This window comes from Hyla sarda, chromosome 1, assembly GCF_029499605.1.
Source record: "Hyla sarda isolate aHylSar1 chromosome 1, aHylSar1.hap1, whole genome shotgun sequence".
NCBI lineage: Eukaryota > Metazoa > Chordata > Amphibia > Anura > Hylidae > Hyla > Hyla sarda.
Window position 1 is genome coordinate 174,055,985 of NC_079189.1, and position 60,948 is coordinate 174,116,932.

General features: G+C 40.2%; 1 protein-coding gene across 1 annotated transcript; it reads left to right on the forward strand.

The window, feature by feature from the left end:
• Positions 1-23,509: 23,509 nt before the first annotated feature.
• On the forward strand, positions 23,510-59,719 carry LOC130354821 (TNFAIP3-interacting protein 3-like). Its single transcript, XM_056555170.1, has 6 exons — positions 23,510-23,579; positions 24,989-25,118; positions 30,742-30,816; positions 42,980-43,108; positions 57,375-57,494; positions 59,591-59,719. Exons 1-6 carry the CDS (start codon positions 23,572-23,574, stop codon positions 59,717-59,719), a joined length of 591 nt encoding a protein of 196 aa, XP_056411145.1. The 5' UTR covers positions 23,510-23,571.
• Positions 59,720-60,948: the final 1,229 nt, after the last annotated feature.

Genomic DNA, 60,948 nt, shown 5'->3' on the forward strand with positions numbered 1-60,948 from the left:
GTGTGCCTACAGCTGTTGCAAAACTAAAACTCTCAGCATGTACAGTCTGTCAGCGCATGCTGGGAGTTGTAGTTTTGCAACAGCTGGATGTCCCCCCCCCCCCCCCCCAATGTGAATGTACAGGGTACACTCACATGGGCGGAGGTTTACAGTAAGTATCCGGCTTCAAGTTTGAGCTGCAGCAAATTTTCTGCTGTAGCTCAAACTGCCAGCGAGAAACTACTGTGAACCCCCGCCCGTGCGACTGTACCCTAAAAACACTACACTACCACAAAATAAAATGAAAAGTAAAAAACACTACATATACACATACCCCTTCACAGCCCCCCTCCCCTCCCCAATAAAAATGAAAAATGCCTGGTACGCCACTGTTACCAAAACGGAGCCTCCAGCTGTTGCAAAACAACTACTCCCAGTATTGCCGGACAGCCGTTGACTGTCCAAGCATGCTGGGAGTTTTACAGCAGCTGGAGGCCCCCTGTTTGGGAATCACTGGCGTAGAATACCCCTATGTCCACCCCTATGCAATCCCTAATTTAGGCCTTAAATGGCCATGGCGCTCTCACTTTGGAGCCCTGTCGTATTTCAAGGCAACAGTTTAGGGTCACATATGGGGTATCGCCGTACTCGTGAGAAATTGTGTTACAAATTTTGGGGGGTATTTTCTGCTTTTACCCTTTTTAAAAATGTAACATTTTTGGGAAAACAAGCATTTTAGGTAAAATTTATTTATTTTTTTACATATGCAAGAGTCGTGAAACACCTGTGGGGTATAAAGGTTCACTTAACCCCTTGTTACTTTCACCGAGGGGTCTAGTTTTCAAAATGGTATGCTATGTGTTGTTTTTTTTTTGCAGTCCTGGCACCATAGGGGCTTCCTAAATGCGACATGCCCCCCGAGCAAAATTTGGTCTCAAAAAGCCAAATATGACTCCTTCTCTTCTGAGCATTGTAGTTCGCCCGTAGTGCACTTCAGGCCAACTTATGGGGTACCTCCATACTCAGAAGAGATGGGGTTACAAATTTTGGTGGGTATTGTCTGCTATTAACCCTTGCAAAAATGTGAAATTTGGGGGGAAACACATTTTTGTGAAATCTTTTTATTTATTTTTTTACGTATGCAAAAGTTGTGAAACACCTGTGGGGTATTAAGGCTCACTTTATTCCTTGTTACATTCCTCAAGGGGTCTAGTTTCCAAAATGGTATGCCATGTGTTTTTTTTTTTTTCTGTTCTGGCACCATAGGGGCTTCCTAAATGCAACATGCCCCCCAAAAACCATTTCAGAAAAACGTACTCTCCAAAATCCCCTTGTCACTTCTGAGCCCTCTACTGCGCCCGCCGAACACTTTACATAGACATATGAGGTATGCCCTTACTCGAGAGAAATTGGGCTACAAATATAAGTATACATTTTCTCCTTTTACCCCTTGTAAAAATTCAAAAATTTGGTCTACAAGAACATGCAAGTGTAAAAAATGAAGATTGTGAATTTTCTCCTTCACTTTGCTGCAATTCCTGTGAAACACCTAAAGGGTTAAAACGCTGACTGAATGTAATTTTGAATACTTTGGGGGGTGTAGTTTTTATAATGGGGTAATTTGTGGGGTATTTCTAATATGAAGACCCTTCAAATCCACTTCAAATCTGAACTGGTCCCTGAAATGTGAATAAAAAAAAAAATATTTGGAATATCCATTTTCCTTAAAAGCAGAGAGCTTCAAAGTTAGAAAAAGGCAAAATTTTCCAATTTTTCATAATATTTTGGGATTTTTCACCAAGAAACGATGCAAGTTACCACAAAATTTTACCACTATGTTAAAGTAAAATATGTCACGAAAAAACATTCTCGGAATCAGAATGATAACTAAAAACATTCCAGAGTTATTAATGTTTAAAGTGACAGTGGTCAGAATTGCAAAAAACGTCCGAGTCCTTAAGGTGAAAAAGGTCTAAGTCCTTAAGGGGTTAAGGCACTACTCCCCATTTACAAACATTCCAGCCACCTTCATCACCGGGTACTGGTATTGCCACCCACCGCACCACTCTGTCGCCGGGTCACTTTCAGGACTTCCAATGCTGCTTCTGCAACCTCCAGGCTGTTACATTCAGCCACTATTTTGTCTCCTCATGCTTTCCCCACCTCCAGGCTGTGTCATTCAGCCAATATATTGTTTTCTTATTCTGCTGGGACTGTCTTGGATATGAGTTACAATTTTTTTCTGGTAGCACTAGCGAACATACATGATCAATAGAGATTTCAACATTGATCTTTTAATGTTAAGGATTGTGAAGCCCTCTTATGTATGCATCCTGCTGCCTGATCCAGGCTGTGTGTTTCAGGAACTACTTGGCTTACTGATGCTGCTGGGCCTGTGCCTAAATTATTTTGATGTTAGCACTAGCTAACATACTTTTTCTATACAGGCTTCAACATTAACATTTTAATGGTAGGGGTTGTGAAGCCCTCTTGTAAACTCATGCTGATGCCTGCTCCAGGCTGAGTGTTTCAGGAACTACTGTGCTCAGTGATGCTGCTGGGCTTGGGCCTTAAATTCTTTTATGATAGCACGAGGTAACATACCTCTTCAATAGAGATTTCAACATTGATCTTTCAATCTTAGGGGTTATTAAACACTCTTGTGTACTTCTGATGCCTGCTCCTGACTGTGTTTCAGGAACTACTTGGCTTACTGATGCTGCTGGGCTTGGGCTTTACATTTTTGGATGTTAGCACTAGCTTACATACATGCTTAATTGAGATTTCAACATTGTTCTTTCAATCTAAGGGGTTATGAAACCCTCTTGTGTACTGCTGATACCTGGTCCTGACTGTCTGTTTCAGGAACTACTCGGCTTACTGATGCTGCTGGGCTTGGGCCTAGGTACCATACATCTTCAACATCTTCAAATATAAAGTGGGGGGGGGGGGGGCTCAACGCAAATATAATAGTAAGAAAGCCTTAACCGAGGATACTGCGTTGCACCTACACTTGTGCCAAAAGGACAATTTAGTAAAACAGAAAATGATGCAGTCCCACTAGGTATAGGGGAAACAGGTAAAAATAGAAGGAATAAGAAGAAGTGTCTAAAACATAAATAAATAAATTGTATTTATTGAATAATAGTCTCAATGATGTTCTAAAGTCTGGGCAGGGCCCTTGCCACGGGCTGAACAAAATATATTAAAAGAATATTAAGTCATATATTGTACATAAAATATACATAAAATTTGCACTGTTGCGGGAAATAGATTGTTAAAAAGTCTTTAGAATAAAATATATTCGGGCTAGTGGGTTAACAAGGTCAAATAGCAGTTTTGGGAGCGCTGGAGGCTCCTAGGTAAATGCCCACTGTAACAGTTTGTGCGCGTATTAGCGCTGATGCAAGAAGAACAATAATCCTCTATCTACGACAGCACGGAGACCGGGTAAATGAGGAACAAAGTTAGAAGATCAGGCACTTAGTGCCTTTTACTGGCTCCTGGCGGAGGATGCTTGCCGGCATACGGCAGCGTTTGCAGATGTATTTGTGGTACGTCCCCTTTGACCCGACGGCACGGGAAGATATAAGAGAGACGCACAGAGTCCGGTGGTGGTGATGTCCTGGATGCCTCTCAGTCCCCGTAGCACGGGAGCAGATGAGAGAGGGATCTGGTGTTGAAGATGAGTTTAACAGCGTGTAGCAGCGCTGTGAAGTGCCTCTCTGCCCCGACTGCATGGGGCTCAGATGTAGAGGTGTCCCGATCAATGTAGAGGCTCAGATGTAGAGGTGACCCAATAGGTGTCCTGATCAAAGTGCAGATTATAGCAGTAGTTTTAGGGTAGTTTTTTTACAACATTATAATGGTAACATCATTCAGGTGAAGGTAAAACAACGTCATAATGAAACATCATTCAGGTGAAGGTAAAACAAGATCTGGATTATGTTAGGGCAAATAAGCCCCCAAAAAGTTTTTAGACACAGAAAGAGAGAAAAAAAGGGGGGAAAAAATGAGAAATAGGATAGTAATAAAGAGTTTGTTGAAATTGATATACGTAGGTGACAAAAAAGAGAGCATAGGTTAAATGAATAAATTACTTATGTAAAGTTTGTTGGAATAAAAGAAGGTGTAACTTACACTAGAAATATGGGTAAGTGCATTTGAAACTACTGACATGCATGAAAAAATGCATTGGGGTGCTGGGTCTTAGTGTTAGTACTATGATCAAAGACTAACCCTGGCCTGAAAATGTGTAATAGTGTTAGGGGTTTAAAAAAGCAAATAGAAATAAATTAGAGGGGGATAACATTCATATATATATATATATATATATATATATATATATATATATATATAGGAAAAATAAATAAAATGAATGAAATTGGAGACATATAGGGGGAGATTTATTAAAACCTATGCAAAGGAAAAGTTGCACAGTTGCCCATAGCAACCAATCAGATTGCTTCTGTCACTTTGCAGAGGCCTTGTTAAAAATGAAAGAAGTGATCTGATTGGTTGCTATGGGCAACTGGGCAACTTTTCCTCTAGACAGGTTTTGATAAATCTCCCCCATAGAGCCTAAAATATTAAAAAATTTAAAATTTTAAACATTGAAAAATAAAAAGATACATTTCTTGCTACTTATAAAAAGACGAACAATTCTAGCTCACCTGAAAAGGTGAGATCTGATGGATCCGGATTTTGTGGTACTTCTGAAGGTGGGCTGACACTTGTCACACAAATGTCCAAAGCAGAATCAGGAAAAGTCTATGAGTTCGGTAGTTTAGAACCCAGGGGCCTGAATGCTGAACTAGAATTGTTCGGCTTTTTATGAGTAGCAAGAAATTTATCTTTTAATCCTTTTATTTTTCAATGTTTAAAATTTTACATTTTTTAATATTTTAGGCTCTATATGTCTCCAGTTTCATTCATTTTATTTATTTTTCCTATATATATATGAATGTTATCCCCCTCTTATTTATTTCTATTTGCTTTTTTAAACCCCTAACACTATTATACATTTTCAGGCCACGGCTAGTCTTTGATCATAGTACTAGCACTAAGACCTAGCACCCCAATGCATTTTTTCATGCATGTCAGTAGTTTCACATCCACTTACCCATATTTCTAGTGTAAGTTACACCTTCTTTTATTCCAACAAATTATTATATTATATTCTCCACTCATTGCTATTTTTGCACATAAATGTAACTTTACATAAGTAATTTATTTAATTAACCTATGCTATGTTTTTTGTCACCTACATATATCAATTTCACCAACTCTTTATTACTATCCTATTTCTCTTTTTTTTTCATTTTTTTTCTCTCTTTCTGTGTCTAAAAACTTTATTGGGGCTTATTTGCCCTAACATAATCCAGGTCTTGTTTTACCTTCACCTGAATGATGTTACATTATGACGTTGTTTTACCTTCACCTGAATGATGTTACCATTATGATGTTGTAAAAAACTACCCTATATAAGGCTAAAACCTCCAATCTTATCCATTGTCTTTTGCATTGTTACCATTGAAAAAGGGGACCCAGCTCCCCGAAACTTCTCTGGTTTAGACTGCTATAATCTGCACTTTGATCGGGACACCTATTGGGCTATCCTCACCTCTACATCTGACCTCCGTGCTGTCGGGGCAGAGGAGCACTTCACAGTGCTGCCACACGCTGTTAAGCTCATCTTCAACACCGGACCCCTGCTCCCGTGCTACGGGGACTGAGAGGCATCTAGGACATCACCACCATCGGACTCCGTGCATCTCTCTTATATCTTCCCGTGCCGTCGGGTCAAAGGGAACGTACCACAAATACATCTGCAAACAATGCCGTATGCCGGCAATCATCCTCCGCCAGGAGCCGGTAGGAGGCACTAAGTGCCTGATCTTCTAACTTTGTTCCTCATTTACCCGGTCTCCGTGCTGTCGTAGATAGAGGATTATTGTTCTTCTTGCATCAGTGCTAATATGCGCACAAACTGTTACAGTGGGCATTTACTTAGGAGCCTCCAGCGCTCCCAAATCTGCTATTTGACCTTGTTAACCCACTAGCCCGAATATATTTTATTCTCAAGACTTTTTAACAATCTATTTCCCGCAACAGTGAAAATTTTATGTATATTTTATGTACAATATATGTCTTAATATTCTGTTAATATATTTTGTTCAGTCTGTGACAAGGGCCCTGCTCAGACTTTAGAACATCATTGAGACTATTATTCAATAAATGCAATTTATTTATTTATGTTTTAGACACTTCTTTTTATTCCTTCTATTTTTTCCTATTTCCCCTATACCTAGTAGGACTGCATCGTTTTCTGTTTTACCATACATCTTCAATTGAAATTTCAAAATTCATCTTTTATTATTAGAGATTGTGAGGCCGCTTGTCTCCTCATCTGCCGCCAACTCCAGGCTGTGCCATAAAGACGCTATATGGTTTCCTCATGCTTCAGCCACCTCCAGGCTGTGTAATTCAGCAACTATATGGTCTCCATATATTGACAGTATATTGTAGGAAACATGTGGCTATCCTTGAGTTACTCTCCCAGCATTATTGCCATGTTGATACCAGACGAGTAATAAAAGGAATGTTGCCAAGGACTAGAAGAAACAGGGAACGGTGGATACTGACCACCGGCTGTTGGAATTGACTGACTATTCCAAGTGGTAGTTTTACCATTTTGAAGTTCCTCAGTTCCAGCAGGCTTTAAGTTGTTCTTTCTTTGTAGTGGTTCTTTAGTTGCAGAATTAAGTTGTATCATGTTTTCCTGTTCCTCCGATGAGCTAATGTCACTGGACCACACAATACTCATATTGTCATCTAATGAAGGATCTATAATTTTATTATTTTAAATGTCAGGTGGTATTCTGATATTTTCTGATTATAAAGGAATTTTGTCATCTGGGACACAGGTAAAAATAAGTATTTTTAAGCGTACTGTAGCACATTTTTCTGCCCTCATTGATGCATAGCACAAACCTACATCTAAGTGGTGTACTATTTTGTACCTGTTAATCTGTCAAGTGTCTATTTACTGTGAAAGGACAGCCAATATTACATAGTATACACCTGCTGCTGTTTTAGACGAATACTGTTTTAAGCAAATTGAAGCATATTGTACTCCCCTCATATATGCAATAAGTATGTCAGGCTGAGTAGTGAAATTACAATTACAAAATCCATTATATCAATTTCAAAATCTTAAATTTAAATGTAAAAATCATATATTTCAATGGTCTCCTCATGCTGCTGCCAACTCCAGGCTTGACCATTCAGACACTATATGGTCTCCTCATGCTTCAGACAACTCCAGGCTGTGTCATTCAGCCAATTTATGGTTTACTGATGCTGCTGGGCCTGGGGATAAACATTTTTGTTATGGTAGCACTAGCTACTGAAAAACGTCATCATTTTTTTTCTAAGGGATTGTGAAGCCCTGCGGTCTCCTCATGCTTTAGCCAACTCGAGGCTGTGTTATTCAGGCAATATACAGTTGACTAATAATGCTGGGCCTGGGAATAACATTTTTAGTTATAGTAGCAATAACTACCCAAAATCTTCACTTTAAATTTCAAACTTCGTCATTTTTTCTTAGGGATTATGAAGCATTGGGGTCTCCTCATGCTTCAGCCAACTCCAGGCTGTGCCATTCAGACACTATATGGTCTCCTCCTACTGATGCCACCTCCAGGCTCTGTCATTGTGCTGCCATGTGACATGTGACTCATTGTTAGATTAGGTCATTTGTACCCATACCCCGGGGCACTAAAACTTGGGAGCTAAAAGTTCCATTTCAAAATCCTCAATTTCAAAATCTTAGATTTCTATTTAAAATTCTTAGATTTCAATGGTCTCCTCATGCTTCAGACAACTTCAGGCTTTGCGATTCAGGCAATATATGGTTTACTGATGCTGCTGGGACTGGGTCTGGGAATAAAATGTTTGTTATGGTAGCACTAGCTACCCAAAATCTTTGGTTTAAATTTCAGAATTCATCTTGTAATCTCAGGGATTGCGAAGGCCTAGTGTCTACTCATGCTGCTGCCAACTCCTGGCTGTGCCATTCAGACACTATATGATCTCCTCATGCTGCCAACACCTCCACGCTGTGTCATTCAGACACCATATGGTCTCCTCATGCTGCCGCCACCTCCACCCTGTGTCATTCAGCCACTATATGGTCTCCTCATGCTGCCGCCACCTCCATGCTGTGTCATTCAGCCACTTTATGGTCTCCTCATGCTTCAGCCTCATCCAAGCTGTTTCATTCAGCCACTATATGGTCTCCTCATGCTGCCAACACCTCCACGCTGTGTCATTCAGCCACTATGTGGTCTCCTCATGCTGCCAACACCTCCACGCTGTGTCATTCAGACACTATGTGGTCTCCTTATGCTGCCGCCACCTCCACGCTATGTCGTTCTGCCACTATATGGTCTCCTCATGCTGCCCGCCACCTCCACGTTGTGTCATTCAGCCACTATATGATCTCCTCATGCTTCAGCCTACACCTCCACGCTGTGTCATTCAGCCACTATATGGTCACCTCATGCTGCCCCCACCTCCACAATGTGTCATTTAGCCACTATATAGTCTCCTCATGCTGCAAACACCTCCACGCTGTGTCATTCAGCCACTATATGGTCTCCTTATGCATCAGCCTCAACCAAGCTGTGTCATCCAGCCACTATATGGTCTCCTCATGCTGCTGCCACCTCCTTGCTGTGTCATTCAGCCACTATATGGTCTCCTCATGCTGGCAACACCTCCACGCTGTTTCATTCAGCCACTAAATGGTCTCTTCATGCTTCCGCCACCTCCACGCCATGTCATTCAGCCACTATATGGTCTCCTCATGCTGCCAACACCTCCACGCTGTGTCATTAAGCCACTATATGGTCTCCTCAGGCTGTCAACACCTCCATGCTGTTTCATTCAGCCACTATATGGTCTCCTCATACTGATGCCACCTCCAGGCTCTGTCATTGTGCTGCTCTGTGGCAGTGATTCTAAAAACGATGTCGTTAATCTGCACGTTATTCTTAATAACAGTATTCTTTCACTACCCCAGCACACTCCATATGCGTGTTAGAACACAGCAAAGGGTTCTACACCCCTATTGAGGCTCTCTGTAGGCCAGAAATAGCTGTTTTTAATATAGATTTGCCGCGAATAAATTCGGATCGAAAAAATCTAATTGGCTGAATCAAATTTTTCAAAAGTTAGCTCATCTCTACTTTCTATCTTCTTTTTCCTTTTCTGAGCAAAATTCTTTTTCTGCCATTCATTTTCCAACAGCCGTAACTTTTTTATTTTTCGTCTGACGCCATTGAGTAAGGGCTTATTTTTTGCGCTATAGTAACATAGTAACATAGTTCATAAGGTTGAAAAAAGAGTCCTTCAAGTTCAACCTATAACCCTAATGAGTCCCTACTGAGTTGATCCAGAGGAAGGCAAAAAACCGTCATACTAGAGGTAAAAATTCCTTCCCGACAACAAATATGGCAGAATAAATCCCTGGATCAACGTTCTGTCCCTAAAAATCTAGTATCCATTACCAGCAATTTTATTTTTCTCCAAAAATGCATCCAGACCCCTTTTATACTCTTTTACAGAGTTCACCATGACCACCTCATCAGGCAGAGAATTCCACAGTCTCACTGCTCTTACAGTAAAGAACCCCCGTCTGTGCTGGTGTAGAAACCTTCTTTCCTCTAAACGTAGAGGATGCCCCCTTGTTATAGATACAGTCCTGGGGTATAAATAGATCATGGGAGAGAGATCTGTAAGGTCCCCTGATATATTTATACATAGTTATTAGGTCTCCCCTAAGCCTTCCTTTTTCTAAACTAAATAACCCTAATTCTGATAATCTTTCTTGGTACTGTAGTCCTCCCATTCCCCGTATTTCTCTGGTTGCCTGTCTTTGAACCCTCTCCAGCTTCACTATATCTTTCTTGTACACTGGTGCCCAGTACTGTACACAGTATTCCATGTGGGGTCTGACTAGTGATTTGTACAGCGGTAGAATTATTTCCTTGTTGTTGGCATCTATGCCCCTATTGATGCACCCCATGATTTTATGTGACTTGGCACCAGCTGCCTGACACTGGTCACTACAGCTAAATGTACTATTAACTAAGACTCCTAAATCCTTTTCTATGTCAGTCGTCCCAAGTGTTCTCCCATTTAATACATAATCCCAGCCCAGATTTTTCTTCCCCATGTGCATTACCTTACATTTATCAGTGTTGAACCTCATCAGCCCAAACCTCCAACCTATTCAGATCAATTTGTAACCGTGCACTGTCCTCTTTAGTGTTTACCACTTTACAGAGTTTAGTATCATATGCAAAGATTGCTACTTTACTATTCAACCCCTCTACAAGGTCATTAATAAAAATATTAAATAGAACAGGACCCAAGACTGACCCCTGTGGTACCCCACTAGTAACAGTCACCCAATCAGAATAAGTACCATTAATGACCACCCTCTGTTTCCTATCATTGAGCCAATTACTTACCCACTTGGACACATTCTCCCCTAGCCCCATCCTTCTCATTTTATGCACCAACCATTTATGAGGCACCGTATCAAATGCTTTGGAAAAATCCAGATATATGAAAGCCAGCGATTGCCCCAGGTCCAGTCTGGAGCTCACCTCCTCATAAAAGCTGATCAGGTTAGTTTGACAGGACCGATCCCTCATAAAGCCATGCTGATATGGGGTCATACATTTATTTTTATTAAGATACTCCAGAATTGTATCCATTAGAAAACCCTCAAACAATTTACATACAACGGAGGTTAAACTAACAGGTCTATAATTCCCACGGAAGACCTTTTGATCCCTTTTTAAATATTGGTACCACATTTGCCATGCACCAGTCCTGGGGAACAGTCCCTGTTACTATAGAGTCCCTGAATATTAAAAATAGGGGTCTGTCTATTACATTACTTAATTCCTTTAGATTACGGGGGTGAATGCCATCTGGGCCTGGTGATTTGTCTATTTTGATTTTTTGTAGGTGGCACTGTACTTCTTCCTGGGTTAGACAGGTGACCTGTACAGGGACATTTACCTTATCACACTGTATTTGACCTGGCATTTCATTTTCCTTGGTGAACACAGTGGAGAAGAATTTGTTTAATATATTTGCTTTTTCCTGATCCCCGTTTACAATTTCTTCCTCATCGTTTTTTAAAGGGCCTATACTTTCATTTTTGACCTTTTTGCTACTTTTATAGTTTAACAACATTTTGGGGTTAGTTTTACGCTCTTTGGCAATGAGTCTTTCTGTCTCTATTTTTGCAGTTTTTATCTGTTTTTTTTACATATTTTACCTTTTTCTCTATAGCTTTTTAATGCTTCTTCAATGCCGTCCTGTTTTAGTAGTTTATATGCTTTATTTTTGTCATTTATTGCCCCCTCAATGTTTTTATTCATCCATATTGGTTTTCTTTTATTTCTGACCGTTTTATTCCCTTAAGGTATATACATCTTACAGTGAGAATTTAAGATATTTTTAAAAGTCTCCCATTTAGTGTCAGTATTCTTGTTTTTGAGGACATTATCCCATTTTATATTGTTAAGGGCTTCTCTGAGTTTGATCAAACTTCGCCTTCCTAAAGTTCATTGTTTTTTTGGCCCCTCAAGAGATTCCCTTATTGAAGAACAAGTTATAATGTATTATATTATGATCACTATTTCCTAGGTATCCATCTACTTGCACATTAGCTACTCTGTCTGGTCTGTTGGTTAATATTAAGTCCAGTAGGGCGCCCCCTCTGGTCGGGCCCTGCACCATTTGGGAGAGATAATTGTAATTTGTCACAGGACTCAGTCTCCCAATTTATATCAGGATAGTTAAAGTCCCCCATTATTATCACCTCATTATGATTTGCTGCCTTGTTTATTTGCCTCAGTAATTGATCTTCTGCCTCTTCCATTATGTTTGGTGGCTTATAGCAAACCCCTATCAGGATTGTTTTATTTTTATCTCCATACATTTCTACCCATAATGACTCCACATTATCATTTCCCTCACATATATCCTCCCGTAGTGCGGCCTCCAGACTCGATTTCACATACAGACAAACTCCTCCCCCTTTGCGTTTTGTCCGATCCTTCCTGAATAGACTATAACCCTGTATGTTGACCGCCCAGTCACAGCTATCATTCAACCAAGTCTCTGTTATACCCACTATGTCATAATTTTCTTCAGACATCAACCACTTCAGTTTTTCAGTTTTATTGGTCAGACTTCTGGCATTAGTCATTATGCAATTCAATGGTGTATGTTTTTTCTTCCTATGAAGCCTATCCCTATTAACTATTCTAACCCCTCCCTCCGCTCCACCCCCAGGTACATTGATAAGTCCCCCCTCTCTATCTACACTATCTTCCCCCTCTATGTTTTAGGTTAACTCCCCCCCCCAGTCCCTAGTTTTAACACTCTGCCCATCTTCTCCCCAAGCACAGCTGCACCCTCCCCATTGAGGTGCAGCCCGTCCCTACGGTAGAGCTGGTAACCGACAGCGAAGTCAGCCCAGTTCTCCATGAACCCAAACCCCTCCTTCCTACACCAGCTTCTGAGTCATTTGTTTACCTCTCTAATCTCCCGCTGCCTCTCTGGTGTGGCTCGTGGTACAGGTAATATTTCAGAAAATATTACCTTGGAGATCCTTGCCTTAAGCTTGCAGCCTAAGTCCCTGAAATCATTTTTTAGCCCCTCCCAGCAACCTGTCAACCCGATCCGCGATGTGCCGAACTCGAGCGCCAGGAAGACAACACACTGTTCGGCGATCCCGGTATTTGTGACAGATCGCCCTGTCTGTCCCCCTAATAATAGAGTCCCCCACTACCAGTCCCTGTCTGGCCTGCCCTGCACTTCTCCTTCCCTCCTTACTGGACACCCCCCTGTGATAAACTTTACTTTTCATTGGTATCATTTTTGAGATATGTGCTACCTTTTGATCTTTTTTATTCCGCTATTTGTACCAAAATTGGCGAATTTGGCGCTTTTTTATTGTTTTTTTACGGCGTTCACTGTACAGGATAATTTACATTATAGTTTTACAGCACATGTCATTACGGACGTGGGAATATATGATTTGTGTTTTTTATCTTTTTGGGTGATAATACAGGGCTTTTATTGGGAAAGGGGCATTTTTTTTCTTTGCACTTCATATTTTTATTTAACTTTTTATTTTATTTTTTACACTTTTTACAGGTTATACTATGCTGAAATACATTCATACTGCAGCACAGTATGACCCAATAAGCCGCACACAGTACAGCCTGTGCGATCCAGCCTATGGCTGGATCACACAGGCTTCCATAGCAGGCATACAGAAGGCCATGATCTGACCTCCTGCGGCCATAGCAACCAACAGCAACCTGCGATCATATCGCGGCACCGCCGTTGGTGAACAGCCGGGTCCCGCCGCCGATCTCCGTCGAGTGCTGGGACGTATGCATTCGTCCTATAGCTGGAAGGGTTTAATTCCAATAAAGTCCAATACAATTTTTTTTACTGTGCACTGATTATTAGAAATTTTATTATACATTTATTCTTAGAGTTGATAACATTTTAGTAATACAAGGTGTGTTTTAATAATTTTGATCTGTTTTACAATTTATAGTTAATAAATCTTTTCGTGTTTTTTTTTTCTTTCTCTTATTAATATATTTTAACATTTCTAACTTTTTTTTATAATCCCAATGGGTGAATTTTAATTTTGATCTTTATTTTATTCCTTTATGAATGAATAGACTGCTTTACAATTGTGCTGATGGCAAAAAGGACAATTATGAACTTGTGTTAAATATGTGTTGTATAGCGTTCAGATGGTAGCTATCATCAAAACCCTTGTGAACTTCAAAGAGGTACTTATGTAGAAAAATAAATAATTCTGATTTGCAGCTGATCATAAATGGCAAAAAATTACCTCCAAAGCAGATGATCATACAAATTATCTGCATGTACAAATCTTTAACGTTTACATAAGTATTTGTTGAGCAATGCTCTAAAGCTCAACAGTCGAAAAATATTGATACGAGGCAACATATTGCATTTGTGTGCACATATGTACATTTTCATGAAGATCTTAACACAATTGAAGTGAAAGGATTTAGGATACAGATATATAGAGCATTTACAATTAGGAGACAGCCTGAAATACAGATTATCTGTAAATAGTGCAAAATGCAATTTTAGCTTACTATGGGGCGAAAGCTTTTTAGACAGTTTTTATAATAAATGGTAAATACTGATGTTTTTCAGAAAAGAGGGCAGATACTTAGTAGAAAGCGGTCTTCTCATAGTACCTGACAATAATTTTTCTGTACAGATGTTAAGACTGAGCCACAGAAATGATCTCCATATATTGTTCTAAGGAAGGCTAGTCTGGGTAAATGTAGCTATACTAAAAGGTTGAATTCTATCTGGATCTGGAAGTGTTGGTTACTATGAATTGGGTTAATGTACTAAAGAGGTAAAAGCAGTTTTTACAGTACTAAAAAAATAGATTTAACTTTTTAAGTTTAAGTTCTTGTTAATTCTAACCTAACAGACTATTAGAAGCTTCTTACATCCTGAAAATCTGATGAAGGGGGATCCTGAAAAGTGTTATTAGCAGGTGGATATGTTTTTAAATAAACTTTCAAAAAAAAAAAAATTAAGCGGAAATTTCTAAGCGGATTTACTAAGCGGATTTTCCGCTTCACAAATTCCGAAGTGTGAATTAGTGAACGGAAAACCATTCACTACACTAGACATTTTAGCAAGCGGAATTTCTGACGGAAATTTTACGACTGAATTTCTGTCGTAAATTCCGTAGTCTGAACCTAGCCTTACATATGAATTGTAAGTAAAACTGTATGCCACTTTTTATGTTTCAAAAGGCTTTTAGGATAAACGTTTGCCATCTAGACTTTACATATTCAAAATGCATGCTGCACATACAATATCTCAGGCATTACATTTGTTTATTTTGCATTCTCACCAGTTTAAACACATGGTTACAATTGAGCAATTTACAATTCACTTAGGATCAAACACTTTAAGTTGCCTTCAAAAGTTATTATTTCTTTCCCATTCATTTCCTTTAAAACATCCCCTGGTGTGAAACCAGGAAAAAAGTCCCATCAGGTGACAATAAATTAACCAAAATGGCACGGATCCAGGATCTAGTTGTTAATAGCAAGAGACTTTAAATGTGAAGGTTTTAAAGGAAAATGGGAATTAGAGCTTCTTAATACTTTTAGAATGCGAATGTAACAAAACGTAACTGTATAACATTGTATATAATTGATACTTCACACCTGATACGACCATGTGTTACTTCCTGTGTTGTTTTCATCCACATTTCTATTTGTTGTCTGACCAACATCCACATCTGTTCTGTTATGAAATGGAGGGACTTCCATATGATGACCGCACAGTGCACTTATAACCTATTGCTATACTCTTATTAATAGGGTGTTTTAGGAATACTAGCCATGTGTTGTGTCACCTGAGATGTTCATTTATGAAAACTTTTTTCTTCACCAAAACTCCGTCTCCTATCCTGTTCTTTCATGGAAATGAAGATTATAATCTCTACACCAGACTAGGGTTAGAATTCTGCATGCATCAGTCGGAGAATATGTACTTCAATCTGTTCTTAAATACCATAAAGGGTTTCCAGCCAATGCCACAATGATCTCAGTTGCTCCTATAAAGAGCTGAAACTGCTCCCAAATGATTTTTGGAAATATAAATAGCTGAAAAAGTAAAAACACATGTGAAGTGAATGAAGGAGATGACTGTGGCTTCTAAAGGAAGCAAAGTCTGGTAGAGGAAAATCAGCAGACAACTTGCTAATTATATTTATAAAAAGTAAACACACTTGTCAGAATTACATCTGAACAATGTTGAAATTCTTATGACATGCCACTGGAATATTATACTTAAATACTTGTTGTACTCATAGGCTTTTATATGATTAAACTGAATTAGCACAATGAATCATTACCTATAGGTTTACCTTCCTCAGATGCCTTCTCATATGTTTTCACAATTTCTAAGTGCAGTAATCTCCAAGTAGTCTAACAGAAACTGAATTTCTTATAATGATCTTCACCAATGACAGCTGTTACAGTGCCTGTAGGGGTTGTCACTCAGCTCTCTGCCGATCCTGAATGGTATAAAAATACAGAACAAACTACTGCAACCATGCTTCTGTCCTGTTGTTGAAGAGACTGTGTGAGAGAATCCAACAAGCTGTCTACCTGCCATGGTGGTTGGTATTAATCCAACCCCTGACCCTAGTATACAATAGAGTGCCTAATAAGAAATTTCTTAAGGACATGTTGCAGATCGGACTCAGATGTACATACCAGAACCTTTAGTTTCTCTATAGACAGGTAAAGATGCCTAGTGGTAGTATACTAACTATATAACAGTCTCGGACACAGTTTTTTAAATTCAGCAGTTCTTCTTCAAATGTTTCTTTGACATCAGGTAACAGGGATGGATCAAGGTGCTCCACATTCCAGAATTGCCTTTTAGAGATCCGGTCTCTCTATTGTATTGTCCTAGAAAAAGTGTCTCTATGATAAATGGCAGGTGGGTTTTAAAGTAAAGGACTGCTGGATGCACACTCCAGCCACTGGCAAGGCCCAACAGGTAATAGTTCACACAGTTTACAATCCACATTTTGCATCTATTCCATGAAGAGGAACTGCCATCATCCCATCTTTCACACAAGTAACAAGTCAGAGTGCTACCCTTCCAATATTGGTGCCTGTATCCACCAGTATTAGTAATATTTTCTTGAAGCTAAGAATCAGACTTCTCTTTCTCATAACTGACAATCATGCAGCCCACAGCAGGATAGTGATGTGTCCCAGTGTTTTTATTTTTTATTCCAGTTCTAAAAACCTGTTCTGAGGGGTGTTTCACCAGGTCCCGACATGTTTCATTGTGCTCTGTCTGGAGCCTTACATAGTTACATAATTCTCAAGGTTAAAAAAAGACCAGAGTCCATCAAGTTCAACCTATAGCCTTCAACCTATTTTATCCCTTCTGTGTTGATCCACAAGAAGGCAAAAAACCTTGAGGTCAATGCCAATCGCCCCATACCGAGGGAAATAATTAATCCCCGACTCCAAATATGGCATCAGAATAAATCCCTGGATCAACGTAAATCTAGTATCCATAACAACCATTACCACCTCCTCTGGCAGAGAGTTCCAAAGTCTCCTTGCTCTTACAGTAAAGAATAGTGTTGAGCGGCATAGGCCATATTCGAATTCGCAAATATTCGCGAATATATGGACGAATATTCGTCATATATTCGCGAATATTCGCATATTCGTCATATTCTCGTTTTATTTTCGCGCATGCGAAAATTTATATATGAGAAAATTCGCATATGCGAAAATTAGCATGTGTTAATTTTCGTATATGCGAATTTTAGCACGCCAGGCTCACACAGTAGTATTACAGCCTTCTTTACACCACACAAGCTGGAAGCAGAGAGGGGTGATCACTGTGATGTGTACTGTGAAGAAAAAAAAAAAAAAAAAAAACGAATATTCGTAATTACGAATATATAGTGCTATATTCGCGAAATTCGCGAATTCGCGAATATGCGATATTCGCGAATAATATTCGAATTGCGAATATTCGCGAGCAACACTAGTAAAGAACCCCCGTCTGTGCTGGTGTAGAAACATTCTTTCCTCTAGACAAAGAGGATCCCCTCTTGTTATAGATACAGTCCTGTGTATAAATAGATCATGGGAGAGATAAATAACCCTAATTTTGATCAACTTTATGGGTACTGTAGTCCTCCCATTCCCGTATCGTATTTCGTATTTCTCTGGTTGCCCGTCTTTGAACCCTCTCCAGCTCCACTATATCTTTCTTGTACACTGGTGCCCAGTACTGTACACAGTATTCCATGTATAGTCTGACTAGTGATGTTCAGTGGATTTCCTTATCATGGGCATCTATGCCCCTTTTGATGCACCCCATGATTTTATTTGCGTTGGCAGCAGCTACCCGACACTGGTTGCTACATTTAAATTTACTATTAACTATAACTCCTAATTCCTTTTCCATATCAGTTGTCCCCAATATGATTTAATACATATTCCCAGCCTGAATGTTTCCTCCCCATGTGCATTACCTTACATTTATCAGTGTTAAACTTCATCTGCCATTTCCCGGCCCAAACCTCCAACCTATCCAGATCCATCCACGCGCTGGTCTCCTTTGAAACTGCACCTTGTGCAAGACCCTAAGGGTATGTTCACACTGAGGAATTGGTGAGGAATTCTCGCTTAAAAATTCCACCGCGGAATTTCCATTTTTTTTTCGTGCGGAATTTGTGCGGAATTGATTTCTTTTTTTGCTGGATGACAACCACCAATTAGAATTTCCCTTTCTTTCTTTTTTTTTTTGCATGGAATTTCCACGCAAATTCCACACAAATTCCATGCGAATTTCATTGATTTCTATGGGACAAAGATGCGGATTCCGCATGAAGAAATTCCTCAGTGTGAAATACAGTTAAACTCTATTGGGTTTTTCACTTCTGACTGAATTGGAAAGCAATAAGCGAGTGGAATTACTCGAGTAAATTCCTCTCCAATCCTCAGTGTGAACATACCCTAAGCCATTACATTGTACGGCCCTTGCGCCGGGTATGGTTACCTAGGAGACAAGCAGAAGGCTCCAACACAGAACACGCATCTACACACTGGCACACATTACTATCCTGCTACGGGCTGAATGATTGTATACTTTTTTGCCCCAAAATGCATCTGCAATATTTCAGCAGGATGCAGTAGCACCCCTAACATGATATCTATAGGAACAATTATTCTAGTACGTGGGGCAGCCTGTTGTAGGAATGTCACTATGAAAGGCATGTGACACAGTTGTGGTGGGAGATATAACCTGTGGTTGTGGTTTATTACATTAGCATTTTGGGCAGTGCTATATGTTGTTTATATCGATACTGATAATGCTTTTAAATAATGTCTTAAGCAATGTGTCAGCAATCTATGGCTTTGGGTAACAGGGTAATAATACTACTATATAATGCTATTCATAATATTTTGTTTGTGTTTATTGATATATTCTTCTGCTCTCCCGAATATGATACAGAATAATATAGCAGTATGATAAACTGATTTCCTAAATTCCATGCCAATTCCTACTGTATAAAGTGGTAAGCAGATATTAAGGATTTTTTTTACATAGTTCTGATATACCATATATACTCAAGTATAAGCCGACCCGAATATAAGCCGAGGCCCCTAATTTCACCCCAAGAACCCAGGAAAAGTTATTGACTCGACTATAAGCCTATTGTGGGAAATACATCATCCCCCCATGTCATCATCCCCCCTGTCATCATCCAGACCCCGTCATTAACACCCCCGTCATCATGACCCTGTCATTTTCAACCCCGTCATCATCACCCTGTCATTATCACCCCGTCATCATCACCCCCGTCATCATTCCACCCCTTCATCATCACCGCCTGTCAATCCCTTTCAGTGGTCTTCAACCTGTGGACCTCCAGATCTTGCAAAACTACAACTCCCAGCATGCCCGGACAGCCATCGGCTGTCCGGGCATGCTGGGAGTTGTAGTTTTGAAACATCTGGAGGTCCGCAGGTTGAAGACCACTGCGCCCTTCGTCATCATCCAGACCCCCCTTTAGTTTTGTACTCACCTCCCCTCGGTGGGAAGGAAGGGTGAGCTGGTCAGGGCCATCTATGGGGAGGGATAGTCATTCAGGGCTGTCCATTTTCACTGGGACGCCCTCTTCTCCGGCCCCGGACTAGTGACGTTGCCCTGACGACGCACAGGGACGTTCATGCGCAGGGACGTCTACTGTGCACGGACGTCCCTGTGGTCGTCGTCAAGGCAACTTCACTAGGCCGGGGCCGGCCCGGAGCGGAGAAGAGGGCCTCCCGGTGAAAATGGACAGCCCGGAACGACTAACCCTTCCCACCGGAAGGTCCCTGCAGCATAGATGGCCCGGACAAGCTCACCCTTCCTTCCCACCGAGGGGAGGTGAGTAGAAAACTAAGGGGGGGTCGGGATGATGACAAAGGCTGCAGTGGTCTTCAACCTGCGGACCTCCAGATGTTTCAAAACTACAACTCCCAGCATGCCCGGACAGCCGATGGCTGTCCGGGCATGTTGGGAGTTGTAGTTTTGCAACATCTGGAGGTCTGCAGGTTGAAGACCACTGAGAAGGGATTGACAGACGGAGAGTTCACTCGAGTATAAGCTGAGGGGGGCATTTTCAGCACGAAAAATCGTGCTGAAAAACTCGGCTTATACTCAAGTATATACTGTAGGTTCAATATTGTAGCATTTTCACATGCTCCTTTGCAGAAGTCATAGCTAGGTCAGGAAGGATATTATAATTACAAAGAAGAAAATGCCACTTCGTGGGCACAAGTTTAATGAACGCCATTGTTTTATTATCATTATAGTACATGAAATTGTAGAAAAAGGGCAGGTTCCTAGAAGCAGATGTAATGGTTGTCTTACAGTAAACTACACTGAGCGAGCTGACATTTGTGTGCACTGATACAATTGTTCCAGTGTGAAGGCGGAAGGGTTTCCTCTAGTGTTTTCCCATAATATGCAGGCGGAGAAGACTTTGTTTATACAGATCAGGAGGGAATCCTTCATACAGATAGTGAAGCTTACTTTTTATTTAACACTAAAAAGGTGTAGGCGGGTGTTCAGAGATGGCAGTGCTGATAGCTGCAGACATTTTCTTTCATTTCTCTTTTTATGGGGGTTTTCTGAGTGCAGGGGAGGTTTATCTTTTATATATATATATATATATATATATATATATATATATATATACATACCGGTATATATGAATCTGTACATAATTTTAATGCTACTCACACCTTTTGAAACGTAAGACTTGTGCAGATAGCTGAAACTTGGGTAGTGATTTTCTGTGCTGAAGATCTAAATGGAAGATAAAATCGTAAGTTTTGATTTTATATATTTATATAATAAATTTATATAATAATATTTATATAATAAATAATATTAAATCACTGATCTGTGCAGTTTAAGTTTAATGCATGTTTCAAACTTAATATACCTCTATATGCTTTATATAAAATATGGGATTGTTTTAGTGTATAGTATATTGATAGCTTTCTGCAGTTAAATCATTTATATTTTGTTGTTGTACTTGTCTATTGTCTCTTTTAATCTCTCTCTTTCTCTCTCTTTTTTTTATTACATCTTACAAAAAGGCAGCAAATGTCAAAAACTCAAAGAGAAAATAACACTACAGCACTCACCTGACACTGCACAAATATGCGGTTTACTTCATAATATTCAACATAGTGACAAAACTGTTAAGTACTAAGCAAAGGCTATTTTAGGTATCCACTGATTTATTTATTTTTTTTTACATTAGGCAATAACAGGGTTATTTCTGCTGCCTGTGCCACTGTTCAAGTCCCATGTTTTGCAACAGATATATTTAAACCTATCCAAATGCTGAGAACCTTTAACTATGTTAAAGGGTTAAATAAGGATGAGGAAGAAAGATTTTTTTTTAAGGAGCTAAAGACACAAAGGGACACAAATTGAGATTAGTTGGGGGGGGGGGGTGGAATCAGTACACATAATATAAGGGCCTACTACATGGACTTGGTAATCTTATTCTTCTGACAATCATCTATATTATGTGAACTGAAGGGATCAATTTACATTCATATATTACAGTATGTGAAATGTATTCTTCATGTTGTCTTGCTGACGTTTTAAAGGATCTACAATAAAAGTTGTCTTTTAACCATATACAAGCGTATATTCTAACTTGTAACTTTTTTGGGACAAAATAAAAAGGTGAGCGGTCAAATGTTTCTTTTACAATTTTTTTTGTATGTTTTCCTTTCTTCCTTGGAAGTTAATTTGGAGTGAATAAACAATATGAGGAATATTTATGTTTCCATAAAAAATTGTTTCTATAGAAATTGTTACTTGATTTTGTTAGATTTTTATTTCGTTTATTTGATAAATCAAATGGTTTAGCATTAAAATAAACAATATCAGTATCAGGGCATCCCGCATCCCATGGCCTGCACGTCCCTGTGCGTCCTGTGGCCTGCCCAGGTATGAAGTGCATCCCAGAGTCCCATTCGGTGGCACTGATGTGTGACATCCTCCTGCACTGTGCGTCACCTCCCCACAATGTCAGGGGAGGTCACACGTCTCCCTGGCAACCACGCAGCTCCCGTACAGTAGCCCCGGCCAGCTGCGGCCGCGATACTATACAGAGGGCTGCCACTGCCATTCTCAGCTGTGTGCTGACAAATACTGGCCAATGCATGGCCGGTATTTGTCCGCATCGGCATACCCCCACACAACCCGTGGCGTACCCCTAGGGGTACGCGTACCACGGGTTGAGAACCCCTGTTGTAGAGAACCCATCATGATATTTTTCTTGTAATTACTGAAGATTATTGTGGATTAAAATGCTAATACAATATAATGTGAATTGTGGCTTTCCAGCATCCACAATGTAAAGTTTTCTAGCAGTTGCAGAAAACAAACATATGAACCTAAACTTACATTTATCACTTACCTTTATGCATTTCTTAACCTTCAATACTATTTTTTCATTAGCCTTCACATGAACAAGACGCAGACAAATGTGAAATATCTGAATTAAAATTGTATTGGAATAAATGCTTGGACTCAGAGAGGTATGCAAAATTCTATAAATATATTGGTGTTAAGACTAGTTAACTTGTAAGATCAGTTCATATCACATGGAAAATGTGTTTTTAAAAGATACTAAAGGAGAACTATCATGCAGAAAAACATATCCTCTATTCAAAAAATAGGGGATAGGTTTTAGATCGCAGAGGGTCCGACTACTGGGACCCCCTGCGATTTCCTGCATGGGACCCTGGCTCGCCACAGGAATGGGGCATGTCGACCCCTGCACAGAGCGGAGGCTGACACCCCTTCATGTACTTATATGGGAGAGCCGAAGATAGCTAAACGACTCTCTCATAGATGGAGGGGGCTTGTCGGGGTCCCCTGCAGGAGATTGCGGGGGGTCCAAGTGATCAGACATCCCAGCGATCTAAAACCTATCGCTGATCCTTTGGATAGGGGATACATTTTTCTGCATGATATATTTCCTTTAAAAAACATGTTGAAGAAAAAAGCTATGAAAATGTCATGTCTACACCATGATGACACTATTAGGATGTCACTGGTATTAAAAATATAAGCAGAGAATGTTCCCATGTCTTTTATCTCTAAAAACTTCCCAACAAAGTTGCCACTAAAAATGCACATAAACATTTTGGAGGAGATTTTTCAAAAACTGTGCAGAGGAAAAGTTGACCAGTTGCCTATAGCAACCAATCAGATTGCTTCTCTAAGCAAAGAAGTGATCTGATTGGTTGCTATGGGCAACAAGTCTGCTTTCCCCCTGCACAGGTTTTGATAAATCTTCCCCTATGTGATTCCAGAAATTATGTAACTTATTAGAAATGATGTACCGTAACTATGCAAAAGTAAGTAATGTCATAGATTTCTGTATTAATAAATAAGTAAATAAATAAGTAACTAAATAAATAATAAAATATTGAGGTTTTCTCTGATGTGCTATTAATTATAGACAATCAATAGTTGTAGTGTTATTGGGGGAGATTTATTAAGCTTTGTGCAGATGAACAGTGGAGCAGTTGCCCATAGCAACCAACCAGATTTCTTTTTATTTATTATTTAAACTAAAATCTGATGGGTTGCTATGGGCAACTGCTCCACTGTTGGTTTGCACAAGCTTTACTTACTCTCCCAGATTGTCTTTCATTGAGCACATGCATTAGACACGTTTATCGAGTGTCTAAAATAAACCCTTTTTCTCCATAGCAACCAATCAGAGCTTAGCTGTCATGCCACTAGGGCAGTTAAAAAAAAAATTTAAAACTGAGCGCAGATTGGTTGCTATTGACAACAAAATGTAATTTCTCTTTTAGACACTTTAGACAAGTTCCGCCATTGAGTAAACATTCACAGTGCATAGAAAAACTAACTAAATCAGTGTGTTAAGCCCATGTTTACACTTTGTAGATTCATTGTAGCACCATTACAGTTTTACCAAGATTTTCCAAAAATTCACAATGCTTGAATGAATTCTAATAACTTCATCAAGTGCTAATTGGCAAAAAGTGTTTTAGTCAATGAAATGAGAAGTGTGGATTTCACAGGTGCTTTGCCTATTAAATAAGGGCACAAAGGGCTATGTTCCAAAATTTTTACTAGTTTTTGTCTGATAAATCAGCTGTAAAATGAGGGTTTTTACTGCTCAAATACAGACCATCTGCCATGTTTTTTCTATTGAGTAAAACAGCCATTAGTGCACACACACATAATTTTCTGTCCATAATTCTTTGAGCCGCATGTTTTATTTCTTTCAGATTATGATAAACTTCAGATTAAGGTATTCCGCCCCTAGACATGTTATCTCTTATCCTAATGATAGGGGATAACATGTCTGATCGCGAGGGTCCAACAGCTGGGCACCCCAGTCATCCTGTGCACGGAGGGAACTCCGCTCCATGCTGGATGACTTGCAGCCACAGACGTCTGGACCCCCGTGATCAGACATGTTATCCCCTATCCTTTGAATGGGAATAACATGTCTAGGGGTGGTCTACCCCTTTAATGCTTAAACCTGGGATATGTTTCTGAGCTGCAAAGAGCATTGAATCTACCAATGATGTGCATGCGCACTGGCCTGCAGGTAGCATTAAACACTGCGTGGCCAGGTGCCCCCTCCCCCAATAGCGAGGGGGGGGGGCTTAGCTTAGGGACTTGGTTGCAATTGCAACCACTGCAACACCTATAGTTGGGCCATGGGAAACGATAGGCAACACTTAATCCCTCTATGTATTAAATTGTAATCTTTATTTGTAAATAGATGTGACAGTATAGAACTCAACCCTGTAATCAGACAACAGATTCAACAGAATGCTCTACGGGAAACAGAGAAAACTTTTCCTCCTACTGGACAGCAGCTACTTAACCAATACACATTAAGCCCTCCCAAGGTGAGCACACAAAAACACTCAAATGAAATGTTTTTTTTTTTCATGGTTTTTGAAGACTTTTTCTTGTTATTTCCCATTTTACAACATTTTAAAATAATCCTGAAATCTTGCAGTTTCCATTTTGGACACTAGGCCTACAACTAAGCTAAATCTGGTAGTGTGCAAAAAATCTCCAATTGAGGCACTTCTCCCAATAAAAACATTTTCTTTATTTGTTAATAGTGGACATAAAAGATGGTGGAGGCAGTTTCAATGCGTTTCTAGCTCGGACCGAGCTCTTTATCAAGACGTGCATCAGGTAAAGATGCACGTCTTGATAATGAGCTCGGTCGGAGCTAGAAATGAAAGTGCCTCCACCCTCTTTTATGTCCACTATTAACAAATAAAGAAAATACTTTTATTGGGAGATTGGAGATTTTTTGCACACTACCAGAACTACTACTACTACCTGCCAACTCCCTTGGAGGATCGGGTGCTCCAAGGCTGCTGACCCGCTCATTGAAATGCTGCTTTAGATGTTATGCTCTGAGCATAACCAACTCTGGTGAGCACAATTTATTTACTACCCCTGTCTCAATTTATTATGGTAATACACTAGGATCGCGCCCCTCCTGTTCTTTTTGTCTCTTCAGTTAAGCAACTACAACTAAGCTAAGACTTCCTGTTCTGTATAGATTAATTCCCAGCAGTCTCCTTATCATCACAGACAGCAGTACATGAAAAGGTGACACCAGTATATAGGTAACAGAGGTACACACAATAGCTGTTGCTTACAGATCAGCTTCCCACTCCCTCTGGAATGGTCACAGAGCATGCTCAGACACCTCTCCTACTCGTGTGAATTGGACAACTTCAACCTAATGTTGTGTATGTCCATGGGACTTACTGAAGGGATATCAAAAAATGCTGTTAAAAACTGCTTAGGCAAGAATAATGTACAGAAAATGAAATAAACAAATTATAATAAGAAAATAGACACAGATTAGAAAAAAGGATATAGCTGTGTGTGCAAAATGCCTAACTACAGCACTATTTTTCACTTACTATTGTCTATAGTTTACTTGACCATATACCCAGTGTTCCATTCCTACTTGTGTGATGTTGAGTACTTTTAACATGGAGTATTATCCCATCGCCTCCTCCCTAAAGTATTGTATGTCAAACATCCTTTTGTCTCTCCACTGTATCTGGTGGGGGCATTTTTCACATACCAGGCAGCAGATCAGGTAGTGTATGTCAGTACCAGTATAGTTTTGCAGTGTATAGACTGTCAGACTGGAAGAACTGTCAGCACCACCATAAACCACTACAATTCACCTTGTAATATAGGAGCAGATAATGTTCAGCTCAATAATGTGCAGTGAGAGGGCAAAGAGTTTCTACAGCAACCCCTACCAGCATCAAAACACCAGAGCTAAATAAAATAAAAATAATAAAAAATACTTCTGAGGTATTATGACATGTATGGAGAGCTACTCCATACTTGTCTAAGCATTTGAAAAAAAAAAACTTTAATCCCCTGGTGACATTTGAGCTACCACTAAGGACCTACTGCAATCTATCGCACATGTCCATCATTATGATTGCACTGGCTCAAGAGCTTAGCCCATGCCATCCACAGTTTTGTCTGTTTCCACAGTCAGAGTAGGCAAGATTTCTGGAGCCTACTCACTACATTTTGTGTGGGCCGGGGGGCTAAAATGGCAGCTACACGTGTGAGGACATGGGGCAAAGAAGTCTGGGAAGGCGTGTAGACGGGGACACCCTTAATCACATGGCGACATGCAGCCTATCACCAGCCAGCCTTGTGATGTCACAGCCCCATATATTTGGCAGCCATTGCCGAAGATGGGCATTTCCCGTTTTGCTGAGAGACCAGAGACTGTGTGTGCGCACTAATCACCGTTACTGATAATACAGATCTTTACACCTCAAGCCCGCATTATTTCTGGCTAGAGAGAGAGCAGACACTGTGTGGTCACTAATCAGCATTACTGACAATACAGATCAGCACAGAGGAAATCCATTAAACCTCAAGCCCACATCACTGCAGGCAGGAAGGCAGGGAGAGTTTAGAAGTCATTTCATAGTCTGCCAATTGAGATCATCAAAGGAAGCACTCCCCATTCAAAGACTGCAAGCAACATTGTGACGCCATATGGTCTCCCAACCCTGCTGCCACATCCAGACTCTGTCATTGTGCCGTTCTGCAGCAGTGATTCTAAAAGTGACGCCTGTAATCTGCATGTCATATCGAATAACAGTATTATTTCACTACCCCAGCACATTTCCTATGCTTGTTACATCAAGGAAAAGTTTTCTACTCCCCTATTGAGGCTCTCTGTAGTGAGGGATTTGCCGCAAATATATTTGGATCAAACTGAATTTATTAGAAAAATTCTGCGAATCGGCCGAATCAAATTTTTTAAACATTTACCCCCCTCTAATGGTGGATGTCCAAGACATTAAGTATTTGAAATATTCAGACAGAGGGACTATGTGATGATAGAGGAGGCACAGAGACAGTCATTGGTGTTTTGTAGAAGTGCAGGCTGTGATATCATGGAAGGAGGTATATAACTGGGTGTCATCAGCATAGAGATAATACTGAAAACCATATCTACCGTTAGTCTGTCCAATAGAGGCTGTGTGAAAGGAAAATAGGAGAGGACCTAGAACTGAGCTCTGATATCCCAAACAGCAAAGGGAAGAGGTGAAGAAGTATAGCTATTAAATCATACAGTACACTAAAAGTTCAGTAAGAGATATAGGAAAGAAGAAAACTGAGAAAGCAACGTAAAGCCAATGGAGCGAAGGATACTAAGGAGGTAGTTGTTGATTTACAGTGATCAGTTGATCAGTTTTGGCATAGAAATCATGAATTAATAAAGAGTAGTTGGTGTTGAATTTAGGAATTGTGACACCGCATTTGAACCCAAGACAATTAAAGTGCCCCCCTCCCCAAAGGTTAAATGGAAAAATTATATATAGCCTGGAGGGTGAGGGAAGGTGCCTTTTCAACCAAAGGTAATCCTACCCAATCTGCAGCTATTTATGTGATTAAATACCTGAAAGAATGTGGGCTTGATAAATATGACTTGGGTGGGTATCATCCCTTAGATAAAATAGCATAATTTTTTAGCTAGTATAAGTAGTATAACCTTAAACAAGTTAAAGACTTTATAATGACTATTGTTAAGTTTGATCTTTTGTTTTTAGAGAATTTGACGCTGTGAACTTCTTTCAGATGTCTTGTCATCATACATGCCTAAAGGTCTACAAGCCAGAACTAACTCTTCACTAAAAAAAGAATTTTTACCCCATGTGTAGAGGCCTCATGGCTACTGACAGTACTGATTAGCATTGTATTGATCATACTTGACATCATAAGTTTTCTTAAAGGAGACAAGACATGTTTTAGATCTGTACTCTATCTTTCCAAACCTATATAGGAACAAATTATATTTCTCCAAAAACTCATATAAGATACTTAAACATTCCAACAGAAGCTATTCACATGGGTATGAGTTATAGGTTTTAAAGATTTCTTTTTTCAGAACTATTATTGTTACTGAGGTGTTATAGCATATACACAGTGATAGTGTATACAAATCTTCAAGAACATGCTTACACATAAGCAAACTAAAAGTGCACAATAGTTATTACAATTATCATTATGTATTAAAGTAGGTAAAGAAATTAACAAGTAAATAAATATTAAAGGGGTACTCTGGCCCTAAGACATCTTATCCCCTATCCAAAGGATAGGGGTTAAGATGTCTGATAGATGTCTGCCGCTGGAGATCCCCGCAATCTAGCATGTAGCACCAACCTGTGACCTCACGCCCCCTCCCATAGACTTGCATTGAGGAAACGGGGCATGACATCACACAGGGGCGGAGTCATAATGTCACGAAATTCCGTCCCTGTGGTCGGGAGACATAAGACTTGGAGCATCCAGCTCTTCCTGCAGTGCTCACAGGTGGGTGCTGCATGCTAGATTGTGTAGATTGTGGGGGTCCCCAGTGGCGGGACCACAGCGATCAGACATCTTATCCCCTATCCTTTGGATAGTGGATAAGATGTCTTAGGGCCAGAGTAACCCTTTAAAGCTATATAAAATTGAACTTATCGGGTTTATGGTAAAACGTAAGATTTAGTTGTGCGATATCTGCATTTTCATGGGGCAGTTGGTTGTACTTACATTGTTTAGCGTATCGTGAGGTAATTGTGTTAGATTGTGGTATTCATATTGTGGCAGTGTGGCAAGGAAAGGGTGTATTTCCTTGGCTCACCCTGCAGAAGCTCTCACCTGCTTCTTAAGTAATGAGGCAGGAGGGAAGGGAGGTGTGTATATGAGATGGAGACTCAGTCTAATGTGGACTATTCCTAGGAGACAGCATGGGGGCTGTAGGGAAGAGACAGAGCCTGCTGAGGAGTACACAGCCCGAGCTATGAGTGGCTCAAAGAGAGTGACATGAATTGTAAGTAAAAGGTTGCAGGGGACATATGTTTAACCGGCTGAGGGAAGCTCAGCGGTTGTTAGTCAGGACAAGCTGATCTGTTTAGTCAGTGACCAGACGGTCTAGGATTTTGTTTTGTTCCTGCTTTTTTTGTTTATTTCTTTCCCTGCAACCTGTCTAATAAAACTGGCAAGGTGCCAGATTTGCATTATAAGCGTTTGTTTGCTGGTTTATTAAGAAGAAACGCATCCTGTGGCGTGGTCCAGGACGATCCCAGAGCTAATCCCCAAGACGGATCGTCACAATATGTTAAAATGTTGTGGGTAGCAGATAGGGAAAGAACGTCATGTCAGCCCTTCAGTTGGAGAAAGGTTAAGTCCAAGACATCTATGCTGTTGCGCAGAGCTGTGATGTGTGCTAGATGACCACATTTTCCAATTGTTTTAGTTCTTTCTGGTGCAAATCACTTTTAATTATATATGATGACCTATTATGTGTTTCTACCCTATTAAGAATATCACATGTATTAGTTCTCAACCATTCTGTGGTAAGTTGGAAAACTACTAGCAGCGTCTTCATCAGTACTGGTATACAGTATGCATAAAAATGTCATTTGATGCTTTAGTACTTAGCTTTAAAGGGATACTCTGGTGGAAATTTGTTTTTTAAATCAACTTCAGAAAGTTAAACAGATTTAAAAATCTTAATCCTTCCAGTACTTATCAGATGCTGTATACTACAGAGAAAGTTATTTTCTTTTTAAATTTATTTTCAGTCTGACAACAGTGTTCTTTGCTGACACATCTGTCCATGTCAGGAACTGTCCAGAGTACAAGTACATTTTTTTGTTTATTGTTTTTGACCTTTGCATCACAAAATCTCAAAGAGATGTTTTAAGTCACTGCATTTTTAGCCACTGCATTTTTAGCCACTGCATTTTTAGCAAGTGTTTTTTGTAGTTGTGTGACTACAAGACTACAGGTGACCTTATCATAACAGAAAAGCAAGATTTAGGTTATTAATCTTGCAACAAGGATTAACATTTTTAAGACAAGTTCTGTGAGGGCCCTATTACATCATATATAGAGGTTAAATCCTAAATGTATACATACCAAACTTTGTAGATGATACTAACACTGGCATTTTTGGCCTTAATACAGACAAGAACACAACACAATACATTTACAGAAGAATATGAGCATAGGATATGGATTCTAGAAACTCAGAAAACAGAGGTATTCATTCTTTTTGTATTATTTCTTTTATATTTCACTGAAAGACATTTTGGTGTGAAATGTAGTTCTGGTCTCCTAATGAGTTATCAATATGAACTTTGTCGGATAACATAACCCAATATGTACCCATTGCCAAGAACTTGTTCTATAAAGCAGGAAGTCAGTGATCCCCTTACTTCAGATGTTCCAGAGTGGTCAATAGATGTCAACATATTTTATAGTCATATATTTAATTACAGACTGTTCAGAGACTGAGAGACAATGCTAAATTATATAATTCCAACTGGACCATGAAAAACTATCAGGTAAAATGTATAAAAAAATATAAATCAATCACATATGCATAATATGTGGCTGGACTCATTGGTTTCAGGCAACAATAGAACAATAGATTGATGCAATGCAACATTTAAAAAACATTTAAAACTGTGTTTCTCTGACTATACTGAGCATACACGTGTCTCTGATTGTACTGAGCGTACTTATGTCCCCGATTGTGCTGAGTATATGTGTGTACCTGACTAGTTAACAGTAGAATAATAAAAATGATGGCAATCACCAGTGGTTCAGATTCAATTATTTGAGTTTGTGGGGATGGACATACAGTAGGTGCATTCCACTAAGAGAGAGAGAGAGGAGCAATGTTTCATGCTGACTTGTTCTAGCTCACTGACTGTACTGAGCATGCATGTGTCCCTATCTGTACTGAGTATAGGTGTCTCCCTGACTGTGCTGAGTGTATGTGTGTCCTCCACTGTACTATTCATATGTGTGTCCTTGACAGTACTAAGCGTCTGTGTTTCCCTGACTGTACCCAGCCTACATTGTGTCCCTGATTGTATTGTGCATACATGTGCTTGTCCCTGACTGTTTGCCCATGACTGTACTGAGTGTACGTGTGTGCTTGACTGTACTGACCATATGTGTGTGTGTCCCTGACTGTATGTGCATATGTGTGCCCCTGACTGTACTAAGCCTACATTGTGTCCCTGATTGTATTGTGCATATATGTGTTTGTCCCTTACTGTTTGCCCATGACTGTACTGAGTGTACGTGTGTGCTTGACTGTACTGACCATATGTGTGTGTGTCCCTGACTGTATGTGCACACGTGTGCCCCTGACTTTACTGAGCCTACTTGTGTGCCTGACTGTGCTGAATGTACCTGTGCCTCTGACTGTACTAAATGTAACTGTGTGTGCTCCTGAGTGTGCTGAGCGTATGTGTGTCCTTGATGGTACTGAGCAAACATATGCACGTGTCCCTGACTGTACTGAGCCAAGCAATCGCAGAGTGGACAACATATTTGCTATTGCTGTGTGCATATTTGTCTGAACTATAAAAAGATAACTTTATTGATCTAGAACAATCAACTGCATAGATGAACAAAATACAAAATGCCAAAATTGCTGATTTTTTGTCACATCGGAAACCAGAGAAAATTATATAAGTAGTAATAAGAAGTCTGATCTATGCAAAAGTCATCCAGATACACAAATCATAGTGCAAAAAGTGAACCCCACAAATAATTTTCTTCAGGCTTTGGAATGTATTATATGGTAAAATGAAGGGTAAAAAGTACAACTGCATGAAATAATTATATCACGAAACAGGACTAAAAAAAAAATTGAGTTTACCACTTTACCTAAAAAAAAAAATTGAGTTTACATACTTTACCACTCTACCACCAAAATGTCCCTGCAGAGTTATTGAAAAAACGTATTCTCCCCTCATTTTGAACAAAAATACACGAGGAAGAGAAGTGTGAGACTACCAGCAGGGAGAGGGGCAAGGTCAACTTTGCAGCAGCCAAGTTACAGGTTGCTTGTTTTCTCCATATTCTCATGTAAGCACTTAAATAACAAAACAAAACAAAGAAAAAAAAAATCCAAAAATATATAAAAATTTAAAAAAGGCACATCTAACAACAAAATGTCACTTTTAGTGTCACTATTGTGACTTAAATATGCAAAACAATTTAAGTTATGCTCTACATTTCCACTACTGTACACAGTGAGGTATTAGACTGTGTAAACGTTAACAGTTTACTCTTTACTGCCACCACTGGTGACATATGTGAATATGTGTAAGAATGAATTGAAACTTGGTCACATGATGACTCACCCTGGTTAGTGTATGTGCACAAACCAGTAGAAGGCTGATGGGAGAGTTCCCAAATATTTCTCTCCGGAGGGGTGGAAGCAGTTTAGTTTTGCCCAGGCCAGAGAAAAGTGCTCATCTAGTAAGAGGCTATTCTACTTGGCTCTGTGATGAAAAGCTGTTTACGCCTAGATAACATCCAGTTGAAGTAAAAGCCTGTTGCAAGCAAGTTAGATTCCAATTGCTAGAATTTACCCAGAAGGTGATCTGGATAGGATAATGATTTTCACTCAAGACTGTCTCTAGTCCATGCTGAGAATCCTCTCCAAATTTCTGTTCTTTACTCCAAGAAGGAGATTTGTATAGTCATAAGAAGGGCATAGCTGAACTAGGACCCTTCTGCATACACCAATCTTTTTGTGGGCTTCCAGCCGGAGTTAGTGCTGCTTAGCTTTCATGTCACAATAAACTCTTAAGCATATGGCCTGCAATATAGTGTCATGTCGCAAACAGTGAAAAAAGTTTCTCAACTGTTTACACCACAGTCAACCAACTTGTGTAGGAACTCTATGGTGGAGTATAACCTAATTGCACCACATATCTACCTTCACTAACATATAGTTACATAGTTACATAGTTACATAGTTAGTACGGTCGAAAAAAGACATATGTCCATCAAGTTCAACCAGGGAATTAAGGGGTAGGGGTGTGGCGCGATATTGGGGAAGGGATGAGATTTTATATTTCTTCATAAGCATTAATCTTATTTTGTTCCAGGAATGTATCTAATCCTGTTTTAAAGCTGTTAATTGTTCCTGCTGTGACCAGTTCCTGAGGTAGACCGTTCCATAAATTCACAGTCATTAGCAACATCATTAAAAGTGCAAAAAGCATATTTAGAGACTTTTTGTCCGCATAACTGCTTACCAAGCAACTACAAAGGAAGCTATGCCTAAGCTCCTGTAGTCCTGACGTCCTGTAACATTAAGTTACTATTAAGTAACTGTATTATTTGAATTTTGCACAAAAGTCTTAGTAGAGCTTCATTCTGTTTTTATTGATTTTGTATTCATTCTGTATTTTTGCTGCACACAACATCACATTTACACCTCCCAGAACCTCACCAAGTATATCCCAGGGTAAAGGACTTCATATACTTTGCAAGACACCCCCCATCCCCCACCCCCATTTCCAAAAGTTACATGGGTTCACAGGGGGACACATCAGGTTAGCCAGACCAACCCGCCATACATGACACTGCAATATGCTTTACACAAGGAATTACTACCCCAACTAGCCTGGACTACTACATCTATGCTCCTTGTCTCGTTGTGGGTACTATTTTTAGCATACTGCATAGTTTATTGTTGAGTTTTGAGTTTTATGCATGCAGTCAGAATTCTGTCAAATAACTCTAGGTGCATTTAGATCTCTGTGTCCAAAAAGAAAAGCTCAGGTGGCTATATTGACATATTTAGAAATGAATCAGCACAAAAGTTTAGATCTAACATTGCTAAAACCAGAGATCCACCAATGATCAAAATGTGATGACATATCCTTGTAATACATCAGTTCTTTTTGTGATGAGAATACCTTTTGAATATGCCAGAAAGCAAATGTGACCAGGATTCTATTGTCATTAGGTTGCCATGGGCCTGTGCATAAATCAGCAGCATTAATGGGGGGCAGCTCTTCAGTGAGTAAAAAAAATGCTAAATGTTTTTAACGTAGCTGCTGCCAACATCCTGTGGCCTGGAAAAAAAAATTCCCCCTTCGGTTAAATCCATAAAAGTCATAATTGCTGCAAATTTTACCAACAGCTTTGTAGTCAAGGTTATCATCAAAAATTTTGGGGGCCCTTTCAGAGCTCAAGGCCTGAGCTCTCTCATGACCTGCCCCAGCTCCGCCCCTATGGCCAGTCCTATAGCCCATTTGGTTTAAGGACCTACAAGTGACGTCTTCTCTAATCAGAGTTGTCCAGTTTTTTTTTTTTTCAATATCCGGCTTAGACCGCCATGAAGATTTCTTCTGGTGTAAGATCCATGGTGAGTGTGCAAAAAAACATTGTGAAAAAAATCTGACACTTCTGGAATTACCGTAATGTGGTGTATTCAGTCCAAGTGTCTAGGGCTGTTCATTTAAGTCTATGTGAGGACCCAGTGGTGTTGGTAGAGAGGATTGGACAATCAAAACTGCCAGGTGACATTTTATCAAAATTTCCAAACATTTATTTAAAAAATATATGTTTACCGTAATTTGGATTAAAACATTAGTTAATTTAATATTGCAGTTGTTGAAAGTAAACAAGCAATGGAATCAGCATTTCATATACATGAAACAGACTTATGAAAACAAGGTATTTTCTGTTCTGTATCCTCATACGCATTTGTTAATATTGTGTTCCAGTTTTTGTATTTTCCAAAAATATGGGAACAAACATTGGTGGGTTCAGACTACTGCGTTCTACCATTTAATATATTAAAAAATTTAACAAAACTGTAAATTAAAGTAGTGAGTAAAGTTAGCTTAACCTTTTCACTGCCTGGGGTTGTTGAAAATGTTGCCCCTCTGGTAGACAGGATAATTGTGGCATGCACAAATGTAACCGGAATTAGAAGATAAAAAAATAAATAAATCATACTAACAGCCCCCATCCCCATTATCAATATATTTTCTGAAGGTAGACCTTGGCCATTATTTACACGCCACTCTGCTCTTTCTACATTAAAGGGGTACTTCGCCCGTGGACATCTTATCCCTTAAGCAGCCGCAACTCGGAATTCTGAACATTTGTGTTCAAATTGCCGGGTTCAGGCAACCACAGCCTTCACGCCCCCTTCCATAGACATGAGGGGAGGGGGAGTGGTGTGACATCACGACAATGGCCGCCCGAACCTGGTGTTCTGAACATAAATGTTCAGAACACCAGGATGGAAGCCAGAAGATCACAGAAATCCCAGGGCCGAACCCCCAGCGATCAGGGATTTTATCCCCTCTCCTTTGGATAGGGGATAAGTTGTCAAGGGGCCTCAGGCAGGAAGAAGCACGCACTAGTTTGTGAAACAGCCACCGTAGCCTCTGAGCGCCACACACCAGCGCCGACACCGGGACCCGCCATCCAGTTACAGCCACCGGATCTCCAGGCTCGATTGTCCCTGCTTTGCGGTGAGTGCACGTATGTGCTTCTTTTTGCATTTTAATTTACAAATCTGTTTAACTTTCTGGCACCAGTTGATTTAAAAAAAAAAGGCTTTCTACCGGAGCACCCCTTTAATATATGCATTGTATTTTACTTTTTTTCTTTGCCCTTATAATCAATTCATTCTAATACGGTTTAAGTAAATAAAATATACAAACACTAGACAAAAATTTGTGTACTTCTGTATTGTATACTAACTTGGAGGATGCCCTTTATTGAAGCAGAATATTGGGTAAATTTAGCACTGTGTAGCAGTTATCTAAATTAGCTTAGGAATTCCTAAACACTGTGTGGCAGGTGACTTGTGCCATGTTTAAAGGGGTACTCCGCCCCTAGACATCTTATCCCCTATCCAAAGGATAGAGGACAAGATGTCTGATTGCGGGGGTCCCACTCTTGGCGGCCTCCAAGCCCCCTCCCATAGACTTGCATTAAAGGGGGCAGGCCATGACACCACGAGCTGTGATGTCACAATACTCCGGTCCCTGTATCGCCCATCATTACCCACAGAGCGACTTTGCTCTGTGCAGTGATGACAGCAAAGTGCCGCAGCCGAGATTGCAGGGGTCCCCTTTAATTGTGAGACATTTATTCTAGCTTCTGATGACACTTAAAATTTATGGATTTAGGTCGTGCATGATCTTCTGATAGGAGGAGGTCCCCCTCTATTATCCATTGCCCCCTCTTTCATCTTTGGAGGTCTTGAAGATTAGCTAAACACTTAAAGGGGTTATCCTGGAAAAACCTTTTTTTATATATATCAACTGGCTCCAGAAAGTTAAACAGATTTGTAAATTACTTATATTAAAAAAATCTTACTCCTTTCAGTACTTATGAGCTGCTGAAGTTGAGTTGTTTTTTTCTGTCTAAGTGCTCTCTGATGACATGTGTCTCGGGAACCGCCCAGTTTAGAAGCAAATCCCCGTAGCAAACCTCTTCTACTCTGTGCAGTTCCTGAGACAAGCAGAGATGTCAGCAGAGAGCACTGTTGTCAGACAGAAAACAACAACTCAACTTCAGCAGCTGATAATTATTGAAAGGATTAAGATTTTTTAATAGAAGTAATTTACAAAAACTTTCTGGAGCCAGTTGATATATATATATAATATATATATATATATATATATATATATATATATATATATATAAAGCTTTTTTCTGGAATACCCCTTTAATCTGGCAAAAGGACACCCTTTAATCATCTTATAATAAAAATAATAATTTTGTATATAAATGCCCCAACAGATTACGCAGCACTTTAAATTTTGGGGTACAAATGAAGGCAAGTATCAGACATACAGTAACAATATTACACACTAAATATACAAACAGGAGGAGGGAGGGCCCTGCTTGCGAGAGCTTACAGACTATGAAGAACGGATGGAAAATCATATTTTTTTATCTTAATCCTTCCAGTACTTATCAGCTGATGTATCCTCCAAAGGAAGTTGTAAAGCTCTTCCTAGTCTGGCCATAGTGCTTTCTGCTGACACCTCTATCCGTATCAGGAACTGTCCAGAGCAGGAGAGGTTTGCTATGGGGATTTGCTTGTACTCTGCACAGTTTCTGACATGGACAAAGGTGTCAGCAGAGAGCACTGTGGTCAGACAAATTCAAATTCTGTACATCAAATATGGGCAGGATACTGTACATGTGAACAGACCCTAAAGACTATCCACCATTGACACTATTTTTTATTTTAATTATTATTATTTCTCCAGTGCATCTAAAATAAAAAAAGAAACTTTGCAAAAAGTTTTTAACCTCTTTCTTGCATAAAATTTTTTATTTAGGTTTCAGAACTTAACGAGACACTATACCACCAGAGATTTGGTGAGGAAAGTGTTCAGCAGTGGGGGAAAGTGGTTACAGATTAAGAAAATGAAGAGCACATGTGGCAGGTATTAATAATAATAATAATAATAATTATTATTATTATTATTATTTATTATGTGTAACTTTTGAATATATAAAGAAATAGAAAGATTACAGTAGAGATGAGCGAATTTTTGAAAAATTCAATTCGGCCGATTCACTGAATTTTCCTAAACAATTTGGTTCAGTCCGAATTTATTCGCGGAGAATCTGTATTTAAAATGGCTATTTCTGGCCAACAGAGAGCCTCAATAGGGGTGTAGAACACTTTGCCTTGCTTTAACACGCATAGGGGGTGTGCTGGGTTAGTGAAATAATACTGTTATTCAGTATGACATGCAGATTAGAGGTGTTGCTATTAGAATCACTGTTGCAAATCAGCACAATGACAGAGCTTGGAGGTGGCATCAGTATGAGGAGACCATATAGTGGCTGAATGACACAGCATGGAGGTGGCAACAGCCTGACGAGACCATAGGGCCTCACAACTGAAAAGATTAAAGATATTTTTTAACATTTAAATTGAAGATTTCAAATAGAAGAACCTAAAATTTTTTATTTAATGTGCCAGCAGCATGAGGAGACCACATGGCAGTACAGTGACACAGCCTCGAGGTGGCGGAAGCATGAGGAGACCATTTAGTGGCTGAATGACACAGCCTGGAGTTGGCGGCAGCAAGAACAGACCATCCCTAAGATAAAAAGATAAATTTTCTAATTTAAATTGAAGATTTACGGTAGCTAGTGCTATCATAGAAATGTTTAGGTAATGTCCCAGCAACATGAGGAGACCGTATAGTGGCTGAATGACAGCCTGGAGTTGGCGGCAGCATGAGGAAACCATATAGTTGCAGAATTATACAGCCTGGAGGTGGCATCAGCATGATGAGAACATATGGGGGCAGTATGAGACAGGCTGGAGGTGGCATCAGCAGCATCAGGAGTCAAGAAAGTGAAATAGTGGGGTGGTGGGGACCCTTTGAAATGGCAGTGTTTGTAGGTGGAAATAGGGAGAGGTTCCTGTGTGGGGCCGCCCTTTTTAGTGAGAGTAACACTTGCCAAGAAGAAAATTAATAATGCGAGAGTAGGGCCTTACAGGGGAAGTTTTTAACCCCACGGTTACAATGGACCATACATTGTTCCCTTCCACCTTTTATAGGTCTTTGCATCACATTAATACTTGGTGGTGTAGGTGGCACATGGTGTTTTGTACATACCTTTCCTTTTGTTTGATTTAAAAAAATGTTGGGTCCATAAATTTTATCCTAAGAAAAGTTAAGTTTTAGCTAATGCATATCCTCAATACTTACTTGTGGTCTGATGCCGAGGAGTGTCTGTAACTGGGGAGCAGCACCTTAAATTTGTTTTGCACTATCCATATTTGTGAAGTGTTGGTGTGGCACCATGGTCAATCTACTCTGATGCATCAGGCATTGGTGGGTGGAAATCCTGGCTGATCCATGCCTGATTCATTTTTTGTGTACAGGCGAGTTCTCCTTGGGGTTACTGTGGCCCACACTGCACAAAACACCTTCTCTGATGGCACACTACTGGCCGGGCAGGACAGCTTTTCCAAGGCAAACTCTGCTAGTTGCAGCCACAAATCAAGTTTGGCTGCCCAGAAGTCCGGCAGATCTTCAAGGTGTGTTGGCATGGTCATGTCAAGGTATGCCACCACCTGATGGTTCAGGTCCTGCTCCAAGTCTACCTGCTGATGAGTTGCTGAACTATGCAAGTGAAGAAAGCTACTCATCAGCGACTGTAGACTCAGTCGCAAACTGTCACAGGACCAATGGCCTGAGAGCTTTTCTGTGCAAATGCTTTCCTGTGCAACATATACTGCTGTCTGTCCCTCTTTCTCTGTAATAGACTACTGATGTGACTGGCCGCAAGATGGCTGTCGATTATATAGGGCTGTGACATCACAGGGGTGACTGACTGCTGATTCAGGGTCATTCCGCCGACCCTTGTTCCCGCCTTCCAAGGATTCTTTGCCTCATGTCCTATCATGTGGATGTGCTATTTTAGATGCCCCACCCCTGGAGCCTAGACCAAACTAAATGGAGTTTAATGAAGCGATTTACGTGAACTGAACGCGGCGATATTCACAAGAACAGGGCTGTACACGCTTCATAAATGGCGGGCCCTGGTTGCTATCCACACCCTGGTCTTAATGGCAGATATCAGCGATCATTAGGGATGAGCGAATTGAATCTGATTAATCCGAATTCGTTATGAATTTCAGGAAAAATTCCATTCGCAACGAATGCGAATATCGGCATGATTCGATCACGCAAATCGCTTCATTAAATTCCATTTAGTGCGGTCCAGGCTCCAGAGCATATAAAATGGCGGATCCACATGTGAGGACATGGGGCAAGGAATCCTGGGAAGGCAGAAACAAGAATAGGCAGGATAACCCTGAATCCCATGCAGCATGCAGCCTATCACCAGCCTGTCACCCCTGTGATGTTACAACCCTATGTAATCAGCACCCATCTTGCGGCCAATCACTTCAGCCTTTCACTGCAGAGAGATAGATAGGGACAGACAGTGCTGAGTGTTGCACAAAAAAGCTTTTTTCCTGCAGCGATTCACCTCCTTGTCAAGTCAGCGTTCTGTTGGACAGAGAAAGGGACAGAGAGCAGTGTGTTTCACAGAACAGCAGCGATTCAGCTCAAGCTCAAATCCTGCCTAGAAGCACTGATAGGGAAGGGAGTTAGATTGAGAGAGGAAGTGCAATTTTGGCTGTTGTACACAGCGACTGTGTGCTGCAGCACTGGTGTGCACTGCTGGTGTTGTGCACAAATACTTTTTTAAGCATACTGGAGCGCATTGTCTTCCCCTCATAAGTGCATACCACATATGTACATCTCAGTAGTGTACTATTTTGTTCCTGTTAAAGTGTCAAGGGCCTAGATACTGTGAATTTAATATAATTTAATAGAAAAAGAATTTAATAGAATGTAAATAAATAACTTTGATTCATAAAAGGCAGGTAAGAAGTCCAGAATGGAAGGTAACTCTTGTCACTACATTATCATGGCATAAAGGACATTTCTAAAAGAATCTGCATGTCATACTGAATAACAGTATTATTTCACTAACCTAGCACATACCCTATGTGTGTTACGGCAGGGCAAAGTGTTCTACACCCCTATTGTGTCTGTCTGTTGGCCAGAAATAGCCGTTTTTTTATAGTGAATTGCCGCAAATAAATTTGGAACTAAGCACATTTTTTGGGAAAATTCTGAGAATCGGCCGAATTGAATTTTTCAAAAATTCACTCATCTCTAGCGATCATTATCAGACAGGGAGGAAGGTGTTTATGTTTTAGTAGGAGGTGGAGGTGATTTTGTCACAGAGAGAAGTTGGGGGAGATTTGTCAAAACCAAAAGTGGTGAAGTTGCCCATAGCAACCAATTAGATTGCTTCTTTAATTTTTTAGAGTCCTTTAAAGAAAAAAAAGCAATCTGATTGGTTGCTATGGGCAACTGCTCTACTTTTCCTCTGCAAAGGTTTTGATATATCTCTCTTTTGTAACTTTACCATAGGAACACATTTATTTGGTATAAAACAATAATTTCACTCCATAATTCCAGAATAACCAATAATTTTAAATACTTAATTTTGCATACCGTATATACTCGATTATAAGCCGAGTTTTTCAGCACAATTTTTTGTGCTGAAAACGCCCCCCTCGGATTATACTCGAGTGAACTCTCCGCCTGTCAATCCCTTCTCAGTGGTCTTCAACCTGCGGACCTCCAGATGTTGCAAAACTACAACTCCCAGCATGCCCGGACAGCCATCAGCTGTCCATGCATGCTGGGAGTTGTAGTTTTGAAACACCTGGAGGTCCACAGGTTGAACGTATGAACGTCCCCGTGTGTCGTCGTCAAGGCAACGTCACTAGTCCGGGGCCGGGCCCGGAGCGGAGAAGAGGACAGCCCGGAACGACTAACCCTCCCCACTGGACGGTCCCTGCAGCATAGATGGCCCGGACCGGCTAACCTTCCTTCCCACCGAGGGGAGGTGAGTAGAAAACTAAAGGGGGGGGTCTGGATGATGCCGAAGGCCGCAGTGGTCTTCAACCTGCGGACCTTCAGGTGTTTCAAAACTACAACTCCCAGCATGCCCGGACAGCCGATGGCTGCCTGGGCATGCTGGGAGTTATAGTTTTGCAACATCTGGAGGTCCGCAGGTTGAAGACCACTGATGAAGGGATTGACAGGCGGTGATGATGAAGGGGGAGGGATGATGACAGTGGTCTGGATGATGACAGGGGGGATGGTGACAGGTGGTGATGATGACATTCGGTGATGATGACAGGCGGTGATGATGAAGGGCGGGATGATGACAGGGGGATGATGAAGGGGGGATGATGACAGGGTGATGATGATACACGTTATGTGAATAACGAACATTCAGAATAACTTATGAGGTCAAAATTAAAGCAGAACAATAAATAAACAGAATACAAAAAATGTGCTTAACAAAACTAAACTAAGCAACCAGAACCAAATTTTCCCGTTGTGAACGTGTCTACTTTAGAAACCTTACTTTGTGCACGGGGACACGGTCATATTGAAACAGGAAATAACTTTTTTCTAACAGCTAGCTCAAAGTTTGTCTAAAATCTCTCCGTATGCTTAACATTACCATTTACTGTAAAATAATGGAACATTTTACATTACGGTCATACTCATTCTTAATACTGTGCATTGTGATCTTAGGCTTGTGTGTAGCTATTTGACCATAACAATCTACCGTATTTCACAAGGCTCCTGATGCACAGTTCTTGTGCTGATGTTTTTGCCAAAGGCAGTTTAGAGCTTTTTAGTAAGTGAAGCAAGATGACAGGTGATTGTTATGCAAAAGGACCCTCAGCACTCAGTGGCCCTAATCACAAAAAAAGAAAAAAAAATAGATGCTTTGGAATCAGGACATCGGAGGCTACAAAATTATAGATATATTTTTTTTCTTTTAGCAATCAAAAGACAAATTTACTTTGGAACTACGCAACATAAAAGATGAAAATTATATACTGAAAAAGCTAAATCATGTTCTCAGAAAAAGAAATGACAGCTATGAAAGTGAAATAAAGCGGCTTAACAAGGTAAGTGACTTTCTTGATAATGATGGTAATGACAGAAAAATGCTGCATCATATATATATATATATATATATATGTTTTTCAAACGCATCAAAGATTAGTTTCTGAATAAAAAGTTTATGAAGTATTTCTGTATTTCTGCATGATATCTGAAAACCAAGACTGTCAACTACACTAAATATCTGACTAATGGCATATGTTCAGAGTAATCACTGTTATGGGCATGACATCTAAGTAAGAGAAAGGATAAAAAAAATACACAAAATGATATTGAAATAAGTTTAAGCAGATAGAAAATAACAGCTTGATTAATTCGTATTTAAATCCGTAAAGAAAAAAGAAATCACAATATAAAATAATGTGGTGACCCAGTACAGGAAGATGTCCGGTAAATGTTGCCTCAGGCACTTCCTGTGTCACTGTTCTGGCCCTCTGCTCTAGGGTAAATTGTATTTTGTTGTATTAACATTTTGTGCTATACATATGTTTATCGGTGTTATTGTAACCTTAAGGGAAGTCATGCAGAGTAAACCAGGTGATCCTTATGCCCTCACCTTAATCCTTGTGTAGTGTAATGGGGGGGGGGGGGGGGGGGGTTGTTCAGTCTCAGTTTAGTTCCAGCTAGTGTGAGCTGAGGTACAGTGTGGAGAAGATTGGTAAGAAGTCTGTGATAATCTGAGTAGGCCGGAGGAGAAGCCTAAAATCTACAGCCATGTCATTTACAAGCACCCCTTTGCGCAGGGACAGTTCCGAGCCTGGTGATAAGCTAGAAGCTACGGGGGAATATTCAGTTAGTCTAATTCGGCGTGGGTTGTCACAAGTCTAAAGCTAAAGTATAAAGTGTGCAGAAAACATAATACAGTCAAGCAAAAGTAACAACAAGTCCCGGCAAGGCAACAGGCTCCCAAGGGTTACTCTGCATCTCCGATGCTCTGACCTGTACTATAAAGGATTTTACCATCATTCCTGCCTCAGTAAAAGTTTTCTGTAACCCTGCATCTTTGGTCATTATTGTCCCCTGTACTTGGCCCTGGAGAACTGTCTAAACCTTAAAGTGTGGTGGTTAACTCTACCCTGGTGTCACGAATGGTAAATCAACCCAGTAGTACACTACATGCATATAATGACTGAATAAGCAACCTAATGGCAGTAATAAATGTGTGGTGTCATACAATATTATACCATTTACAGGTTATACATTTGTGAATATATAAATGGGTCCATCATATTAACTTTCTAATACAGCCCACCTGCTTGAGTCATCAATGCCTAGTTTTGAAAAAAGAAAGGGGAAAGGATGTCCCTTAAAGAAGAAAGGAGTCCCTTGAAGGGGTAATATATAGCATTGCTTACTTGTCTGCCCCAGTTCTGAAACCACTAAAAAGCTATTTTTTACTCATTCATTTATTTATTTATTTTAATTTTATTTATTTTTTTGTGGGGGGGGGGCAGGGGGAGGCTTATTCCTGTACTTCCTGATTGAGCAGTTGCTCAGTACTACTATTCCCAAAATGCTTTGCTTCCCCTCAGATCTTCATCAGAGTCCTCCCAGTTTGCTTACTTCCCTCCCACAGAAATCCTACCAATCTCCAGCCTAGCTGCAAAACAACTCATTTCACAGCAAACACAGCAGGAACAATCTGTGAGGTTACAGCAGGTTCTGTATACATCCATTGTCTGCTGGTAACAGGTGGTGAAGTGTTGACATTAATTAGGATTACACAGGGGTGGGAATCGAGCTCAGAGACATGATCCAGCCAGGCTTCCTAAGACAGAAGAAGAATTGCCAAGAGAACACCACACTAAAAATGGAAGAATGACACAATTTCCTTTCAGGGGTGAATCACACAAAAATATGCTGAAGCCAGTACAATTTGTAATAACACTATATTAGTACGTTATATATCTTTGGGTGATTTAAAAAAAAAATTTTATTCGGTTATCTGATACTGGTATACCCTTTAATATAATTATGGAACACAAATATTCCTCACCTAATTCCACAGTTCACATAGCAAATAATCAGGCATCCATTAACCTTTTGGGTCAAGAGGGCATACCAGTCCCCTTATATGACGAGCACTCAGGAGCTATCTGCCAGGACCCTTGTCTAATGCCAGACATCACCAATCACGATGATGCCCGGCATTAACCTATTAGACGGCGCGATCAAAGTTGATTGCGGCACCTAAAACAAAACTAAATGAACCTTGCAGCTCAGCGGAGCTGATTGGGACAATTGTGGTAAAACCGCAATGTCCGATCAGCTGAGAGGACAGTGGGAGGGCCCTTACCTGCCTCCTCGCTGTCTGATCTGTGGCTCGATGCTCCCAGCCAGCCATGAAGGCTGGAGCAATTGAGCACAGATAACATTGTTCCACGCCATGCAATGGCATAGCATTGATCAGTTTATGCAATCCAATGATTGCATGTTATAGTCCCCTATGGGGGCTAAAATAAAAAAATTAAAAAGTTAATAAATGTCAATTAACCCCTTCCCTAACAAAGGTTTGAACCCCCGACCCCCCTTTCCCACTTTATTCACAAAAATGTAAATAAACATATGTGGTATCCCCACGTGCGTAAATGTCTGAACTATAAAAATGTAATGTTACTTTAACCCCGCACGGTCAATGGCATATACGTAAAAAAAATTCCAAAGTCCCAAATTGCTTATTTTTGGTCTCTTTGTATTAGGGATCGACCGATATAGTTTTTTTAGGACCGATACCGATAAGCTGTAGCAGGCCGATAGCCGATAACTTATACCGATATTCCGGTATAAGTTATCGGCTATTTCTCCACCCCCCAAGAAGCCGCTGCAGATCATTGATTTAAAGCGGGCGCTTCAAATCAATGAACTGCAGTGGCTTTGGCTGAATCAGAGACCACCGCTGCCACCCGCTTCTCTCACCCCTGCCTGTCCGGGGGTCCTCCCAACCACCGTCGCTGCCCCCTAGCCATTCCCCCCTACCCCTGCACCGCACACCGCCACTATCCCCTGCACCGCACACCGCCCCCACCGCCGCTGCCCCATTGCCTCCCCCTATCCCCGGTTTTATAATTACCTGTTCCCGGGGTCCGAGGACCGCGTTACTTCTGGCTCCCGTCCTGCGCTGTCCCTGTGCGCACTGACGGTGATGTCATGTTGAGGACGTCACTGCGCTGAGCAGCACACAGCGTAACGCAGGACGCAGCATGAGCCAGAAGTAGCGCGGGCCCCAGACCCCGGGAACAGCTAATTATAAAACTGGGGATAGGGGAGGCAATGGGGGGGTGGCGTGCGGTGGGGGGGGCGGCGTGCAGTGTTGTGCGGTGGGGGGGGCGGCGTGCGGTGCGGTGGGGGGGGGTGGCTTGCGGTACAGTGGGAGGGCGGCCGTGCGGTGGGGGCGGGACATTATCGGCGAGGTAATTGCCGATACCGATAACGTCAAAAATCGTGAATATCGGCCGATAATATTAGCCAAACCGATAATCGTTCGATCCCTACTTTGTATACCCTAAAAAAATGTGTACAAAGCGATCAAAAAGTTCCACAAAAGAAAAATCGTACCAATAAAAGAGGGGGGTCAGAAGAGGGCATTTTTAAACCTTCTAATTTTCGTGCATAAAGTTATAATTTTTTAACAGACATAAGACAAAATCAAGTTGGGTATATTTTAATCGTATGGATCTATAGAATAAATATGAGGTGTAATTTTTACTGAAAAGTGCACTGGATAGAATCAGAAGCCCCCAAAAGTTACAAAATGCCAGTTTTTTTTTTCCTGGTTTCGTCGTAGAGTTTGTGGTGAAATTATTGATGTCTTTACAAAGTAAAGTTCAAAAAATGAAAAAAACTGTGTTCCTTAAGGGGTTAAAATTACAAAATGTTACTTATCTCCCTTTTGGATCCAATGTTGATCCCCAGTTCTGACTCTGGTTCTGATGTAACTTCAGCAGTAGATGTAACATGACCACTGCAGCCAATCACCGGCCTCTTCAGTCACACTCTGTACTTCTGGCATCATGGATTCCTTCACAGAGCTTTCATACCAGGAGTATGGAGCGTGACTCATGAGGCTGCTGAATGGCTGTGGTAGTTACGTGACATCCACAGCTAAAGTAACACTGGATGCCGAATGGAGGCAGAATAGGGGATCAGTGTTTGTTATTTTAAAAAGTACCTGTCACCAAATAAACTGTTCTAAACTAACTCAGGCTATGTTCTCTAGCTACTCCTTACACCCTTTAAAAAAAGTTCTGTATCTTACTTTTCTTCATGCTCACATATTGCAATTTCCCAGCAGGAGAAAGTGGGCATTTCCCAGCAGGCATGATATCACTGAAGTCTGCTGGGGCACCACTTCTGCCCTCACATGGTTGCAGTGCTGTGATGAATAGAAGACCTCAAGCTCTGCGCATGTTTCAGTCTGTGTAGCTTTCAGTGAGGCTTTCCTGAAGCTTTCAGTCTGTGCAGCTTTCTGTGAGAATCTGTTCAGCTTTCACTTTCTGTGCATCTGTCAATCAAACTCAGTGCAGAGAAGAACTTCCTGAGTTTGGACTCCTGCCATTCCTGCTGGACTTTTAAATACAGTCCAGCAGGAATAATGTCTTTAAACACCAATTGCAGCCATTTTCTTAATTTAAGCTTTAAATAAAAATGTTAGTTTAGTTGAGTTATGTCTTGTTGGTTTCACTGCCACACAGTAAGTGGAGCGAGATTGAGCAAAAGAATTGAGACATTTTAAAATGTTGCAAATAATAAATTTTTAGATACTTTATACCCTCAAAGCAAGTCAGAAAGCAAACAAAAAACAAGACATAAACACACCCAAAAGTGGCCCAATTTAGCTAAAGTATAGGCACAAGACTTAGCTATCTACCGAATTACCTATATATATTCATTAAAAAAGTATGTCAAGTGTGTGGTTTGAGGGAGTAAAAAAAAAAAATAGATGACCAATTGAGCTGAATGGATAGTTAGTGATATGCTCACCCGAACCACTGCCCCTGCCTACTTGGATGATCTGTCCTAATTGGCAGCCCTCAAGTGGGTGACTGAAAAGCGGTCCCTACACTGATTAGGGAAGTCAGAAAGACAAAATCAGAATTCAAAGGAAGGTAAGAGAGAAAACCAGAGGTTAGAACCAGGAGGGAACATCTGAGCTAAATCAGAACCAGAGTCCGAGTAGATAACAGGCAGGTCAAACCAGGAAAGTACGTCAATGTCAAGCAGCAAACAGAAAATTGGGTTAGAAGTACAAGCAGAAGGGTCAGGTCCAGGTAGCAATATCAGGCAGGTTTGGAAGATGAGCGAGGCATCAACTATGTCCTAATATTGCGTACAATATTTATTTTACAGAGAAAAAAATTGTTACCTTCATACAAGCTTTTTAAAATTGAAACAAGAAACTCAATTGTAGTAGGAGGTACCAGACAAAATGATCTGGTAAAACACAAAGACTTCCTCAGGAAACATCTTACTTGATTGAGACTGCGATCTCTACAAAGTCCTTAGATCACAAAGGCTTACAGAGCTAACTCCTTTTCTTCTGTCAGTCACAGATCCAAAGAATTGTAATCGTTTTAGCAAACCAGATGCAATGCCAGAGGTTAAGCACTACCAACAAATCACCTTGACAATACCATTGACCAAAAAGGATATCTATATTAAAGCATAACCTTTATTACCGTAATTATTCCTCTAGAAGAGTATCAAGGAGCAAAGGAAACCAATCAAACACCCCTACAATACACCCAATTATGTCCTAGCGTGTCCCTGCCTAATTAAAGTATCCACTACCTGAAGATGACCTCTACAAGGTCTCTAGTCTTTCCTTATATACTAAATGCAAAACTGTGCAAATAAGGACAAATAGGATCTAGCCATGACCCAACCACAACCCCAAATCAGTTATAGTATATACTAGTGACCAACTTACTAGTAACAGACTAAGCAGCACTTTGATTGGAAAATATCAAAGACATCAAAAAGTAAAACAGGGTAAGACAGTTCTAGGTTGCAACACATTTCACTTGTCTTTCTATGGGATTATCAAAATGCATTTCACTTGTCTTTCTATGAGTTTTTCAAGATAACTAATAAAAATTGTGTCATAAAAATTGAAACAACAAAAAGGAAATTAATAGTGTTCAAGCAAGCCAGTGTCTTCAGCTAAAATGTAACTTTTATTTGTAAATTTTAATAAAAACTTACATCCGAAGTCAGGGTTCATACCTTTAGTCATAGTCTAACAGAGGAAATGGGGCTAGTCTTCAAATAATGATACTTCATGAATTAACTATGGTGGGACACATCATACATAATAAAATAGTTTCAAACAATATAACTTGTATTAAATATTCCCTGGTGGAGTATATACTGTAGCAAACAATTATATAGTAATTGCAATTAAACAATATGCAGGTTACTCTAGCCTACATATATTAGCTCTGCAATGATACCTAATGTGCCAAGCGCTGATAGAACAAATGCAGATCAGATGGAAAGATTAGATTAAAAAACAATACATCAGCCAACTGCAAATCATTCATCATACATACATGCAGATAGGGGGTAATTTATGAATCGTTTTACCCTGTGTTTTTTTTTTTTCTGTTCTTTTGTGCAGTAATTTTTTGTGCCAAGGTTTTTCAACTTTTTGAGAAAAATAGAAAAAAATATAGCTCACCATTTGGCCAAATAGTGTGTACCATCCCACCAGGATAAGGTGAGCTCATTTGGGATGGACCCTACACTATAGATATGCCTCTTTAGGTATATCTATAAGCACAGTCACATTTTTTAGGGTACTCATAAAATATAAGTGTGCCATGTAAGTCATTGATTCCATTACAAGATGCAGAACAATTATAAAACAACAAATATACGCTATTGGTTCCAAAGCAGCTGCCAGTGAATACCACAATGGGATATACAGTGCATGAATAACTCAGAAGCTATGAATTAGAATTTGAAACTTGATATCAAAATGACTCCTAAGAATTCCAAACAAAACTATGATATTCATTTTAATGAGTAAAACCACACAGTCTGGGAAAAATATCAGTACAGCAAGAAAATGCATCCAGTTTTCTTCACAGATTCACTACGGCATCTGATTTGTATAATCTGGTTATGCTTCTGGTCCTACTGATAGAGAGTGAAGGTTTTATTGTATTTTTTATGTAAGACCTGTATTAAAGTAATTTACAATTCACTGTCTAATATGCAGGAAATACATCTGATTGAACAGGTCAGGTATAAGTTTGTGAAGAAGTACAACGCAGGGTTTGGTTATAAATAAAATATCCCAGACTTTAAACATCTCACAGACCACCATAAAATACGTCATCGGAAAAATATGGCACAACTACAAGCCTACCAAGACAAAGCTGTCCACCCAAACTGACAAGCCAGGCAAGGAAAAAATTATTAAGAGAAGCAACCAAGAGGCCCATGGTAACAGGGGAGGAACTGCAAAGATCAACAGCTGAGGTGGGAGAATTTGTCCTCAGGACAGCTATCATTTGTTATTCCACGAATCTGGCCTCTATGGAAGAGTGGAAAGAAGAAAGCTGTTGTTGAAAGTGATCCACAAGATATCCCTTTGGAGTATGTGGGAGACACAGCAAAAATGTGAAAGAAGGTGCTCTGGTCAGATAAAAACAAAATTGAACTTTTTGGCCATATTGCAAATTATAATGCGTGGCGGAAACCAAGCACTGCCCATCACCCAGAGCAACCATGCCCACTGTAAAGCATAGTGGGGGTAGCTGTTGTAGCTGGTCATGCAGTGGGGATGCTTCTATTTGGAAGGTCAGGGAACCCTGTCAGAATTGATGGAAAGATACATGGAGCCAAATACAGGCAGAAAATCTGATACAGTGAAGTGTAGAGTTGCTATGATTTTGTTGAGTAGGTGGCAGTTAAGAAATTCAAAATGGTGGCCGGAGGTCTCCTTACCTCCTTCATGCTGCTCTATTGCAATCCATCTGCATGGTCTGCCTTCTGGTTGGCTGTACAAAGGGATCACGCATATCACTGATCAACACTGTGCCAATGCATAGCACTGAACAGTAAAAGCAATCAATGGTTTGCTATAAATAGTTTGCTGACACATGCAGCATTTTTTGTGGAAAAACTCCAAAATATAGTGAAAAACTGGAAAATGTTTGGCATTTAAGAAAAACATTTTTTGTTGTTACCCTGTGCGGTAAAAGTGATGTTAAATTTATTCTGTGGGTCGGTACGATTATGGCAATATCCCTATGACATAGCTTTTTATGTTCTTTTTCCTTTTCAGAGCAAAATTATTTTTTTCCCTTTTTTGTGTGATCATTTTCCAACAGCCGTAACTTTTTTATTTTTCGTCCGACACCATTGAGTGAGGGCTTATTTTTTGCGGGACAAGCTGTACATTTTATTGGTATCATTTTTGTGATACATGCTACCTTTTGATATTTTTTATTCTGCAAAAAATTGGCGAATTTTGCATTTTTTTTACGGCGTTCACCGTGCAGGATAATTTACATTATAGCTTGATAGTACACATCACTAAGGATGTGGCAATACCTAGTATGTATATGATTTGTGTTTTTTTTTATGACAATACAGGGCTTTTATTGGGAAAGGGGCATTTATTTTATCTTTTTACACTTCTTACTTTTATTGAAGAATCATTTATTTTTCACTTTTTACAGGTTATACTATGCTGCAATACATTTGTACTGCAGCACAGTATAACCTGATGAGCTGCACACACTACAGCTTGTGCGATCCTGCCTCTGGCTGGATCTCACAGGCTTCCGTAGCAGGCAGAAAGAAGGCCATCAGATGGTCTCCAGCTGCCATGAAAAAACAGTGACCAGCAATCGCAGCGCCACCATTGGTGCACAGGGGGAGCACCCTCCCCCTGTCAACACCATAGATGCCGTGATCATGATTGATCACGGCATCTATGGGGTTAATGCTTCTGAGAACTTGGCCAGGGCAGCTGCGGCGGGACCCCGGCTGTGATTGATTGCATACATCCCAGCGCGTGACTGTGTCGGGTGCTGGGATGTATGTATACGTCCTATAGCAGGAAGGGGTTAAAAAATGTAAAACAAAATTAATTAAAATTTTGAAATAATGAATAGGCCCCCCAACGCAATAAAAAAGAAATCACCCCTTTTTCCAATTTTACTAACAAAAAATAAAAATAAACAAACAAACAAAATAAAGAAATTGGTGTTGCCATGAATGGAAATGTCAGAACTATTTAAATATAATGTTAAAGTAGTACTCCACCGGAAAAAAAATATTTTTCTAAATCAACTGGTGCCAGAAAGTTAAACAGATTTGTAAAATTACTTTTATTTAAAAATCTTAATCCTTCTAGTACTTATCAGCTGTTATATACTCCACAGGAAGTTCTTTTCTTTTTGAATGTCCTTTCTGTCTGACCACAGTGCTCTCTGCTGACACCTCTGTCCATTTTAGGAACTGTCCAGAGTAGAAGCAAATCCCCATAGCAAACATCTCCTGCTCTGGACAGTTCCTGATATGAACAGAGGTGTCAGCAGAGAGCACTGTGGTCAGACAGAAAGGAAACACAAAAATAAAAGAACTTCCTGTGGATCATACAGCAGCCGATAAGTACTGGAATGATTAAGATTTTTTACCTTTCTGAAACCAGTTGATTTAAAAAAAAAAAAATGTTTTCCGGTGGAGTTCCCCTTTTAATTATCCCATATGGTGAACAGTGTAAATGTAAAAGAATACCAAAGTGCAAAATTTTTTTAACTCACAAAATTGCTGTTTGTTTTTTTTTACTTTCTGCCACAAATAATCGTTTTAAACATGTAATTTTAAAGTAAAATTGGTCTTGGCTTTGTGGATAGAAAAATAGAAGAGTTATATGGCTCCTAAAAGAAAATAAGAAAAGGTGCGCTCTTAGAGCAGAAATTCAAGGGTCACGTTCACTGCTTACCAGATAGCCTTGTGCTTAGAGCACAACACCTCAATATGCCTGTGCACTCCTGGTGATAAAGGGTCAGCTGCCCAAAGTCCTTTCGAAGGGTCACTTTGTATTGTGTACATAGAGCGATGAGGTTTATCGGTGGAAAACACTCACATAAAAATTGGACTTGTATTGTATGGCGCTTTCCCCTCTCTAAAAGTTCCAAATGCAGATATGATACAGATATAGTCCATACCTTAGGTTGATAGAATAGAATTCTATCAACCTTGGGTATGGACTATATCTGCATTTGGAACTTTTTGAGAGGGGATGCGCCATACAATACAAGTCCAATTTTTATGTGAGTGTTTCCCACCGATAAACCTCATCGCTGGATGTACTCAAGGCCAAAATAGGTTGTGTTCTTAAGGGGTTAATCAGGAAAAAATATCATGAAACGTTTCCACAATGCAACCTCCAGATATCTGAAAGTCCTGCTGGATAGCGCTTTCTGTGCATGTAATTTCATGCACTGCCTGCATTATTTATTGATGCCAAACCAAAGCTACACGCGGCAACTTTACTTTATTCCAATATGATTAAATCTGCATTGTCTAATGTATTAGAATCCATAAGGCAAATGTCAACATAGCCTGAATGAATCATTAATCCTGTATAGTTTTTGCTTACGTCTTTATGATGTTTAGCATATACTGTATGTCCTTCCTGTTTAAAAGGAATGAATCATCTAGATGTTTTTTCTACTTAAAACCATATTCTGAACCCTATTCTTTTTCTCCTAATCTGTTTTTATCTTCTAATAGTAATGTTTTTTATTTTTATTTTTTATTCTATGCATATGATTATTTAGCCAATCATTGTAAGGTTGAAAAAAAAAAAAACATTGTGAAGATCCAGAGGAAGACAAAAAAAAATAATAATAAAAAATAAACATGAGGCTGATGCCAATTGCCCCATGAGAAAGGAAAAATTCCTTCCCTGACTGTAAATTTATAGGCCTGTAATTCCCAGGAACCCATTTTAACCCTTTTTTGAATTCCGGTACCACATTTGCGTAGCACCAGTCCTATTTAACATTCCCTGTCATTATAAAATCTTTAAATATAAGGAATAAGGGTCTGTCTAGCATGGTACTTAATTCCTGCAAAACTCTGGGATGGATGCCATCTCGACCCGTTGATTTTTGTGTTTTAAAATAAGTGAGGCGGTGTCTCACTTCTTTTTGGGTTAAACAGGTGAGATTTGCTGAAGAATTTACATTATCCCTACTTATGTCATATGACATTGGATTTTTCTGTGTAAATACAGTAGAGAAGGCATTTAGTAGATTGGCCTTTTCCCCATCCTCCTCCACCATTACACCTAGATTATTTCTTAAAAAGCCAATATTTTTAGTTTTAGGTTTCTTATTATCTATGTACGATAATTTTTTTTTTTACTATTTACTTGCTATGGCAATTGTTCTCTCTACTGCACTTTTTGCTAATTCTATTTTCTTGTTTACAGAATTTATTTAGAATTTGTAGGCCTCCCTACAACCTTCTTGTTTCAGTAGTCTAAATGTTAAATGTGATCATGTGTTATGTACTGCTGGCTGTATGAATGATTTGTTGCTCTTTATTATAATCCTATCAGTGGTAATAATGAGATGACTGCTGAAAGTGATCTCTACAGAAGAGGAAGTGTTAGCCTATTAAGAGGCTCAAGGCTTGAAAGCCTTAACCCCTTAAGGACCATGGACGTACGTGTACGTCTAAGCATCCTGGTAGTTAAGGACCAAGAACGTACGTGTACGTCCGTGGGAATTTTGGTCCCTGCCGCGCGCCGGGCAGGGACCAGACCAGGGTGACTGCTGATATCGATCAGCAGTCACCCCGCGCAAATGCCCAGGGGGGTCATCGGCGATCGGCGCAAATCGCAAGTGAATTCACACTTGCGATTTGCGCGATTCCGGGTCATTACGGGTGACCCGGTGACCCGGAATATAGGGGGGATCACGGTTGTATAAGACACCCACAATCCCCCTGAAGGTATTGGAGTGAGGTGGCAGGGGTGCCACCGCTCCTATCCCTGCTATTGGTGGTCTAGACGTGACCACCAATAGCAGATCGGGGGCGGGGGGATTAACTTTCGTTTTCCACCTTCTGCCCACCCACAATAGGCGGGGCAGAACGGGGAAACGGCGGGGACCGGCGCCGGAGTCCACTTACCGATCTGCGGAGGCTGCGGGCGACGATCGGCGTCGTAGATCGTCGGGCGGCAATGTCGTGCAGCAGGCTCCCTGGATCCGTCGGAAGCCGGTAAGTTGCCTAGCAACATCTGGAGGGCTACAGTTTGAGACCACTATATGGTAGTCTCTGAACTATAGCCCTCCAGATCTTGCAAAACTACAACTCCTAGCATGCCCACACAACTGTTTGCTGTCTGGGCATGCTGGGATTTGTAGTTTTGCAGCATCTGGAGGGCCACAGTTTGCAGTGGTCTCTATACTGTAGCTCTCCAGATGTTGCAAAACTTCAAATCCCAGCATGGTAGGAGTTGTAGTTGCGATCCCTCCAGCTGTTGCATAACTACATCTCCCAGCATGCCCTTCGGCGATCAGTACATGCTGGGAGTTGTAGTTTTGCAACAGCTGGAGGCACACTGGTTGGAAAATATTGAGTTAGATAACAGAACCTAACTGAAGGTTTTACAACCAGTGTGCCTCCAGCTGTGGCAAAAGTACAACTCCCAGCCTGCATGGTTTGTCAGTACATGCTGGGAGTTGTAGTTTGAAACAGCTGGAGGTTTGCCCCCCCCCCCCCCCCCCATGCAGGGAACTCACTGTAAACCTCCGCCAGTGTGAATGTACCCTAAAAACACTGCAGTAAACTACACTAACACATAATAAAGGGTAAAACACTACATATGCACCCCCTTACACTGTCCCCCGCAATAAAAATTAAAAACGTATGATACGGCAGTGTTTCCAAAACGGAGCCTCCAGCTGTTGCAAAACAACAACTCCCAGCATTTCTGGACAGCCACTGACTGTCCAGGCATGCTGGGAGTTTAGCAACAGCTGGAGGCACCCTGTTTGGGAATCACTGGCGTAGAATACCCCTATGTCCACCCCTATGCAATCCCTAATTTAGTCCTCAAATGCGCATGGAGCTCTCTCACTTCGGAGCCCTGTCATATTTCAAGGAAACAGTTTAGGGCCACATATGGGGTATCTCTGTACTCGGGAGAAATTACACTACCAATTTTGGGGGGCTTTTTCTCCATTTTTCTCTTATGAAAAGGAAAAGTTGGGGTCTACACCAGCCAGTTAATGTAAAAAAATATTTTTTTTACACTAACAAGCTGGTGTTGCCCTTTACTTTTTATTTTCACAAGAGGTAAAAGGAAAAAAAGTTTTTGTAACGCAATTTCTCCTGAGTAAAGAAATACCCCATACATGGGCGTAAAATGCTCTGCGGGCACACAAAAAGGCTCAGGAGTGAAAGCGCACTATGTACATTTGAGGCCTAAATTGGTGATTTGCACAGGGGTGGCTAATTTTACAGCGGTTCTGACATAAACGCAAAAAAATAAATACCGATATGTGACCCCATTTTGGAAACTACACCCCTCACGGAATATAACAAGGGGTATAGTGAGCCTTAACATCCCACAGCTGTTTGACACATTTTTGTTAAAGTTGGATGGGAAAATGGAAAAAAAAAATTTCACTAAAATGCTGGGAAAATAGGAAAAAAGCCCCCCAAAATTTGTAAGCCCATATGTGGATGTAAAGTGCTCGGTGGCCGTACTACAATGCTCAGAAGAGAAGCACCCCGCTCTCATCAGGCCCTGGAGCGAACATCCGCTCCGGGTCTGATGACTGGGCCGGTGATCGTGATGTCACAGCTCCGCCCCCGTGTGACGTCACGCTCCGTCTCGCCCCCTGCCATAGACTCACATTGAGGGGGCGTAGCCGTGACGTCACAATACTCCGGCCCCGTGATCGGCAGTCATCAGACCCGGAGCGATGTTCGCTCTGAGGCCTGATGAGAGCGGGGTGCTGCGTGCGAGATCGCGAGGGTTCCCAACGGCGGGACCCCGCGCGATCAGGCAACTTATCCCTTATCCTTTAGATAGGGGATAACTTGTCAGCACGGTAGTATCACTTTAAGTGGCCAGACTGAAAACTGTAGGATTACAAATATAGATAGTGAGATTACAAATCTGATGAGCAATTGGGGTCCATCAGAGAAGCTGGTCAGCATCTAGTCATGAAAGAATATCACAACGCAAATGTTAACAGAGCATCATTTACATATTATATGTTTTCCCCTTAGGTCCTTTTACAAGCAACAACTACAGGCAAAATCAATTCTATAAGTACAACAGTAAATCCATCCTTGGAAGCCATGACTTCTGAAGACTTTAAGACAAAAAATGAAGTTCTTATGCAGCAGGTGACTCTAAAGGGGAAATGTGTGTGTATCTCAAGGTTTGCAGCTTTGTTAATGGTAGCACATCTTCCAACTCAGACCTGGCGTTAGTTTCTATAACTGGTATTATTATACTCCACATTTACTGTATCCCAATAGCTGTCTGACAAATCTGGCTTATCTGTACATGATTGAGTCCAAGATAACACCATCTAGTCTAAGTGTAGACTATTAGATTACTTACATTAGGCAAAAATAGTGCTTAAACACTGTTGTGCACATCAAATAGCAATGTTGCTATATCCTTACACGTTTACCTGTCCTGTCAGCAGGGCAGGCTATACCTTAAGGCAGCTAAGGCAGCTGCCTTAGAGCACTGTCAGTGGGGAATGGGGGGGGGGGGGTGTGTAAAAATCAGAATCATTTTACCCATGAACAAGGTAACTGAGTGGCAAATCAAACCAAAATGCACCTTCGACTAGTCATAAGTCCTAGCAGTGACCCTGTCTGTCAGCCCTGGTTTCTGTGTGATGCTATTGGACATATGTATGTTGCAGGATTCTAATTTATTACGGGGATATTAAAACTCATATAGAGTGCTTAGCTGTTTATGTTACCCCTTGGTGTTTTGTTTACTTAAAAACAAAACAAAAAAAAAAGAACAAGCAAGAATAAAGAAGTAAGTAAACCACATCGAAATATGTTGATTTTTAGTTGACAATAAATAGGCCAAGCTAATATGATAAACACATCTGGCATGCCATCGGAATCCTGTTTCCAGTACATGTACACTGAATAAGCTGTTAGGTTACCACCTGCTAACCAGTGCGTTTAGTGCACCAGTACTGTTAATGCTCTCCATGCTATCACCAGAATAACATTATAATGGGTGACACTTCTAACATCCTATTCTACCTTGTGCTTGCCTGCCTGTTTATACATGTAAATGTTAATGGTAGGCCCATAAAGTAAATTGCTGATTAATAAATTAATAATCTTTTATACTACAAGAAAAACATATTAAGAGGTACAAAGGGTAGGAGGAAAGAAATAAAAACCAAAAAAACTGTCTTTTCCTCACAATCTTCTCTTGTTTTGTCTTATAGCTTTATTAGCAATAGCATTCTGGGAATTTACTTTCTATTGCTCTGGTTCATATATTCTAAATTATCTATGGTGTGTAACGTACCGGTGCCTAAATAAGAATTACTACATCCTTAGATCATGCTATTTGTAGTTTTCTTTTCGTTTGGAACAGTCATTTTGCCAAGTCATTGGATATGTAGGAAATGTATAAATAGCTTTAAGAAAGTGTTAATAACTGTGAATATAACAAGCTATAGGAAAACATGAAAGCGCCCAATATTCACATGGGACCATTTACAAATTAGAATGGAACTATACGAAAGTTTAAAACAGTTACAGGCTTCATGCCTCACTGCTTTGGAGAGCAAGACCTTTGGTTTGTATAACCAAAGAGGATATTTCCCTTCTAGAAAGAACATGTAAATGGAACCCCAGATTTAGGAAATGGTGATGATCATATGTAATTCTATGACATCATAATGCTTGGAAATTTGAGTGCTGCATCATCACTGTGTACATAGCTCCATATTGTTAGTAGTGGCTGTGTCTGGGGTGGCAGCTTGGTCCCATTTATTTGAATAGGATAAAGCTGTAGTGAGCTGTGCCTGGTAAATAATGAAGAGATAGTAGTAGATTTTTGTAGCCTTATGGCAGCTGTGCAAAGATTTGAACTCCCACCAGTCTAGAATTAGACCTAAATAGTGATACCAGTATCAAGCAATAGGTAACATTCTGCTATTCAGCACTGTGTGCAGGTATAGCTTGTGTTTTAAAGCTGGTCATGTGATGTTTCTGATCTTGGGATATGTTCAGGCAGGTGGAATAATAAGAAGGACACACCTTTATTATATAAATATAGAATGAGCATGTTGTTAAATCATGTATTAATATCATATTTAGTAAAAGGAGTTTTGTTCCATTTTTATGTAAATAAACCTTGATCATTATGTGTGGAAATTTTTTAGAACTTTCTTACACACTTTGTGTTATTTAAAGTCTGGAATAACCATTTTCACAACGATAAACATTCTTAGGTCAAAATATATGAAGAAGACTTCAAAAGAGAAAGAGCTGAAAAAGAGATCATAAGAAAAGAAAAGGAAGAGCTGCAACAGATTGTACATAAACTGAGGATTCAGTTACAAATAAAGGGAAGACCTTAAAAAGATATTGAATGTTTTTACATGTCATAATCAGCTATATGACTCTGTATGATGATTTACTACTGAAGCTGCTTACGTTACAAGTGAAAAAATGACTTTAGTTAGTGTAATTCACAATTCACAATTCACTGTTGTCCAAACTGAACAATTCCTATACATGTCCCCATTAAAGGGGTACTCCGATGAAAAACTTTCTTTTTAAAATCAACTGGTGACAGAAAGTTAAACAGATTTGTAAATTACTTCTATTAAAAAATCTTAATCCTTCCTGTACTTATTTGCTGCTGAATACTACAGTGGAAATTCTTTTCCATTTGAAACACAGAGCTGTCTGCTGACATCATGAGCACAGTGCTCTCTGCTGACATCTCTGTCCATTTTGGGAACTGTCCAGAGTAAAAGGAAATCCCCATAGCAAACATATGCTGTTCTGGACAGTTCCTAAAATGGACAGAGATGTCAGCAGAGAAAAACTGTGCTCATGATGTCAGCAGACAGCTCTGTGTTTCAAAAAGAAAAGAATTTCCGCTGTAGTATTCAGCTGCTAATAAGTACTGGAAGGATTAAGATTTTTTAATAGAAGTAATTTACAAATCTGTTTAACTTTCTGGCACCAGTTGATTTAAAGAAAAAAAGTTTTTCACCGGAGTACCCATTTAAGGACATGTTTTCTATCCCCACACTCTGGGCCACCCTTTCCTAGCCAGTCAAGACATGATGTGGTCACACGTTCCAGGAGAAAAAATATGGTATCATTTATAACAACAGTTTTTTGGCAAAGATTTCTGTTCATATGCTCAATCGTCTTGTAAAACCAAAACATTGTCTAAAACACATAACATGGGGCAAGTCATGTGTGCCTGTTTGTTTGTTTTTAGCCACATTTCTTGCACATTTAGAATGGTAAATCTGACTCCAAGTGTATTTAAACGTTGCAAACATTTTAAACATGTTGTTTCAGTCTGAATTTTCAGTTATTACTTACTTTTCCTTTCCACTGGCCTGCCTGTATTACCGTATATACTCGAGTATAAGCCGAGTTTTTCAGCACGATTTTTCGTGCATAAAACACCCCCCTCGGCTTATACTCGAGTGAACTCTCCGCCCTCAGTGGTCTTCAACCTGCGGACCTCCAGATTTTTCAAAACTACAACTCCCAACAAGCCCGGGCAGCCATCGGCTGTCCGGGCTTGCTGGGAGTTGTAGTTTTGAAACATCTGGAGGTCTGC

Excerpts from the sequence above, each read along its gene's own strand:
- LOC130354821 (XM_056555170.1), top strand. Across the intron at positions 25,119-30,741 it reads ACACATTAAGCCCTCCCAAG|ACAAGAACACAACACAATAC; the intron begins GTGAGCACACAA and ends GCCTTAATACAG. Across the intron at positions 57,495-59,590 it reads ATGAAGTTCTTATGCAGCAG|GTCAAAATATATGAAGAAGA; the intron begins GTGACTCTAAAG and ends AAACATTCTTAG.